Source organism: Schistocerca cancellata, chromosome 2 (genome assembly GCF_023864275.1).
Source record: "Schistocerca cancellata isolate TAMUIC-IGC-003103 chromosome 2, iqSchCanc2.1, whole genome shotgun sequence".
NCBI lineage: Eukaryota > Metazoa > Arthropoda > Insecta > Orthoptera > Acrididae > Schistocerca > Schistocerca cancellata.
The window spans coordinates 349,712,991-349,785,079 of record NC_064627.1 but is presented as its reverse complement, the minus strand read 5'-3'; the positions used below and the strand labels follow the sequence as shown (position 1 = coordinate 349,785,079).

General features: G+C 42.9%; 1 protein-coding gene across 1 annotated transcript; it reads right to left on the bottom strand.

Moving 5' to 3' along the window:
• Positions 1-39,190: 39,190 nt before the first annotated feature.
• On the bottom strand, positions 39,191-55,644 carry LOC126145583 (fibrous sheath CABYR-binding protein-like). The gene is made up of 6 exons (XM_049915567.1): positions 55,547-55,644; positions 54,257-54,377; positions 52,990-53,072; positions 52,784-52,913; positions 45,287-45,552; positions 39,191-40,195 (listed from the first exon to the last, which is right to left on the bottom strand). The coding sequence occupies exons 1-6, from the start codon at positions 55,634-55,636 to the stop codon at positions 39,407-39,409; spliced, it is 1,479 nt and encodes a 492-aa protein (XP_049771524.1). The 5' UTR covers positions 55,637-55,644; the 3' UTR covers positions 39,191-39,406.
• Positions 55,645-72,089: the final 16,445 nt, after the last annotated feature.

Genomic DNA, 72,089 nt, shown 5'->3' with positions numbered 1-72,089 from the left:
TTTCAGCGCTGCTTTTGTAATACGTTTGTGTAGCACACTGTTTTCAACAATTTCACGCGCTGTACCTGCTGCTTGTCTAGTAATTAAGTTTATCTGTTTCTCTAGTTTCTTGACTTCTCCCTGGGTGTTGTTACATAATGTTTTGTTCTCGTCCTGAGTGTCATTACGCAATGTTTGTACGTCCACTTGTACCTTGTCAGTGTCTGTTCTCAATTGATTGTGACCTGTTAATAAGTTTCCTATCACTTCTCGAGATTCTTTTGCCTCGTCTTCAATGTGACTTAGGTGTAACTGAATTTTTTTGTTTTGTTCTTTAATCTCACGCATTTGTCTCGTGGTTTCTGCAATTTGTTTCGTCGTTTCTGGATTCTGAATTTTAATTTGGTTCTCAATTTATTTATTTTGTCTTTTCATGGTTTCCGTCATTAGTTGTAATAATTCTGCCAGATTGGTGGGTCCTATTGCGTTTTCTTCCGACGTCCTACGCTCTGTGTTTTCGCCCAAGTGTTGGTTTGTAACCGATTGCATTGAACTGTGCGGTGACACGTTTCTCCCCGAATTCCTTGTACTCTGTGGTGAGGGAGCTCTGATTACTTGTACTATGGGTTCTACGTATTCAAGACGCAAGTTAGAATCCTGATCGGCTGTCTCTTTACTTTCCTGCTCCCCTGTCTTATGCTGACCTAGGTTTTCTGTGCCTTGACGTACATTATCCTCGTTATGGTGCGTTATCTGTACTATTTTTCGCGATACTGCATCGTCTGTTGTACTGTCCTCTATTCTCTGTCCATCTTCAAGTTGGGTCTCTACCTCAATTCGGTCAAGGTCTCGATCTGCCATTGCTAATCTTTCTAAATCCCTTATTTTCTGTTTTAAAAGCAATTCACGCGCCCTACTTCGCGTCAACATGCGCTCATACGATCTCACGCGTTTCATAAACTTTTTGCACACACGACTTGACAATCAATTCACTTACTTGTTGGGTCAGAACCAACTTGTCAACGATGTATCCGCCACCTGTGCGCTTGCATTGGAGAGAAAACTTAATTCTAACAAAATTAAAATTCATAACTTAATCATGCTATTGTCTCTGTCAGAATGTCTCACTTTCTATTGAATACTTTCTTAATATCTATCGCTGCATGCTACTGTTTGCAACTATTTATGCCTTACAAAAAAATTTTTTTTTATTACGAAAATTTTTAACAGGATATTTTTCTGACCTAGTTAGGCATGTGGTCGACCTTCGATCATGGTATTTTACCATCCTGGCAGGGTCGCCATTCTCTAACATTCTGCGTGGTGTCTGTTGTTCTATGTGGTGTCTCCCTACCACTTTCGCGCAACAACGCTCTGAGCATGTTTTTTTAGGTAATTGACTAGTTTGAACCTGGGACCTGTTGCTGGTAAAGGGACGCCAGACCACACATGACATGTAGAGTTTAGAAGAGTTCAGTGAGACTAGCGATGATATAACCAAATAAATAATGAATTCAGCGTCAGATCCACTGCACTCCATGTAAAAGAATCTTAATACTAACTAAATTTAGTGGAAGGGGTTCAAAGCTTTCCTAACTTTAGTAGCTGGTAAAATAACGTCAAAAAAGCAGTTAAGTTTACCATTGGAAATTTTATTCTACTCGCAAAACATTGTTTATAAATTGCACTATTGATAAAAGGAAATATTTTAGTACAGGATGATAAAAACCAACTGCATTCAACAATAATGTGAACGAATATTCCCTGAGTGGGTTTCCAAGTTCTACAATGCATCGAAGGATGACCTATGCCATATCACATCTATAACTTAGGTTTAAATTAAGTTTCACAAAAGAGAAAACCATCAAAATGGTCTACAGTGACCCTCAATTATCTTTAATTACAGAGGGACAACCGGAACAGGTACTGGAGAACCAATAGACCAACAAATTATCAACAAAGTAACCACTATCAGTAAGCTGAACAAGAAAAGAGAATACAGATAGAAGAGGTGGAGGTAAGACCACCAAACCCTGATAAACGTTCGAATTGACAGCTAAGTGCCCATGCCAAAGAGAATGACGCACCGAACCAGGACATTTGCAGCACCTTGAACAGAGAAGTAAATACCTTATCACGAGAAGAGAAGAAGGAAGACACAAATCCGCAGGGACCAGATGACAACGAAGACAGGAAAATAAGAATATTGTGTTGGGATGAAATTAATTGGGAGAATACTGACGAGGAAGATGAATTACCAGAGACATGCACAACGAATATCGGAGGAAAGGACGAAGTAATGAGTATTGCAGAGCTATTTGAGATGGAAACTTGGGAAAGCAAATTCAATGAGGATAATGCGCAGTCGACAGAAGTTGAAAAAAAGTTTCTAGTGGGCACACAACCCAACGTATATAATGAAGGAAGTTATGAAGCGATAATTAGAGCACTTAGATGCGATTACGTGGAACCAGCGACGAAGAAGGAGAAGATAGACGACGATGACGACAAAGTAGAGGATGTTAACGAAAGTGTAAATGAAGGAAGAAATAGAGAAGAGGAAATAAAAGAGAGAGAAGTAGCAGTCGAACCTTCTCCTACAGAAAGTTCGAAATCACAAGGGAAATTCCTGAAAAGACTCATGTATGATTCGGTGGAGGATTCGGTGATACAATAAGAAGAACAGAACCAACCCTTTCAAATTCAACCAATTGTGAAGGCCATGGTAAAGCATATCCCAGTCAATATTGTAATTGATAGCGGAAGTGAACTGACTGCGATCTTAGAAAATTTATTCATGCCGTGTAATGCCAATGAGGAATTGCCAATTCTGAAAACACGTAAGATTAAAGTAAGAGGTCCTATTAGAAACAATTCTGTGGAAGTTACGAGACAAACAAGGTTAACCCTTTCGTGTCAAGGTCAAAAGATAGAAGCCAACTTCGTGATTATACCTAAACTAACTGTAGATTTGATTATAGGTGCAGATTTCTTAATCAGAGACGAGCGATAATAGATATGGGCAAAGGTAGCGTAACATTCGGGAATGTCACACTTCTCTTTGAGCAAAACCTAAAATTAGAAGAAATACCAGTTATAAACAAACAATTAAGAATGACGCGAGATAAAGTGGATGAAGAATTAGAATGGTATGCACAAAAAGGGGAATCGCCTCAACTCATGTTAGAAGTCCATAAAGAAATCGACGAAAAATTGCAAGAAGTTCAAGGTATTTCGGAACACACCGTTGGGTGGCTTGCGGAGTATAAATGTAAAAAAAAAAAAAAAGAATTAGAGGGTATTTTACGAGATAAAGCAGAGGTATTTTTACCTAAGACTGGCAGTATTAAACACTTTCAGTACAAGTTTGAAAATTAATTTTATTACTGGTAAATAATCAGCACAATATTTCAAGATTATGTTGCAGATAAGATCGTCAGGAGAAAGAAGAATGAAGAGAGAGGAAGGTGGGAAAAAGAAAGTAGTTTCAATAACAACAAAAACATAAATAACACTAATAGTACCATAGATTTAAGTGAAGGGATAAAGCGTAGATAGTCTAACAGCATGAAATACTAATATACTATACACCACGACACTTCACAAAAAATAAAAAACGAATTTGAGGATTCTTGTAGAAGTTAAGACTAAAAAGATCTTAGAATTGTAACATGGAAAGGGCGTCGAAATTTGTAAAGCTTTTTAGGAAGGTGTAAAACAATGTAGGTACTCGACATACGTTAGATGACTATAAGTAAAACTTTTTGTAAGAACCATTGTAAAAACTCCAGCAAGGACGAGATGCAACGACCTAAAAGTTGCAATGAGAGAAGTATCAAGAAAGAAAAGGATGTAATTAGCAAGACACGATTCCTACAATGCAGAAGCGTCGGGAGTTAGGGAAGAGTTACTTCCGAAACGGCGAAGGTGGAGCTGCGCCGACAGCTGCCCCCCTGAAGCTGCCTAACCAACGACAAGGTAATGAACGCACGCGATGCCGCATAGCAGCGCATAAAGTTTCACTCAGAACTGCAGAAGTCTCATCTGTTACACCCCCGTTTTGCGTAATACTAGTGTCGATCGTCAATTAAAGCTCATGGTATTCACATTTGCTACGTAAGTTAAAATCTGAAACGCGATGGTTTTTCTGTTATATAATTATTGAGAAGCCTCATCAGCCACTGTAATTTACGTTAAGTTAGATAAGTAATTAAAGATAATTGAGGGTCACTGTAGACCATTTTGATAGTTTTCTTTTTTGTGAAACTTTATTTAAACCTAGATTATAGATGTGATATGGCATAGGTCATCCTTTGATCCATTGTAGAACTTGGAAACCCATTCAGGGAATATTCGTTCACATTTTTGTTGAACGCAGTTGGTTTTTATCAAATGGTTCAAATGGCTCTGAGCACTATGGGACTCAACTGCTGTGGTCATAAGTTCCCTAGAACTTAGAACTACTTAAACCGAACTAACCTAAGGACAGCACACAACACCCAGAGGCAGAGAAAATCCCTGACCCCGCCGGGAATCGAACCCGGGAACCCGGGTGGTTTTTATCATCCTGTATTAAAATATTTCCTTTTATCAATAGTGCAATTTATAAACAATGTTTTGTGAGTAGAATAAAATTTCTAATGGTAGACTTAACTGCTTTTTCGACGTTATTTTACCAGCTAACTAAAATTAGGAAAGACATCTACCCCTTCCACTAAATTTAGTTGACCTATGCCATATCACATCTATAATCTAGGTTTAAATTAAGTTTCACAACAGAGAAAACTATCAAAATGGTCTACAGTGACCCTCAATTATCTTTAATTACCTATCTAACTTGTCGTAAATTACAGTGGCTAATGTGGCTTCTCAATAATTATATAACAGAAAAATCATCGTGTTTCTGATTTCAACTTACGTAGCAAATGTGAATACCATGAGCTTCAATTGACGATCGATGCTAGTATTACGTAAAGAGGGGATGTAACCGATGAGACTTCTGCAGTTCTGAGTGAAGCCTTATGCGCTCAAAAATGCAGCATCGCTTGCGTTCATTACCTTGTCGGTGTTTGTCAGGGGGCGGCGGACAGCACAGCTCTGCTCACCTCGCCGTCTCGGAAGCAACTCCCTCCTAACTTCTCGTTACTACAATTTATCGAAGTTGGTTTTAAAAAAAATATCTGCTGTGTTTTCATCTGACCAATCAGGGTCTCAATGTTAACCTTACGCTCCGCCTACAAAAATTCTGTCCATACAATGAGAAACATTATACTTTTCGTGGTGGGGCAATGTTTTTAAAGTTTGCAACGTAACAGAGACGCGAAAAAGTCTCACGCTAAAACTTGCAGCTGGTGTGGCCCTTTTAGTATTATCGTAAGATCTATACTGTTTACTGTTCTTCTGGAGGGCTCTATCTTTTAACATGGGCGGGGGGGGGGGGTGGTCCTGTGGGTTAGCTGGCGACGTGGGTGACCGTCCCTTATCGTGGGGCCTTCTAGCTTAACACGGTTCTGCTCTCGGCTTCTGTTCTCGTTTCTCCCACGGAACTGCATCTGTCTCACGGTGGGAAGGTATGACATGCATTTAGGCATTCTTGCGTTAGTCTATGGTATTCCATTTGCTCACTCGTTACTCGTATTACTTTCGTTAATTTAATGTCACGATTTATTCAGAGCTATGTGACATACTACTGGTTTGCTTATCATGTCAGGGTTTTTTTCATGGAAGGTGTTGGATTTGCCTGACACCTTACAAAGTATATTGGACATTCCTCATCTTGTATGTCAATTCTTATAGAAAAACTTCCATAAAACACAAAACTGAATACTGACACTGGTTACAGTAATATCATCAGATCTGGTATCGTCACACTTCCTTGCACTGAGGTCTGCCCTTAGCTCAGTCATCAAGATAAGAAATTTAAAACTAATCTTCTTCCACTTAGTTTCTACTTTTGCAGCTGAACAATCACTTCAAGGAAAGCACTGAGTGGAACATGTGGAAAACAACCAACATCACCACTTTTCTCAGTAAAGTTGATTTATTATTCTACTCCCACCTGTAATCATAAGTACACATTGTTGAGCCTTTTTGATTATCTGGCTGCTTTGAAACGCTGTCCTTCACTGATGCTGTACTTGGGAGATTTTCAGTACTACAGAGCGAGCTCCAAATACATATGTTTTCTTTGAAATTTCATCTGCTTCCTCCGTACTTATGATTAATCTCCCTTTACCAATATTCCAGTCAGATTCCAAAACTTGTTTATTCTGCTAATCTCCATTCACATTAATTTGCTGTGAGGAACCATGACTCTGATTTTCCTCCCAACTCTTCGCTTATCAGTACTGTGTGATCTTCAGATTCAGTCACAAGCTCTTCTTGAACAACTGTGTCCTCATTTTCTAACCTGTTGTTCTGTTCTTCACTAAGATGATCCTTTCTTGGCTGTTGCATTTCATCTATCCATTCACTTATCTGAGTGTTCATCCATTCACATTGTTCCTTTAGTTCATTAGTATCAGCCCTCATTTGTTATTTTAATTCACTAGCATTAGACGCATTTGTCTATTGATTCATTAATATGAACCTTCATTTGCTGTGTCAGTTGATCAGTGCTAGCCCTATGCTCTTTAATATTTGCCTCTAGTTTTCCTTTAAATTCATATAGAACTTACAATTACAGGTAACTTACATAGTGGCCTGTGTTAGTTTGACCAATTTCCATTTTCACACAAAAGAATTACAACAAGAGAACAAGAAACTTCTCTAACACTACCTTCTTACATCACACAAAATATAATGATTACTGTATAAATGTCAGACAATGAAGAAATAATGTACCTCTGAATCACAAGGTTGTCTGTATGCCATGACAAAAGAAAGAATACTAAATGACAGTACCAAATATAGTTCTTCAGAACATAACATTAAACTCAATAATCTTTGATGAGTTCAAGCAAATTTCTAGTGTCAAAGTTAAATCATAAATTTAGACATAAACAGAAGAGGAAACCATCAATTCATCATCATTAATCGTCAGCTCCATAAGCGTCTATGCATGTGAAACAGCACCTAATAATTTCACACCTACGACACAAGAATTTTATCCATATCATCGTCGGACTACAGAAAAATTTCAAAGTCCAATGCAATCCCAAAAATGTGAATAAATCAGGCAGATTGCATGACGTTGGTCTTCTGGAAAATGGATGAAGTTGATTATACACTTCACTGTAGTAAAGTGTCAGTCACGACCCACCAAAGACGAAAAGGATGAGGGAGCATTCTTAATACATTGCCCAGAAAACCAAGTCCTTACCAATGTCATTCATAGTTGTATCTCTGATATTTAAAATCCGATTACAACATCACTGTCAAATTGTAGTCTGTTTCAGTATAATACATGATCACCAAAAATGAACACCATCAAATTGTTTGAGACTGCCTGGTACTAGACAGGCAACAAACCAGAAGAACAATCAGGTGAATCAAAACAGTGGTAATAAAAATGGAACACATGCAAATAATTTGTGTCTTCAGTTTAGATTCCGTTCAACATTTCCATTACAAAACCAGAAAGTAGACCATAATCACCAGTAAAACTTTAATTAAAAAGCACTTCTCCCTGATAACAATAACACACAACCATTCAAGCTACTCTCCAGTGGAATGAATCGACTCACAGAATCACAGTAACTCAACTTGAGTATCCACATAGCGCTGTCACTATGCAAACATTAATAAGTTCATCATGTCATTCAATATCAATACTATTTCACCTGCACAAAACACCTTCATATTTCACTTTGAAAACCCACTTAAAATGAATGTTAACATCTACACAAAATCTACATAAAAATTTATAATGGAGCTAGTTGGGTTATGTCCAAGGTTCTTTTCTACTGTTTTGTTTCATATCTGCGTGAATCCTAAGGTCGCACCATTTTTCTTTCCTCGTATCTGATATAGCTAGCATCATATCTTCACCAGACTATTTGTTTCTTTAGAAAACGGATCCTCTTCGAAAGGTGTTCACATTTATTCAGAAGTGTCTTTGCGTCTTTGTCCAGTCCTGATATACAGGTTGTTCTACATCCCTGAGGTAAGTGCCTACGTGAGACTGTTTTGACCAGCTTTATAAAGGACTCATATTTGTTTGGAGAAGGATCAAGATGAAGGATTTTGGCGTCAAGTTCCTCAGCAAGTTTATCCCACTGTGCTCATTTAAAGTAAAACCTTCTCCTGAAAGTGGTATACCTGGGTTTGATGACTGCTTCTACAGTGCTGATAATAGCTCTGTGTTGTGTCCTTGGAATTGGATCTCCCATTTCTTTATTCACTTGTTGGGCGACATTTTCACTTGCAAAGATAGTATCTGCCTTATACCCACAGCCCCATCTTCCGCCCTGGAAGGAGTACAGTAGCTTTGAATCATGTATCAGCTTCAGCCCTGTGCATTCTACCTAATTTTCAAGGTTTCCTCCACTTTGGTCTATTTCTCTGTGACCTCATGGTATACTGTAGAACTTAAAATCTCCCATGACCAACTTCACTGGTTGCTAACAGAAATTATCTGGTTCTTTAAGACTAAATACATTATTTGATGATTTGTATGTGGAAGTTACTGTACGAGACTGTGTTGGTAGAGTCAGTATTTCTGTGTCATTGTCTTCAGTCCTAGTTTAGCAAATATTGTACTGCCACATTGCGCAGTACGTCTCTCAATGATTAAGGTCATTCCACTTATCTTTGTCCCTCTGTCTTTCGGGCCTTTATGAGTTTCCAGGATGAGTAGGCGGTCACAGTTCTTTGTCTAACACATACTGTATAGTAGTATTTCCTTCTCTACTGACATTCCTTCAATACTTGTGAAAATTATTGTAAAAGCTGCCTCTGTAGAAAAGTGTTTTTGATTTATAATCAGGTATAACGGTCCGGTGGTGGCAGGATCTGCCACTGGGATTAATCGCAGCGTTGCCTAGGATACACCCAGTCGCTGATAGTGACATGGCACATCGTGCCTGTTTCCCTGTGTTGTGATATCAGGGAGGCCCCTTCCATGTTTGCTTAATGGAAAAATTAATAAAAAAAATCTGGAACCCCAAAGATCGAAAGAATTATTGAGTAGATTAATTACATTGGCACACCTTTCTCTTTGGAAGAATTAAAAACCGCAATATGTTCAATGAAAAACAATAAAGCTGCTGGATTAGATGACGTGAGAACGTAACAAATATAAATGTTTGGACCAGCAACCAAGATGTGGATTCTGGATATGATGGGCACCTGCGTTTCAAGATTGCAGATACCAACGATCTGGAGAAAAATCAAAGCTGCCCTATTGAATCCTGGGAAACAGCCAACAGATGCCCAAAACTTCCGACCGATATCACTCCTATGCCACCTTTATAAAGTCTTAGAGAGAATGGCCCTCAACTGAATCTCACACTATGTCGATAAAACACTGTTTAGGGGACAATTGCGTTTCCGTCCATTTTTTTTTTTTTTTTTTTTTTTTTTTTGTTTTAGGGCGCACAACTTCAATGGTCATTAGCGCCCTGACTACTCTAAGAATGCACCGCGAGGCACAAATTGACAACAACAACTAAAAGGGAAAACACGATAAAAGACAGACTGACAGGCATAGGATTAAAAAACAGCATCATCAAATGTCCTGAGAGAGGTTTGTCAAATTGATAAAACGAAGAACACGAGCAACTGCTCGTGGGTCATCCGCTAAAATGGCATCGAAAGTACTTGGCAGGTTAAGATCTAGACGCAGTGTGTTAAAATATGGACAGGACATTAAAATGTGTCGAACCGTCAGCAAGTGCCCACATGGGCAGAACGGCGCTGGCGCAGCCGTCAGCAGATGGCGATGGCTGAACCGGCAGTGTCCAATTCTTAACCGGGCCAAAACTACCTCCTCCCGCCGAGAAGGGCGTGAGGAGGACGTCCAAGCCACGGGAAGAGGTTTTAAGGCCCGAAGCTTGTTGTCTGTAAGTGCAGCCCAATCGGCATGCCACAGCGACACAATGCGCCGACAAATGACCCTGCTAAAATCGGACGAAGAGACACAACAAGAAGCTGTCCGAGGCTCGAGGACCGCAGCCTTGGCCGCGGCATCTGCAGCTTCGTTCCCAGGGATACCGACATGGCCAGGAACCCACATAAAGCTAACCGGAGAACCGACGTCCACCAGCTGCTGAAGAGAGCGTTCGATCCGGTGTACGAAAGGGTGAACCGGGTACGGATCACTGAGACTCTGGATGGCGCTCAGGGAGTCGGGGCAGATGACATAAGCAGAATGTCGGTGGCGGCAGATGTAAAGAACAGCCTGGTAGAGGGCAAAGAGCTCAGCTGTGAAGACCGAACAATGGCCATGGAGCCGGTATTTGAAACTTTGTGCCCCGACAATAAAGGAACACCCGACCCCGTCATTGGTCTTAGAGCCATCTGTATAAATGAAAGTCATGTTGATGAACTTCGAACGAAGTTCCAAAAAACGGGAGTGGTAGACCGAACCGGGGGTAACCTCTTTTGGGAGCGAGCTGAGGTCAAGGTGAACGCGGACCTGAGCCTGGAGCCAAGGTGGCGTGTGGCTCTCGCCCACTCGAAAGGTTGCAGGGAGTGAAAAATTAAGGTGTTGAAGGAGGCGACGAAAGCGAACTTCAGAGGGTAGCAGGGCAGAGACATACAACCCGTATTGACGGTCGAGACAGTCGTCAAAAAAGGAACGATAAGACGGATGGTCGGGCATTGACAGTAGCCGACAGGCATACCGACAAAGCAGTATATCGCGCCGGTAGGTGAGTGGCAATTCGCCAGCATCAGCATGAAGACTCTCTACGGGACTAGTATAAAATGCTCCGATCGCAAGTCGTAAACCCCGATGTTGTATGGAGTTGAGGCGGCGTAAGATGGATGGCCGTGCAGAGGAGTATACGAAGCTCCCATAATCCAGCTTGGAGCGGACGATCGACCGATATAGACGAAGCAGGACAGTTCGATCCGCTCCCCACGACATACCACTGAGAACACGGAGGACATTTAAAGAACGGGTACAACGGGCGGCCAAATATGACACATGTGGAGACCAGCTAAGTTTCCTGTCAAATGTAAGGCCTAAAAATTTGGTTGTCTCCACGATTGGGAGAGCAACGGGACCGAGTCGTGAGGACGGTGGGAGAAACTCTTTGTAGCGCCAGAAGTTAATACAGACCGTCTTCTCGGCAGAAAAACGGAAGCCATTGGCGACACTCCAGGAGTAAAGACGGGCAAGAGAACGCTGAAGACAGCGCTCCAGGACACGTGTACACTGCGCGCTGCAATAGATGGTAAAATCGTCCACGAAAAGGGAGCCTGATACATCAGCTGGGAGGCAATCCATTATTGGATTGATCGCGATGGCGAAGAGAGCGACGCTCAAAACTGAGCCCTGTGGCACCCCATTCTCCTGGCGAAAGGTGTCTGACAGGACAGAACCCACACGTACCCTGAACTGTCGATCCATTAAAAAGGAACGAATAAAAAGAGGGAGGCGACCGCGAAGGCCCCATGTATGCATGGTGCGGAGAATGCCCGCCCTCCAACAGGTGTCGTAAGCCTTCTCCAAATCAAAGAACACAGCCGCGGTCGGGCGCTTCCGCAAGAAGTTATTCATAATGAAGGTCGACAAGGTAACCAGATGGTCAACAGCAGAGCGGCGCCTACGAAATCCACATTGTACATTGGTAAGTAGGCGTCGAGACTCGAGCAGCCAAACCAATCGAGAGTGAACCATTCGCTCCATCACTTTACAGACACAGCTGGTAAGCGAGATAGGTCGATAACTGGAAGGCAAGTGCTTGTCCTTCCCCGGCTTAGGAATCGGGACAACAATAGACTCGCGCCAGCATGCGGGAACATGTCCCTCAATCCAGATGCGATTGTATGTACGAAGAAGAAAACCTTTACCCGCAGGAGAAAGGTTCTTCAGCATCTGAATATGAATAGAATCAGGCCCTGGAGCGGCCAAGTGCGTTTTCGAGTTCCCGCATGGTGAATGGGGCATTATAACTTTCACAATTCGAGGAGCGGAAGTCAGGTGGCCTAGCCTCCTCTGCCCGTTTGCGGGGGAAGAAGGCAGGGTGGTAATGAGCGGAGCTCTAAACCTCTGCGAAAAAGCGGCCGAAGGCATTGGAGACAGCCTCAGGGGCCACAAGGACGTCATTCGCGACCTTCAAGCCAGAAACTGGGGAGTGGACCTTAGTGCCAGAAAGCCGGCGCAGGCTACCCCAGACAACAGAAGAAGGAGTAAAACTGTTGAAGGTGCTTGTGAAAGCAGCCCAGCTGGCTTTCTTGCTTTCTTTAATAATACGACGACACTGAGCACGTAATCGTTTATAATTAATACAATTCGCCACTGTAGGGTGGCGTTTAAAGGTGCGTAAAGCACGTCGACGAGCACGTAAAGCGTCTCTACATGCTGCGGTCCACCAGGGGACCGGTACGCGACGTGGAGAAAAAGTAGGGTGAGGGATGTAATATTCAGCAGCAGCGAGAATGATTTCCGTGAGGTGTGCGACCTGACGATCGCAGCTTGTGAAGGTGTGATCCTGAAAGGTCGCCCTGGAAGAGAAGAGCCCCCAGTCTGCCTTGGAGATGGTCCAACTAGAGGAGCACGGAGAGGGAGTATGCTGCAGGAGATGGATAACACACGGGAAGTGGTCGCTCGAATATGTATCAGCAAGTGCATACCACTCAAACCGGCGTGCAAGTTGGGGAGTACATATAGAGAGGTCTAAATGGGAATAGGTGTGAGATGTGTCCGAAAGAAAAGTAGGGGCGCCAGTATTGAGGCAGACAAGATTGAGCTGGTTGAAAAGGTCTGCTAACAAGGAGCCCCTTGGGCAGGATGCTGGAGAGCCCCAAAGGGGATGGTGGGCATTGAAGTCTCCAGTTAACAAAAATGGTGCAGGTAGCTGAGCAATAAGTTGCATCATGTCTGCCCTGGTAACGGCAGATGACGATGGAGTGTAAACGGTACAAAGGAAAACGTAAAAGTGGGGAGAGTAATGCGGATGGCAACTGCCTGCAGGCCGGTGTGCAACGTGATGGGATCGTAGTAAATATCATCCCGGACCAGCAACATAACCCCTCCATGAGCTGGGACACCTACCACAGGGGGTAGGTCAAAACGCACAGAGGTGTAGTGTGCCAAGGCAATTTGATCGCATGGGCGTAGCTTCGTTTCCTGGAGGGCTACGACGAGCGGACGGTGCAAGCGGAGCAGCAACTTCAAGTCCTCTCGGTTGGAGCGAATGCTGCGAATATTCCAGTGAATAAGTGCCATCGTAAGAAAAGGAAGATGAAAAAAGGGGTCACCTCGAAGGCCGCTGAGGGCATGGCTTCGAGCGAGCACCGCCGCCGCTATCAGTAGGCGGACAGTCATCGTCCATTGGGTCCATAGGTTCATCGGCCATCTCGGGAGGATGGCCGGGAGGGGGAGCTTCCTCCGCCGGTGAACGGCCAGATGTTCGGCTACCAGCGGTGCGGCCAGGCGAAACGGATGACGGCCTGGGGCGGCAACCGCTGGGTGGCGCAGGAGAAGAAATGCGCCGTGGCGGAGAAGGAGAACTGTGCTTCCTATGAGCCTTTTTGGAAGGACGTTTGGTGGAAGTACCGGTCGAAGGCTGAGAGGTCGAGGAACGTAGGAAGTCTGCACGGGATGGTTCCTTCTTGAAGGCCCGTGCATCTGACTTCGGGGTCTTCGTCTTAGCAGAAGCTGATGAAGGGGCTGGTGTCTATGGGGTGATGGGAGGAAGAGGAGACGTGGACCGCGCGATCTTAGCACTGGCCGAACGGACGACCGTGCTGCTGAAGGTCAGATCGCATGTCTGGGTTGCTACCTCCCTGGTAGTCCGAGGAGAGGCGAGGACAGTACTGTATTTCCCCGCTGGGAGCAGCGCGGGCTTCCTACTAGCCAATAGCTTGCGAGCAGCCGAGGTGGACACTTTCTCTTTGACCCGAATTTCTTGGATACAGCGTTCTTCCTTATAGACAGGACAGTCGCGGGAGGATGCGGCATGGTCACCCTGACAGTTCACACAACGAGGAGACGGAGGTGGACAGTCACCCTCATGGGCATCCCTGCCACAAGTGACACATTTAGCCGCATTGGAACAAGACTGTCGAGTGTGATTGAAACGCTGACACTGGTAGCAGCGCGTAGGTGTCGGGACATAGGGGCGAACAGAAATAACCTCGTAGCCCGCCTTGATGCGCGATGGCAGCTTAACACTATCGAAGGTCAAGAAAAGTGTCCGGGTCAGTACAAGGTCATTGTTGACCTTTTTGGTTTCCGTCCATGGAGGTTATTTTGTAGCCTGACCTTGAATCTGACACAACACATAGGAGAAGGATATGAATGCAAGCAGATCACCGATGTTGCCTTTGTTGATCTTACTGCCACATACGACACCACCAATCACAACAAATTACTAACAAATATCTGTTCCATCACAGAAGACTTCTATTTAACACATTTTATGAGATGTCTGCTTTAATACAAACGTTTCTTCGTTACCCTACAAAACAAAGGGAGCCGATGGAGGACACAGAGAAATGGTATCATCAATGAAGTGTTTTGGCCCCAGCGTTATAAAATATTTTTAATAATCACCTGTCAGTCGATCCCACCACTCGTTGTTTCATTCACGCATCTGATACAGCAGTTTTTGAGGAAATGGAAGAAGAATTAACAACAGGTCTTAAGACAATGACTATTATGATAGTAACTACCTAAATACAAACCCTTCAAAGTCACAAGTGTGTGCATTTCACTTACGGAACATAAAGGACAGGAGGATACTGAGCACAACGAGGAGATGTCAAAACCTAACACTTTGCGATATTCCAAATCACCTGCGAATAATGTTGGATCATTCCCTCGCCTCCAAAGACCACTGCACGGGTACAAAAATGAAATTTTGTGCCAAGAACAATATTATTCGAAAACTGATACACAACTTGGGGGTACATCCGGATGTCCTCCGCACATCTGCCCTTTCTTTGTGCTTCCCCGCTGCAGAGTAAGCAGCACATTTTTGGCAGAATTCCAGCCATACCAAACGGGTAAATATTGCCCTAAATGAAACAGGACAAATGTTGACAGATTGCCTAGGGCAACCCCAGTTAACAAAATCTACTATCTCTTGGGCATATTACCTCCAGATATCCGAAGGAGAACTGCAGCTGAAATGGAAAGCAAGAAGGAGGAGACAGACCCAAGTCCCCTGTTTGGACATGAACATCAGTCACTAAGACTGAAATTGAGAAAAAGTTTCCTGTAGACAACAAAACCAATTCTGACACAACCTGCAATAAGTAGAATACATATCTGGCATAGCTCATCATCAGAGGAATATTGGAATGACCCCTAGGAAGGACTTGCTACACGTCACGACCTTCCATACGAGACATGGAAGGTCCTCAGTAGACTGAGAACTGGAGTATCTCGGTGTAAAGGAAACGTGAAGAAAGGGGAACGTATCCCAGAAGACGAGCTATGTGAGTGTTGTGAACCTCGAAACACTCCCTATTAAAACCACCGTTATTGACTAGTGGATTATAGCCTAACAATTTAGCCGGCCGAGGTGGCCGAGCGGTTCTAGGTGCTACAGTCGGGAACCGCGCGACCGCTAGGGTCGCAGGTTCGAATACTGCCTCGGGCGTGGATGCGTGTGATGTCCTTAGGTTAGTTAGGTTTAAGTAGTCCTAAGTTCTAAGGGACTGAAGACCTCAGCAGTTAAGTCGCATAGTGCTCAGAGCCATTTGAAACATTTGCACCTAACAATTTAAAATAGTTCGACCGTGTGCAACAGATAAGGCTGATCGGTTAATATTTGCACGGGAATTGTTTCGTATCAAATCCAACAAAGCTAATTAGGATATCAGGTAGCAATAATCGTTACATACTTTGTTGTTACTATTCTATATCTTTTGTCTAAACAGCATGAATGGGGCAGTTACTCCCATCGTCTGACAAAGTAATATCGGTTATCTCATCACAGGTCGCATATTCTTCATGTAGTACTGAATACATAACACTCACTGCAGTCCAACTTGTGGGTGTCCGGCGCGATTGTAGCGATGCACAAATGAACGTTTAAACACATCAGACAAATCGCTCAATTAACACCATTTACGTATTTGCTTTGGGTGACACACACAGCTGTTAAACAATTGTAAACGCGCTCGACGGCCTGCCGAAATCCACCCTGCTCGCTTAGCAGTTGGACAATCTGGTTGTCGCCAACGATAAGGCAGTTCGTACAGCGGAATTCTGGACTCCACATGGAAAATATTATAATACACAACAATATATCATATGGACATGTATAAATACATTAAAAAAATAATGAGGCTTATACCATCGAGGACAATGCCACCTTGTACTATCGCTATGGCAAACGTACATGAAAACTCCTGTTTAGAACAAGTCCAATGAAGAAACTTCATTTCATTCAAGTATAATCACTAAACATTACCTGATTACAGAAAAAATACAATATGTGTTCATCATTACACCGGCACAGAAAATAATATTTATCAGATCTATATACTGAAAATGAGAGTCCGACACCACAGGCATAATTCAATGAGCATATATTGCAACTCTTATACCCCACAGTACCCAACTGGAGAGAGATTTTGGTTAAACAGCTGAAGCACAATCCTCACATCCTCTTCAAATATACAATGACTCCACTAACTCTCAGTGCCAGAATAGAAGTTAGATGTTAATGATGTGCTGCAGCACATGTACCTATTATTCAATAAAGCACACATCTACACAGGTTAGAACAATTTATCAAATAAGAAAAGCTAACATAAATTTGTTGATATCGATAATCAGTGGTACGCAAGCAAAAACGTTTTCTTCCTATTCAACAAAAAAAAGCACACTGCGTTTGGAGCGGAGAATGTTTCCTGATGGCAATTTAATTCAAAAACGGTTCAAACGGCTCTAAGCACTATGGGACTTAACTTCTGAGGTCATCAGTCCCCTAGAACTTAGAACTACACTACTGGCCATTAAAACAGCTACACCACGAAGATGATGTGCTACAGATGCGAAATTTAACCGAAAAGAAGAAGACGCTGTGATAATCAAATGATTAGCTTTTCAGAGCATTCACACAATGTTCGCGTCGGTGGCAACACCTACAACGTCCTGACATGAGGAAAGTTTCCAACCGATTTCTCATACACAAACAGCAGTTGACAGGCGTTGCCTGGTGAAACGTTGTTGTGATGCCTCGTGTAAGGAGGAGAAATGCGTACCATCACGTTTCCGACTTTGATTGCGGTTTATCGTATCGCGACATAGATGCTCGCGTCGGTCGAGATCCAATGACTGTTAGCAGAATATGGAATCGGTGGGTTTGGTAGGGTAATACGGATCGCCGTGCTGGATCCCAAAGGACTCGTATCACTAGCAGTCGAGGTGACAGGCATCTTATCCGCAGGGCTGTAACGGATCGTGCAGCCACGTCTCGATCCCTCAGGCAACAGCTGGGGACGTTTACAAGGCAACAACCATCCGCACGAACAGTTCGACGACGTTTGCAACAGCATGGACCATCAGCTCGGAGACCATGGCTGCAGTTACCCTTGACGCTGCATCACAGACAGGAGCGCCTGTGATGGTGTACTCAATGACGAACCTGGGTGCACGAATGGCAAAACGTCATTTTTTCGGATGTTCCAGGTTCTGTTTACAACATCATGATGGTCTCATCCGTATTGGGCGACATCGCGGTGAACGCACATTGAAAGCGTGTATTCGTCATCGCCATACTGGCGTATCACCCGGCGAGATGCCGGCCGCGGTGGTCTAGCGGTTCTGGCGCTGCAGTCCGGAACCGCGGGACTGCTACGGTCGCAGGTTCGAATCCTGCCTCGGGCATGGGTGTGTGTGGTGTCCTTAGGTTAGTTAGGTTTAAGTAGTTCTAAGTTCTAGGGGACTTATGACCTCAGATGTTGAGTCCCATAGTGCTCAGAGCCATTTGAACCATTCACCCGGCGTGATGGTATGGGGTGCCATTGGTTACATGTCTCGGTCACCGCTTGTTCGCATTGATGGCACTTTGAACAGAGGACGTTACATTTCAGATTTGCTACGACCCGTGGCTCTAACCTTCATTCGATCCCTGCGAAACCCTACATTTCAGCAGGATAATGCACGACCGCATGTTGCAGGTCTTGTACAGGCCTTTCTGGATACCGAAAATGTTCGACTGCTGCCCTGGCCAGCACATTCTCCAGATCTCTCAACAATTGAAAACGTCTGGCCAATGGTGGCCGAGCAACTGGCTCGTCACAATATGCCAGTCACTACTCCTGATGAACTGTCGTATCGTGTTCAGGCTGCATGGGCAGCTGTACCTGTACACGCCATCCAAGCTCTGTTTGACTCAATGTCCAGGTGTATCAGATCCGTTATTACGGCCAGAGGTTCTCAGGATCTATGCACCCAAATTGCGTGAAAATGCAATCACATGTCAGTTCTAGTATAATGTGTTTGTCCAATGAATACCCGTTTATCATCTGCATTTCTTCTTGGTGTAGCAATTTTAATGGCTAGTAGTGAACTTAAGCCTAACTAACCTAAGGACATCACACAAATCCATGCCCAAAGCAGGATTCGAACTTATGAGCATAGCGGTCGCGTGGTTCCAGACTGTAGTGCCTAGAACCGCTCGGCCACCGCGACCGGCCAACTTAATTCACCACCCAGCTTTGGCTCTAGTTATTTCACTTTTACATTAACCAACCAGTAATGGCTGTACACGAAATTATGGAAACGTATGTAAAATATTAAGGTAACAAGCAATCTGAAGCAGTTCCTAATAAGTTATTTAATAAACTGACTAAATGTGCGCAACAATAAGTTGCATGTAGTAGAATGCACACAAATAATCAATGTTATACCATGAAGTCACTTGGAAAACAGAATACTCTCAGAAAGAAGTGAACATTTGCAACAAGATACAAATTGAGAAACATTTCTGACTGGTCGTTGCATAGAATCAATCTTTATTCCCTGCCAACTAGACTGTTCATTCAATGCAATGGGTCCTCTGATTCCTCCTGAATGTCACCGGGGACAGCCACGTCATCAAATTTTCGTATCATTAATATACATTCACCTTGAAATTTAGTTCCATTTCAACAAACTTCAAATTTTTTTGGGGCGTTAATAAACTCTTACGTCTCAAATTAAGACCCCTTTTGGATACTAGCAGGCTTCTTGCAGTCACTAATGTTCTCTGTGACTGTGATTTGTTTTTGTGTCTTTGGCCATCATGAATTTTTTCTTATTTCGAAGGTGACAGAATTCCTATACTTCCTCTGCTACGTGGTCCATAATTTTGACGTTTATCACTAATCTTATTCTGGCACTTTTAACTACTTTTTTACCTAAATTTTATCCGAAAGAATTGTCAAACAGCGGAAATTCTGCGTCCATGTTACTCAAAGTTCAACTTGCAAAAGCTGGAATTAACTAGCTGGTACGTTGTAAGCTCTGAACCTAACAATTGTACCACCTCCTCCCCCCCTCCCCCCCCCCCCCCCAACACACACACACACAGTTCACTTAATCTTCTGACGCGATCTATTTTACTTTCTGATTTTCTTACTGTCCTCAGTGCAATACCACATTCAACATTCCCGCTTCACAAACGTTCTATTGCTGAGTTAATATTACCAAAAGATTAATCTGAAAGTTTTGATTTTTGAAACCATACCAAACAAAGAATATGGCCAGATCTACTGTTGATCATTTCAAAGATGCCAGTCATATAAGTTATACTACAAAACTACTCTCGTCACATATTTTAACCTTGCTGAGAGGCTAATTAATCAAAGGTGCGTTAATTTGTGCGGCATGGGACGATTTCCATGCTGCACACCATAACGTCTCTCCTGTGCCAATTTCAAGCACCCTTTTCTACCAAAAAGTCCCCGCTTGGTCTTCTTACTGTTCCCTTTTCATTCTTACTCATTCTTCCCTAATGAGATTACTTTGAGGGTTTGATGCATGCATGTGGTGGATACTGCCCATTGTCACACGCTTTTACTGCCTGTATAGGTGCCACCCTCTTCATCTCAGGTAAGCAGTGACACGCTGCATCCTCAAATATTCGTTGCTTGTTTTAACATTTCAGTTCCACCACCCACCATAGTGGCCATCAATGCTCAGCCATTACAATAATTTCAGATAATGCTTGAGTTGCGTCAGTTTCAAATGACTTGGGTCTCCATTAATGACCGAATGAATATTGAATAATGTAATGAAAAAACTAAGGACTATAATATGAAACACTGGACAAAATAGAACATAGTTTTAGCTACAAAATTATGTATTCATAATTTGTGTGTTTGTTTTAAGTAATGGTCTTTCTAACACACATGCATAACTGGCTGTAGTTAAGAGATCTTGTAATCTAGGCTGTGTTTAGTTAACGATGCAAGACCATTCGTGATATAGATGATTGCCAACGCTATCACCTGAGACTACGATTGTAATTCTCACACATTGCGTTTACCAATTATGAATTTTGGAAGAATTATCTAATGATGTTCTTATATTTGCACTGCCGTAGATAAATGTAGGAGACCCAATACAGACGCATCACTGTCATCTCTGGGAGGATGTTCCTGTGATTCATTATTGATTTCTTAATTATTGGCTGCAGCTATTTATCCTGTAACTTGTACAGTCCGCCATCTTTACCGCGCCCAAAGTTGGCAATACTTACAGCATCTTTACACCAACCGCAGCACCCCTCTGTACGCTAGCTGGCTGCTGACAACCCTGTCCTCTCAAACCTCTTCTCTGCTGTTTCTTGGTTCGTCTGCCACTATCCACACAAATGAGAAATCTGGCTTGGTTCTGATACCAGTTATATTAGAGCGGAGACTGGTGTGTAGTACAGTATTTGTAGTAAATTGAAGAGCCAAAGAAACCGGTACACCCACCTAATATCGTTTAGGGGCCCCTCGAACAAGCAGAAGTGCCGCAACACGAAATGGCGTGAACTCGATAAATGTCTGAAACAGAGTTGGAATAAACTGACATCATGAACCCTGCAGGGCTGTCCATAAATCCATGGGAATACGGGGGGGATGGAGAACTCTTTATGAACAGCACATTGCAAGACATCCCAGATATGCTCAATAATATTTCTGTCCGGGGGGCGTTTAAACTCAGAAGAATGCTCCTGGAGCCACTCTGTAGCAATTTTGGAAATGTGGGGTGTCGCATTGTTTTGCTAGGATTGTCGAAGTGCATCGGTATGTACAATGGACATGAACGGATCCAGGTGATCAGACAGGATGCATACGTACGTCACCTGTCAGAGTAGTATGTACAAGTTTCAGGGATAGCACATCACTTCAATTGCACACGCCCCACAACATTGCAGAGGCTCCAACTGACTCCAACAGTCCCCTGCTGACATGTGGGGTCCATTGATTCATGAGGTTGTCTCCATGTCCGTACACGCCCATCGGTACAATTTGAAACGAGACTCGTCCGACCAAGGAACATGTTTCAAGTCATCATCAGTCCAATGTGGGTGTTGGAAGGACCCAGGCGAGGCGTAAGGCTTTAGGTCATGCAGTCATCAAGGGCAGACGAGTGGGCCTTCGGCACCGAAAGCCCATATCGATCATGTTTCGTTGAATGGTTCGCACGCTGATACTCGGAGATGGCCCAACACTGAAATTTGCTGCAATTTTACAGATGGGCTGCACTTCTGTCACTGAACGGTTATCTTCAGTCGTCGTTGGTCCCATTCTTGCAGCATCTTCTCCCAACCGCAGCGATGTCGGAGATTAGATAAGTTGCCGGATTCTTGATATTCACGGTACACTTTTGAAATTGTCATACGGGAAAATCTCTACTTCATCGTTATCTCTGAGATGCTGTATTTCATTGCTCGTGCGTCGTCTGTAACGCCACATTCAAACTCACTTAAAACTCCATAGCCTGCCATTATAGCAGCAGTAACCGAGCTAGCAACTGCAGCAAGCCCTTGTTGCCGACCTCAGCACCATGTTCAGCTGTTTCCATACATTCATATTTGAATATTCATGCCCGTAACAGTTTCTTTGGCCCTTCAGTGTATGTTTATAAGTTGCACCATTTGTGATTCTGCAGTGCGGCGTAGCGTAGCAGACCAGTAGCCAGTACCTTCTAGGTTCCAGTGAACATACATCTGTGCGTCAGGTTTCCAAATGGAGTATGTAGCCTTTTCTTTTTTAGGGAAATTCTTTTACATAGGTATGTTATGTAGATTTTTCCGGTAAACATGATGCTTAGTTATACTAACCCACTTGAAACATTAAAATGTTATGCTATATTCATGCCAGTTTATGTGCAACATTTGATCTGTTCTTGTAACTAGATATCGATCTGAAAGGGGGGAAAAAAAGGGTAAGTAGTTCAGTGTTAGGCATCACCTTCCATCCAACTAAATATCTTCGAGAAGAAAATACTTAAATGATCATTAACGAAAACAACCTGCGATCTTGTATGATTTAAATCGCCTCGTTGACCATATAGCGAAATAGTTTTCTTTGTGTTGCTGTAGTAGCTTTGAAACGAAGTACAGGGAAAGATATACGCAGGCTAAGTCAGTGGAAGGACAAACAACTTTATTTAATGAAAAACTGATGCGTTTGTATCTGAAAAACCACCTCATCTCGCTGTTGTCCAATCTAATTTCTTTTATACGTGATATAGTTTCCATATTGCTTTTAAGAAGATGTTTCTGAGGTCAACCAAAATGCGGATATTTAAAGCCTTGCATCGGTACGCATAACTGCAGTGAGGGTTCATCTTGCGCGCAAAACAGCGTCAGATACCGCAAGAGTCGCATCTAGTCAGTAAGTGGCTTAATCCGAGAGCAACATTCCTAGAGAGCAGTTAGCACACTCACAGAACTTTGAACAGCACAATCCAACAAATGAGGGATTACACTTTTTTTGGGCTGCTTTAAGTTCTTCGAATGTATATTCTTTAAGATACTTCAGTGTGAAATTCCTATCTCTGTCCCATATTATGGAGTAATTTTGAAATGTCTGAATTTAATGCCTCGATGAAGATTTGAGCCTGTTACCTCTAGGCTGCATGTGATGCCCGACCCAGTTTATCCTAACAGATAAAAATTCGTCTTTAATTGACCGAGAGTGGCGATTGGACCGTTAAATATTTGTGAGCGGACACTCGCGTATAGTAAGTAATCAGCATTCACTTTAGTGATCTCAACCTAGAATACAGAGCTTTTATCTTACCACACAAATAGAGTTACTTTGTCGGCTCCTTTAATCAAAATGCTATTAGAAACACTGAAGAGAAGGAGAAAATATCAATGGGCAAGACTTTGAGGTGATGTTATACTACACATGACTAACATGGACACCATACATGTTCTGAGTTAATTAACGGAAAAAGAATACTTTCATCTGCACAAAATACCTCTATTGCGAACATGATACACTTACAAATATATGTATAGTGAAGTAACCAGTGGTGTGTGGAAGAAGAAGAAGAAGAAAAAAAAGAGAGAGAATTTGCTAAACATTGAAATGCTTACCTACTATGATAGTGCTTTTATTAGCAGTGTACCTAGGAATTATTACCTTCGTATTACTTTACAATATTTGATCATTCTGTATAGAAATGTGCTTTGTAATTATTGTTAAAACATTACACACTATCGTAACAAGCCTGTAATGATTTGGTTACACTTTCATTGAACAAGTAGCACTGTATGCTCCACTTTATCGAACCAGAAGTTAATTTCTACACACGCACGTAAATATATTATGTGCAGAGTGAAGTGCCACCATTGTATTCTCTGTTATAGAAAAGAAAAATTGCAGAGTGCCTTTGTCTTTCCGGCAATACTGCTTCCAATTTGTAGTAATATTTCTGGCAGAATACCTAGTAAGAATTGTTTGTCAACACTATGTTTTACTCAATCATGCCAGTAACAGAAATTTAGAACATGTTATGATCACCTCAAATGTCTTCGCAAGAAGAGAAAGGTCATGATTTTTTTTTTACAGTATATCATCCCAGTATGAAACAACAAACTGAAATGCACCAATAAAGAAATAATACGCTTCTCTCCACAGGTGGTTGGTATTGCCTATAGCCCCTTATATGAAGTTTAACATTAGAATCAATTTACAGCTTCTAGATTAGATTAATACTAGTTCCATGGATCATGAATACGATATTTCGTAATGATGTGGAACGAGCCAAATTTTCCAGCAGATGACTTAAGTTATTTTAACAACATAATTAAGTTAATATAACAACTTTATTTTTATTTTTGTAATTTGTTTTTTCTTAATTTATATCTAAAAATTCCTCTCTGGAGTAGGAGTTGTCATTCAGGAATTCTTTTAATTTCTTCTTAAATACTTGGTTATCTGTCAGACTTTTGATATTATTTGGTAACTGACCAAAGACTTTAGTGGCATTATAATTCACCCCTTTCTGTGCCAAAGTTAGATTTAATCTTGAATAGTGAAGATCATCCTTTCTCCTAGTATTTTAGTTACGCACACAGCTATTACTTTTGAATTGGGTTTTGTTGTTAATAACAAATTTCGAAAGATAGTATATACTGAGAAGCTACTGTGAATATCCCTAGATCCTTAAATGTCTGCAGGACTCCAGCTATTCTGATTACACGCTTTTGTGCAATAAATACTTTATTCCTCAGTGATGAATTACCCCGAAATATGATGCCATATGCAAGCATTGAGTGCAAATAGGCGTAGTAAGCTAATTTACTAAGATGTTTATCACCAAAATTTGCAATGACCCTTATTGCATAAGTAGTTGAACTCAAACGTTTGAAGTGTCCCTCTGTTTATTGATTGTATAGCCACTGAATTGCTATTTATTTAATGGGATAAAAAGTATTAGAAGGTGGCAATTTTAGTTAAGCATTGATTTTACTCTTTCGATTGTTGCGAGTCAGCGATAGTGCAATGCTGCTCGCTTTGGAGAATCCACATTTTATAAGAATTATTTGGTCCAGGAAACACTTGCTATCACAGTTGCGATTTAGACGGTATTCGCGTAATTGTATTGATTTAAAGTTATCGTTTCCGAAAGACGCAGGTTCGATTAAAGCTTTGTGCACTTTTGCGAGTAAAATGGAAATATTCATGACACGTCGCATAACGAAAAGAAACATGCGAATCACAACCATGATCAAACGAAGAAAATATGTGATAAATGTTCTTCGCTGTTATTCAGGACAGACTCAGATTAGACATTGCAATTTTTAGTTACAGGAAATCAAAGCGTTACACCTTCGAGATGTTTGTTTTGAATAAATTGTATTTACCTTTTCTCTCTTTACAGTTTTTATACCTTCACATTGTTTAAGGAACTTTTCCTTCTCTACCAACCAGTACGAGAACAGAATTCAGACTCCACAAAATGTCTTACATCGAATTATTATATGCTTAACCCTTAATCATATATAGTTTCGTAGTACAAACAATGCTAACTATTCCGTGCACTAGAAAGTGCACAAAAGTGAAAATAAAATTGTAATTACATTTTTAATACCATGAATACTTCTTTAAATCATGAAAATAAGGTGTGACATCGTAATATTAATTTCATCTTTTTAGCACTACACGTTCCAGCCGATCAATGTGTTTCTTCCAATTTACTCTTTCATCAATGGACACACCTAAAAATTTTGAATATTCTACCTTAGCTATATGCTTCTGATTAAGGTCTATATTAATGTCGTCATACCATTTACTGTATGTACTGTGTCTTATCAAAATTCCATGAGAGTCCATTTACAAGGAATCATTTGGTAATTTTCTGAAAGACATTGACAATTTCATCCGTTAATTCTTGTTTGTCAGGTGTGATTACTGTACTTTTATCAACAAAGAGAACTAACTTTGCCTCTTCATGAATATAGAATAGCAAATTATATATATATATATATATATATATATATATATATATATATATATATATATATATATATATGACAAAGGACCCAAGACCGACCCTTGTGGAGCCCCATATTAGATAGTTCCCAGTTTGAGGAATGTGCTGATCCTTGCATATTGTGAGAACTGTTTATTTTAACTTTTCTGCACTCTTCCAGTTAGGTACAAATTAAACCATTTGTGCACTGTCCCACTAATGCCACAATACTTAAGCTTGTCTACCAGAATTTCATGATTTACACAATCAAAAGCCTTTGAGAGATCACAAAAAATCCCAATGGGTGGTGTTCAGTTATTCAGATCATTCAAAATTTGATTGGTGAAAGCATATATGGCCTTTTCTGTTGAAAAAACTTTCTGGAAACCAAACATTTTGTTAGTGCTTCATTTTTACAGATATGTGAAACTACTCTTGGATACATTACTTTCTCAAAATTTTTAGATAAAGCTGTTAGAAGGGAGATTGGACAGTAATCGTTGACATCAGATCTATCCCCTTGTTTATTCAAAGATACAGCAATAGCATATTTCAGTCTATCAGGGAAAATGCCCTATTCCAGATAGCTATTGCACAGGTGGCTGAGAATCTATCTGTTGAGAACAAGCTTTTAGTATTTTGCTGGAAATGCCATCAATTCCATGTGAGTTTTTGCTTTTAAGCAAGTTTATTATTTTTCTAATTTCAGAAGGAGAAGTGGGTGAAATTTCAATTTTATCAAATTGCATAGGTATGGCCTCTCCCGTTAACTACCTTGCATCTTCTAATGAACACCTGGATCCTACCATATCCACAACATTTAGAAAATGATTATTAAAAATATTTTCAACTTCTGACTTTTTGTTCTTAAAGTCTTCATTCAATTTGATGGTAATACTGTCTTCCTGTGCTCTTTGTTGACTTGCTTCTCTTTTAATAATATAAAACAATTTGGAAATATTATCAGAGTTGCTGATTTCAGACGTGATACACATACTTCTGTATTCTTTTTAACAACTTTTCTTACTATAGCACAGTAGTTTTTATAATTGATAGTTTCTGGGTCACTACTCTTTCTTGCTGTCAGATACATTTCCCTTTTCTGTTTAAAGATATTTTTATACCCTTAGTAAGCCATCGTTTCTTAGGAGTATATTTAACTATTTTCTTGGGGGAAGCAGTTTTCAAATGCATTTACAAAAGTGTCATGAAATAGATTTTATTTTAAATTCGTATCAGGTTCACAGTACACCTCATCCCAGTCTAACTGCAGTAGGCTTTCCCTGAAATTTGCAATTGTTATATCTTTGAACGTACTATTTTGGACGATTGTTTAGTTCTGCTGAATGGAGCTGTTTCATATATTGTAACTAGCTGAGCACCATGATCAGGAAGATCATTCTGAACAGGCTTAGCATTTATCTGGTTAAACTTATCTTGGTCTATAAAGAAGTTATCCATCAGTGAGCAGCTATCCTTTACCACCCGAGTAGGAAAATCAATAACGGGTGTCAAATTGAAAGAATTGAGTAACACTTCATGGTCATTTTTCCTATTACCCTCTTTCAGAGAATCTACATTGAAGTCCCCACAAATAATTTGCTTCCCCCTGTCAGACATAGCACAACAAGGAGTTTAAATTTTTCAGAAATATATGAAAATTTCCCGATGGGGACCTATACCTACAATTATAGATGAGCCTTTATTTAATTTAAGCTCACAGGCACATACTGCTATATGTTTCTCTACACAAAACTTTTGTTTCTATACTTTTTGCACAATGATAACTTTTGACATATGGCAACTCCTTTCTCCATATTTTGTTTAATTACATGTGCAGAGAGCTTATATCCACTTACATTTACCTTATCCATATCAGTAACAATGTTATGCTCAGACAGGCATAGTATATCTATTTCATCCTCAGATTCTTAATCTTCTAAACAAACGAGAAGCTCATCTATTTTATTCTTTAAATTCCCAACATTTTGATGAAATATACTTACATTATTTTTAATTATACTTTTATGAGAACCTTTCCTTATTCTAACATTTGCAGTACTCTTCTGTCTGAGTTTCTCATTGTGCTTAGGCTTAGTTCATATACCAGTGGTCACATGGTGTTCAGAGAGGCAGATTATGTCAACTGGGTTGGTTGACTAATTCATCAATGCAATTACGTAGGACTGAGATACAACTTGGTGGAGATAACATTTCTGGTGATTGGTGAAAATTTATAATTGACAGCTGTGATTGGTGATCCAATGTGCTAGAATTTTTCTGTTTAATTTCTTTCCTAAACTGAAGTTTTGATCCAATCCTGACCTCTCGTAGAACTTGACATCTTTCAGTCTTACCTATCCTAAAAAAGGTGCTGCTCCATCACCTGTAACCACTGGTATTTTACCATTCATGGCAGTGCCTCCCCCCCTTAAATTTCCTGCTATTACCCCAACCAGTTTACCCTTCCCTTTCTGTTGAGATGTAGGCCATGCCTGGTATAGTCCCACCTACTGAGAGAATTAACAGGAACCACACCAATATGAGCCCCTGCACCCGACCCAAGCAGCTGTTCCAACTCCAAATTAACTCTCCCAACAGATGAGTTTCTAATGAGGCCGGTCATGGCGTCTCAGGACAGATACAAATTCAACATTGGTGTGTCTCGATGCCGACGCAATCTTTACCAGGTCACACACCATACTGTACCCAGGATCTGTCGACACTGTTCCCTGGCCCTCCCACAATAACCACGGTGTCTTCCCTGGTAAATCAATTACAGAGTGAACCTAAATCCTCTGTCACCTGATCCAGACTAGCACTTGGTTTGAAAAAAATTTGTAACCTGGTATTCTGGTTCCAATTTCTCCTGCAGAAGTTGGCCTACACCTCTGGCATGAGAACTGCCTAACAACAAAACTTTCTTTTTCGATGACTTTTCTATATTCTTTTTCAATTTCCTATTGAAAGTTTGTTGTGTCCTGTGTACACCTACCTCTGCTTGAGGCTCATCAGTTTCTAACTGAAGCAACAGGTCAAACTTATTTTTGACATTCACCACAAAACTGTCAGACTTTGTTCTAGGCCTGTTCCCACCTTTCTTTGCCCTTCTCCCTCCTTAACCTGTCCAGATCTTCTCTAGCCTGATCTAGCTCAGCCTGAAGGGCAGCAATTTTCCCCTCCTGTTCCACTATCTTCCTATCTCTGGGGCAAATCCTACATAACCACTGATGAGCCTGATCCACTTTCTCGACATTCACGCCACTGCAGTCCCCCCCAACGAAAAACTACTGCATCAACCACACCAAACACCGGAACTAACAATTCTACGGCAAGTCAGGCACTTCTCACTCATAGGAAAAATAATACTTTAGCGAGAATAAATCAAATTACGGAAAATCAAAAAGATGTTACAAGAATTAAGCCTATTCACAAAAGTATATAAGTAAGTTTCTGATTTAAAATTCCGCTGTTTTACTGAGATCTGTATTAAAACAATGAAGGTATACGCGATTTACGGTAGTTTACTTATTTGTTACCGAGAAACTAGTCAAATTACCGTGAAACAAGAAACAAACACGTTTACAAAATTTAAGCCTAAACGCGACTTCGCGAAGTTACGATCTTCTCGTGTTTTCTGAAAAAATACGCAAAGAAAAGTGAAACCTTTAACGGCAAGACTAAACGATACACCAATGCGCGTATTTAATTTGTTGTCGGTGTTAAACTAAATTATATTCCTGTCTAAATCGCTTAACTTTCTGGAAATAGTTATGGCTTACGAGTTTCAGTACTTTCCATCATACTTTGTCAGCATAGTTGATCTTGCTGCAACGTAATGCATTCCATAAGCCAGCATAGAACAACTTTTTAACTGGCCCACAAAATATATAGCCATTTTCGTCCTTGGATAAGAGCTGCTGAAGCACACTAGAATTAATAGTAGCAACTGTATCTCGACCATACAAAGCTTATACGATTTTGCTGCCACAACGTTATGCAGCTGTTCACCGTTTCACACCTAAACCTGGACTATTCCTCTTGGAGAATGAGGGAGAAGGCGGTAACTTTACCGCCAAAACACCTCCTCGGGGAAATCACTACTGATTGTGTCAAAACTAAAGTCATGACCCTGTACATTTGTGTGTAAGTAAATCCACGACAACTATAAAGGCAATTTTATGAAGTACATAACAATACACAAGTCTATTAACAATGCTAGGTGATCACTTTGTTACTTTTATTGTGGTTTTAGGGCGCAAAACTGCTATGATCATTAGCGTCCGGTCCGGTACTTAAACAGTAAAAAACCAAAAATCCAAAACAGCAGCAATGGGAACGAAAGTCAAAATTGGAGAAACTAAAAACAGAAGGAAGGCTTAAAAATCCTCTACAGAAGGGGTTGGTTTTCCCCAAGAAAAGCTTCAGATGACTGACATTTCACTGGCACTAATAAACGCGAGAACGCGATCGGCTGAGCGCGTGTTATCTGCTAAAATCGACAATATATCGGGCGACAGCTGTAGACAGGAGCGTAACGCATTAAAATAGGGGCACTCAAAAGGTGTCTTACCGTCCACATCAGTGGGGACAGAGTGGGGGAGGATCGCCGCTTAAAAGATGTCGATGGCTAAAAACACAGTGCCCTATCCGGAGTCTAGTTAAAATTACCTCCTCCCGACGACGCGTTCGGGAGGAAGAGGTCCAAGCACAAGGAAGAGCTTTCACGTCCCGCAATTTATTATGGGGAAGTGTCGACCAATGTGCGTGCCATAAAAGAACAACACGACGACATAAAACGCTCCGTAGATCGGCGACGGGAATCGAGTGAATAGCTGGCCGGAGAAGAGAGACTGTAGCCTTGGCCGCAATATCGGCCGCCTCATTTCCACAGATACCAACGTGTCCCGGGAGCCAGAGGAACGCCACCGAGACGCCCCACAGGTGGAGCAAGTGCAGACAGTCCTGAATCCGGTGGACCAGAGGGTGCACAGGGTAAAGAGCTTGGAGACTGAGGCGAGAGCTAAGAGAATCTGAGCAGATAACTTACTGTATCCGCTGATGGCGGCGGATGTAGTGGACAGCCTGGAGAACAGCGTAAAGCCCCGCAGTATAAACCGAACACTGGTCGGGAAGCCGAAAGTGATTTGGGGTGTCGCCAACAATATAGGCACTCCCTACACCTAATGATGTTTTTGAGCCATCAGTGTAAATGTATGTGGCTTCCTTCATTTGTGCACATATAGCAGCAAATGCCCGACGATAAACAAGTGAAGGGGTACCATCCTTGGGAAATCGACAAAGGTCACGGAGCAGGCAGATCCGGGGACGGAGCCAAGGCGGTGCTGTACCCCAAGTTGTCAAGAAGGTTCTAGGAAAGCGGAAGGAAAGATCGGAGCAGTTGACGGAAGCGGACTCCCGGTGGTAGTAGGGAGGAGGGGCGGCCTGCGTACCATACATCAAAGGAGGCGTCGAAAAATATGTCATGGGCTGGATTAGCAGGCATGGAAGACAGATGGCTAGCATAACGACTCAGAAGGACTGCTCGCCGATTGGACAGCGGAGGTTCAGCAGTCTCAGCATAAAGGCTTTCCACAGGGCTGGTGTAAAAAGCTCCAGACACTAAACGTAATCCACGGTGGTGGATAGAGTCGAGACGCCGAAGAATAGACGGCCGAGCAGAGGAGTAGACTATGCTTCCACAGTCCAATTTCGAGCGCACTAAGGCGCGACAGAGGCGGAGAAGGACCACTGTCTGCCCCCCAGTAGGTACCATTCAGGACACAGAGGGTGTTGAGGGATCGCAGACAGCGAGCCGAAAGATACGAAACGTGGGAGGACCAGCACAGTTTTCTGTCAAACGTAAGACCCAAGATTTTAAAGACGTCTGAAAACGGAAGGTTGACAGGTCCTAGATGTAAGGAGGGTGGAAGAAACTCCTTACGTCGCCAAAAATTAACACAAACGGTCTTACCGGGAGAAAAACGGAAGCCGGATTCGATGCTCCAAGAGTGGAGGCGATCGAGACATCCCTGAAGACGACGTTCAAGAAGTCTAGTCCGTTGAGAGCTGTAGTAGATCGCAAAATCGTCCACAATGAGGGAGCCCGAGATATCAGGAAGGAGACAATCCATAATTGGATTTATGGCAATGGCAAACAGTACAACACTCAGCACGGAGCCCTGGGGTAACCCATTTTCTTGGGAGAAAGTACGGGAGAGAGTAGTGTTCACCCGCACACTAAATATGCGCTCTGCCATAAAATCGTGAAGAAAAAGGGGCAGCCGACCTCTAAAGCCCCAAGAAAATAGTGTGCGGAGGATGCCTGTCTTCCAACAGGTATCGTATGCTCTCCAGATCAAAAAATATTGCTACTGTTTGGAGTTTCTGGAGAAAATTGTTCATGATATAAGCGGAGAGCAACAAGCAACAAAATGGTCAACTGCAGAACGATGCTTTCGGAATCCGCATTGGGCAGGTGTTAAAAGACTGCGGGATTCCAGCCACCAAGCTAGACGGTAATTCACCATACGCTCCAAAACCTTACAGACACTACTCGTGAGAGAAATGGGGCGATAGCTAGAGGGGAGGTGTTTGTCCTTTCCAGGTTTCGGAACTGGAACGACAATAGCTTCCCGCCATCGTCTGGGAAAAGCACTGTCGGTCCAAATTCGATTATAAAGGCGAAGGAGGTAACGCAGACTATGGGTTGATAGATGCAGCAACATTTGGACGTGGATACCATCCGGTCCTGGGGCGGAGGAGCGAGAAGAAAGGAGTGAATGTTGGAGTTCCCGCATGGAGAAAACGGTATTGTAGCTTTCGCGATTTTGAGAGGAGAAAGCAAGATGTTGCACTTCCGCTGCACGTTTCTTCGGGAGAAACGCTGGCGGGTAATTTGAAGAGCTCGAAATCTCAGCAAAGTGCTGAGAAATTGCGACGGGGTCCACTAATGTATCATGCGCGACAGTGAGCCCAGAGACCTGGGAGAAACTAGGCGCGCCTGATAACCGTCGAAGCCGACTCCAAACTTCCGAGGAGGGAGTGAAGGTGTTATATGAGCTAATAAAGAATGTGCAGCTTGCCTTCTTGCTATCGCGGATGACGACGGCATCGCGCACGGAACTGCTTAAAGCGGATACAGCTGGCCAAAGTAGGATGGTGGCGGAAAACGCGAAGAGCACGTCGCCGCTCACGTATTGCGTCACGGCATACCTCGTTCCACCAAGAAACTGTGGGGCGCCGGGGCAATTCGGAGGTGCGTGGTATTGAACGTTCCGCAGCTGTAAGAACAACGTCGGTAATATGTGTGACATCGTCGACGCTGGGAAATCGACGGTAATCGAATGTCGCTAGAGACGAAAAAAGTGTCCAATCGGCTTGGGCAAACTTCCAGCGTCGCGGGCGCATATATGGCAGTTGAGGCTGCAGTCTGAGGACACATGGAAAGTGGTCACTCGAGTGTGTATCATCAAGGGCGAACCATTCGAAGCGCCGAGCTAGTGGAACAGTACCGACCGCAAGGTCCAAATGAGATAAATTTGTCGTGGAGGCAGACAAAAATGTGGGGACCCCAGTGTTGAGGCAAACTAGATCCGCTTGGTGGAAGACGTCTAGCAATATGGAGCCACGTGGACAGGGGTGTGGAGATCCCCAAAGCGGGTGGTGGACATTGAAGTCCCCAACCAGCAAATAGGGGGGTGGAAGCTGACCAAGAAGATGAAGGAGATGCAGGAGATCAGCTCGTGCCATTGGTGTGGACGATGGAATGTATACAGTACAAAGAGAGAACGTGTATCCGGAAAGGGAAAGACGGACGGCGACAGCTTGGAAGGAAGTGTTTAAGGGGATTGGGTGATAATGGAGAGTATCATGGAGAAGAATCGTGAGTCCTCCATGGGCTGGAGAGCCTTCAACAGAGGGGAGATCATATCGGACGGACTGAAAATGAGGGAGAACAAAGCGGTCATGGGGACGCAGCTTTGTTTCCTGAAGACAGAAGATGACTGGCGAGTAGGATCGTAAGAGGATCGAGAATTCATCCCTATTGGCTCGAATGCCGCGGATATTCCAGTGGATAATGGACATGGGGTGAACAGAAAATGGAGGAATGTGACCAAAGTTGCTGTCAACTCAAAGACTGCTCGGAGCTAGCGACCGACAGCATGGAATGGCATTCAGCTGAAGGCAGAAGATCCTGATCCATAGGCTGTTCAGGAGCAGCTCCCGCCACCAGCGATCGGCCGGTTGACCGGCCACCAGCAGTGCGCCTCGGCGACACAGAAGACGACCGAGGGCGATTTCCGCCGGGTGGTGCTGTAGATGGGACACGCCTTGGCGGAGAAGGAGATGAACTGGGTTTCTTTATAGCCTTCTTGGAAATATGATGTTTAGATGGAGGAACCGATGGTTGGGAAGTTGGGGTACATAAAAAAATCTTCACGAGTATGCTCTTTTTTCGAAGTCTTGGTGTCTGACTTTTGGGCTCGAGATTTAGCAGAACCCGACGAAGGGTGAACCATAGAGTGGGCAGGCGAAAGTGGTGAGGTTGAACGGGCGATCTTTGCGCTGGCCGATCTGAAGACCGTGGCACTAAAGGTGAGGTCGCAAGTCTGCGTGGCCGCCTCCTTTGTTGGCCGAGGAGAGGCAAGGACAGTGCTATATTTTCCTGTCTGAGGCATGGTGGGCTGGCGACTGGCAAATAATTTTCGAGCAGCAAAGGTCGACACCTTTTCCTTCACTCTTATTTCCTGGATGAGCTTTTCGTCCTTAAAAACGGGGCAATCTCGAGAGGAAGCAGCGTGGTTACCCATACAGTTTATGCAGCGAGGGGATGGAGGTGGACAAGCACGCTCATGGGCACCCTTGCCACACGTAACACATTTGGCCGGATTGGAACAGGACTGGCTGGTATGACTGAACCGCTGACACCGGTAGCAACACGTAGGGTTTGGGATGTAGGGGCGAACAGAAATTCTCATAGCCCGCTTTTATGTTTGATGGGAGTTGAACTCTGTCAAATGTCAAGAAGACAGTGCGGGTTGGAATGATGTTCATGTCAACCATTTTCATAACTCTATGAACAGCCGTTACGCCCTGGTCAGACAGGTAGTGCTGAATTTCTTCGTCAGACAATCCATCGAGGGAGCGCGTATAAACGACCCCATGCGAGGAATTTAAGGTACGGTGCGGTTCCACCCGGACAGGGAAGGTGTGGAGCAGAGAAGTACGCAGCAATTTTTGTGCCTGGAGGGCACTGACTTTCTAACAACAGGGTGCCATTCTGTAATCTGGAACAAGACTTTACAGGACCTGCAATTGTGTCGACACCTTTCTGAACAATGAAAGGGTTGACCGTGGAGAAGTCATGACCTTCGTCAGACCGAGAAACAACAAGGAACTGTGGCAACGATGGAAGAACTGTGTGGTTGAGACTCAGTGAACTTACGTTTGCGAGCAGACATAGTGGAAGGTGAGGAAACCATTGTGGAAGAATCCCCCATGATTACCAGCGTCTCCGATGGCGCGCTCCTCCCTTGTGGGGGCCCTCACTGAGGGCACTCCCGCCTTAGGTGATTGTTCACACCTCAGGTCACACCTCCCGACAAACGGACGGAGGGACCAATCGGCACTTTCGAAAGGTATCAGCTCGGGTAATCACCCCTCCCTGGGCCTGGCCGTTACCAGGGGGGTACGTACGTGTCCTACCTGTCTACCCGGGGCGGGGAATTACGCGTTACCCCGTCACCGGCTACGCATGGAAGTGCGTGGGTCGGCCTTCAGACACGCACAGGAAGGAAAAAAGAGAAAGGGAAAGGAAAGAAGAGGGGTCTCAAACGCCGCAGCGGAGAGAAGTGCAGAGAGAAGCAGGAAGGAAAAGAGAAAGACAGAGGAAGGACGAAGACTTGCAAGTATAGAAAGCAAGGAGTTTGTAACAGTTTAGAGCGTCCATCTCCGGACGTAGGCACAAACCATACTCCCAGAGGGGGAGAAAGGGAAGGAAAGAGCCAGAGGTGAGGGGGGGGGCGAAGATGGGGGAGGGGGAAGGATGAGGAAAGGGAAGGTATGCAGCCCGGAAAGGAAGGATGGCCACATTAGCTCGGGGTCCCGTGCTCGCTACGCACGTGTCCACAAAAGAGTTGTGAACCCCCTGGGGGGGGGGAGGGCCTCAACCCTGTGATACCTAAGCCCAATTCAATGAACACATGTAAACAGTCGCTTCTTTAGCGTTTTCAATCAGTCCTGAAGTGTGACAAAATTCCCAATAAGCGAGCACTAACAGCAGTCCACTGCCGTTAACAACTGCAGAACAGGGTTCAGATCGAGGATAACAGTGTCGTTCAGCATTGGACACCCCGTCTGACCCGTAACTGATGGCAGCCTATTTAGAAAAATTTACTTTCGAGGAAGTTGTTCCATGACTTCACCACACGTCAAACACGTTTTAGTGTACTTTAGACTAATATCCGTAGAAACATCCGTGAACTGTAATCTGAAGTTTCATGGCTGATGAGCAGAATATGTTTAAAAGTGACATTTTTCCAACAGTATGTCGGCAAGAACAGGTGCTGTCTATATAGCCACATGTAACTGCCTCTTGTCGGCGAAATGACTGGCAGCCACCCATTTTCAATTTAAGTATAGATGGTTACCAGCTGCCATCTGGAGGAGGAGGTTAGATTTAACTATTTTAGCAACATCGGGGAATCCCAATGCGCCCCCACCGGATACCCCATGAAGAAATGCAGATGGTGAAGGTTAGTAGAGCTTCTACCGCACCATAAGTTAGTCGTAGACGAGGTAGCCTACTTAGATAGGCTGTTTATGTTTTCCTATTGGCAACGTTACGTAGCGCTCTGTATGAAAATCACTGGCTGTGCTGTGTGCAGTCTGGCTAGTTTGCATTGTTGTCTGCCATTGTAGTGTTGGGCAGCTGGATGTGAACAGCACGTATCGTTGTGCGGTTGGAGGTGAGCCGCCAACAGTGGTGGATGTGGGGAGAGAGATGGCGGAGTTTTGAAATTTGTAATACTGGAGGTCATGAACTACTATATATATTGTGACTTACGGTAAATACATTGTTCTCTATTAAAATCTTTCATTTTCTAACTATCCCTATCAGTAGTTAGTGCCTTCCGTAGTTTGAATCTTTTATTTAGCTTGCAATAGTGGCGCTCGCTGTATTGCAGTAGTTCGAGTAATGAAGATTTTTGTGAGGTAAGTAATTTGTGAAAGGTACAGGTTAATGTTAGTCACGGCCATTCTTTTGTAGGGATTTTGAATGTCAGATTGCGTTGCGATAAAAATATTGTGTGTCAGTATAAGCACAGTCGTATAAATTTTTCGAAGGGGACGTTTCACCTATGTTTGGTGGAAACACGTTTATAAATGTACCTTCCAGTTTAAACCTTCACACTGAAGGACACGTGCAGGACATTAAGCAACTGATATGTACGTTTGAAGGTATTTAAGCTAACGAACCGAAAATTTATATGAATTTATAATTTGCTCCGAAATACAGTTTTATAAATACATAATCATTTTGATTCGTTTCGTACGAAGAGGAAAACAAACCTGGCGTAGAAATGATTAATCTAACGAATTAATTTAACCAGATAACAGGAGACTACCACAGTCGCTTTCGATCATAGTATTTGTAATACAGCTCTGCTACTGAAGCTAAATCGTCCTAGGGTAAATGCGAGACTGGGTAAGAACAGCGGCGTTCTTTTAGTACATGATCCTCATTCCTTTTTATGAATTATTTAAAACTTCACCCCATAACCAAGTAATCTGTAGGCTACAGCAATTTATAAAGCTGTGTAGAATATGGACCCTATCGTATGAGTGTACACTGACTTAAAATATTTTTGAATACTGAAGTATTTGAATGAGTGGAAGAAGCAAGCTAGCTATGTAACCTTCAGGTTTTTTAGTACTGTTCACATGATGGAATCAACTCCCAGATGCATCCGAAGACAAAATTAGATGTAGTTTGAACTATCTTTATCGCCATATCCCTAGCTGAAATGATTTATGAATGATTACTTCGAAGCATAACTAACTTTAGCTCATTCTACGCTTTACTTGCGTGTTGACAGTTACATGCTTACATCCTGTGAAAGCTACAGTTAATTACGGGATAAACACCCGTTTTATGAAACTTCGTGACACCTCTAACAAACCTACCACAACGAAGGTCAAAAATTATGACTAGTGTTGGTCACGCTGCCATATACTGCATTTTCGGGCAACAACAAAGTTATTTTATGTTGAAGGTGTCAGAGCATAGTTAAGTCATTTCTTGACTTAATGGATAAACTAGGCACTCATCTTTTCGTGTTTCCCACGCTGGTCTCGTGAACTCATGGCTCAATCGTCGAAAATTTAGGTAGTGACGATTCCAAGCTCGGATGCAAAGAGGCCTAGGCGTTATTCTGCGATATTCAAGTGTTACAGATGTGTTTCATAAACCATTCTTGAAGATTAAACTTTTTCGAGTTTGATAAAGGTGATGTAAAAACCCATCAGCACTCAGAATTTAAGTTACACTTCTTTTTATTACTTTTGTTGCAGTATCACTTAACTCGTTCCAAATCATCACTTCACAATATAAAACATCCTTTAAAATATTTTCCTCACTGTTGAAGTTCACATTTCATAAACTGACTACAATTTGCGTCTTTTTAACATGACGACCAAAGCTTGATTAATAACCGCTTACGCGCCCAAAAATCCGAGTTACAAGTACGTCAATGATCATAGTGACTGAAGAATACACGTAATATTGCTATATACATATCTATGTATCGAAGTACCTCTACATTAATGAGATCAAATCTCAATGTTTCACAGAAATACGTTAACTATTTTATAGAAACAGTAGAATATTGCTGGTATCGAGAGGTTGAGGTGAGGTGCCGTAATGGTTACGTAATTCAAGTACCATTACCCAACTAATGAGTTAGTGCCGCACCGATACCAATAGTCGACGTTGCAGGTTTCCTATCAGCACATACTCTGCTGCAGACTGAAAATTTCGTTCTGGACCTTTGTTTTATGTTGGGCACTAGGCACGTTCCTAGTCAGCAGTACCCAATGGCACCTTACAGAACCAGTCCTTTATTTCGATAACTTCTACACCAACACCCTGACGAAGCACTGCCACCGCTACTGCTTACTATAGTGCCACTACAATTTTGTGACGTATCCTTTCAGTATTTTCATGCAACGGCTTATGTAAAAAATGTTCACATGCAGAATAAAAAACTGTCATATCACTAAAACTTCATGCAGATAATTGTAACTGCTAAAACCATAAATGTTGCATTCTAGGGAAGTTGACGGCTGCATTAAACACCAACGACAGCGTCTGTCATGCTACTACCTATTTGTCTAATCCCGCGCCTCCGTCGCAACTTCAGTTCCCACAGCTGGCTGCTCTCCCGTTGTTTCAGTTTCAGCCTGAAGTGTTCCGCTTCCTGCCGCTCCGGCTGTAGCCTGGGCCGAGTCTGCTTCGGTCTGAGACGAATGTGATGCACCATCTCCCGGTAACGGCGACGAAGTTGCTGTGTCCGTTGCTGATGGCTGTTCTGCAGTTTTCGGATCGGCACTGGATGACCCGGCAGTAGCGGATGGCGTTTGCTGCGATGTTTTACTTTCACCAGGGGACACAGGACGTTCTCTGGGTGATTCTGCTTCTGCTGGTGGGTAACTTGCTGCTGTGGGTGGAGGTGTACGAGGTGAAGCCCGTGCTGGTGCATCTGTCTTCCGCTTCCTGGACTTAGCTTCTACAGTTGACGGGGATGTCTGCTGTGACGCAGGTGCTTGAGCTACTGATGGTGGCTCAGTGGATGCTGGCACTGCGGTTGAAGTGGATGGACCCTGCGGAACTACTTCGAGGATAGTCTCACTAAGTCTTGCAGCTGTAGGCTTACAGGGTGGTGAGCTCAAAGCTGTGGAGGGAGAGCTGTGCGAACGGTCTGAGGTGGACTCTTCTGCTATCGACCCGAGAGATTCGTCAGCGTCCGTACTCACGGCGATGTCTTGCAGGTCCGGCGGAGGGCTGTGCACAGTCACTTCGGCGGTACGCACGCTGGACTTCTTGCGCCTGGGCGTTATGACGTGCCGAGGCGGAGGGAGCTCGACGATGGCTGCCACCTCCTCCAGACTGTCGCTGTCACCCTGTGAACGTTAAATTTTAGTACTTCAGATATAAATGTAGTTAAAATCCATAGATGCGTGGAAAACTAACAGGGCATCCAAACTATCAGCCGCCACTTACAAGACCATCATGAGACCTGTTAAACATTGATTTTTTTAATGTATGTTATCGAGGGACCAAACCTCACAAGAGAACTTCCCATCGGACTAACGCCCTCCCCACCGCCCCTTGATTGCGTCATAAGACTGTCCAGTGGACAGTCGTCGAAAACTGAACACAGATCAAGAATGGAAGGTGGACTGGACTGAGGAGAGAAGGGGAAAAAAAAGAAAAAAGCAAAATAGGAATAGTGAACTAGACAAGCTCACGATGTTCTACATCGAGAAAATTTGAATAGCCACGGCGTCGTGGTTTGTGGTCATGGTGTTTGAATCCGAAAGGGGAGATCCATATTGACATCTCCATCGCGCCTTTCCTCAGAATTATCTCACCTTCCGGTCATTGACGTGTCGGATGAGTATACAAATTTTTGTCTATCGTGACTTCCAACAAGTAAGTTTAACAAAGGGACGTACGTACATCCTATTTGCACTACAGAAGTACCATATAGAACTTCAGTTTCATTTTTAAAGTTTTAGGTCTTTGATTCCTTTGTTGTAAGGTGGTTCAAACCCGTTTGTTTTCGTTTCTGTGAAATCTATGCAGTATCTCTTCTATCACCACTAATCGCACTTGCGTCAGTAATATATTGTCACCAAATAATCTAGTTACTGTCTAGTACGCCTACTGCCAGAGCTACAGAAGGAGAACAGACACGTAAATAACGAGACCGGAAGTTCGTAATTCTGTGAAGGAAATTGGGCATGGCGGTGGTTTGAAGAACGATCCGTCGCTTTACAGCTTAGTACCGTGACCACACAACCACGACGCGGTGATTCTTGCAATTCATTCGATGTCTCACATCGTGCTGGAACCATTCACTATTCTGCTTCTTTTTCGTAATTCAGTACACCTTCCTCTTATGCTTTGTGTCCAGTTTTAACGGGGTATCCGCTGGTCCATTTTATCAATAAATATGAGGGGGCGGATGCGACTCTAAGTTCACCTTGTCAGTAGCTGGCTAGCTGCTGCGACCGCACCTAGCTGCCGTAAAAACCTGTGTTATGCCTGTCCCCTATACGAAGAAGATTTAAGCTTCCACCAACCGTGTTTAGCTCAACGGTAACGATTCACTGCTGCCATGCTTAGAATACAGGTTCGAACACTGCCAGTGCCTTTTCGATTTAGTCATTGTGACTATTAAATGGTGTGACACGAAAAATCATTCCCACCAGAAACTACCCGTCTTCGAAAATGGTTTGTTACAGGCAGGTTAAAAGAGCAATGAAAATGCAGAATGCTCCCAACTACCCGAAGACTAATAGACAAATCGCTTTCAGTGAACATTTTGTGAACAATTTCCTTAATTCTGCCTCAGTTTAGTGCAGTTATTGTCATAGGAATGATCAAGAACGCACCGTTGCCATGGACGTTGCTCAAAGTTTCGAGTGCAAATTGAGGATTCTGATGCCAGTGATAAAAACATCTTGCAAGTCAGTAGTTTTCACTGGAAGTCCTTGACGCTCCACCAACTTTTGTTTTGGCTGCCTCTACGACAGAGAATGCGGAATCTTAATAGAATAAGCTGCATCTGGTGAGACTACCGTTAATGTTTAACAATACCTATTTGAAGTTATGAGTGATTTAAATGAGTGGAACGAAAACTGACTAAATTGTAATGTACTGATGTGCGATTTGGATTTGTACGGCTGCGTCACTAGTGTGACAGTCTTGAACCGCAACAGCTGCAGTAAGTTCACGGGGTTCAGACACAGCTAACAAAGTTTTACTCATTAGCAGGTACGCATAGAACTTCAACAGGGAGTCTATTAAACTAGAGGCCTTCGCATGAAAACCATTTATTAGGTAGTTACGACAGGTCTCTTTGCATCATATGAAGACTAATCGAATCACTTATTAACAGGCCTGATTGTCTCATTGTAAGAATCCTTTGAGGTACTGCTAAGCAGATTAGCTCGTTCCAGACGGGGATGCGAACCTGTGACTTTCGTAGTCACGTTAGTTATACAGGAACTTTATATCTGAAGGCATGAGGAGAGAGTTGCCAAACTAAAGCTGAGAGGTCTGGTCTTTAGTCCTGTTTAGATATGTCAATTCGTAGAATACTTTCACGCTGAACGTAAAGCACCTAGGATGGACCCCCGTCCGGAACCGTTTCCGTCTACCGTGGAGCTTCGTAGTGCTAACACTTATTTCACTTTTGTGACTACTGCGTGCCGAGAGGTGAAGGAGTTCAAACTTTGTCACAGGACACTTCAAGCGGCTATGTGAGGGGTTATTTTCTTTGATGGGCTTCGTAGTCCGCGAAAATTCCAGCCAGAAAAAACCTACCTGAGCAGAGAGACTTGCTGCCGGATTACGTGAAAGCAGAGACTAAGGCAAAGGTCCGTTAAAAACGGACCTATTTTAGACACTAACACCCAGGACAGCTTCTTAGGCATAGGTTGCAGTCCAGTGTCCGCAGTTTGGGTTCAGTTAAATATATAATTGCCGGGACTTCGTTCTCTTGTATTGTTTGAGATGCGACACGGAGTTCATGAAAATTCCTACTTGAACCGAGCAGCTGTAAAATAAGTTTTATGGTGTGGGAAGCACTTTTTTCAATTTTAAAAATTCAGTTGGTATTATGAAGAAAACCATGTCACGAAACAACTTATTACATTGAAGCAGTATCTTACAATAAGTGAAGTTCTGTTAAAATATAGCCTTAATAACAGGTCAACTGTAACGCGTCACCCGCAACCGTAACCGTAATCCACGGAACAGAACCCCACATAAGCGCCCGTCTAGAAGGACATGAGTTATGTCCAATTACCTTTCTAAAAAATAGAAGCATGCAAAGTTTAAATGAATAGTGACTTACTGTTGGCCGAGATCTCGCGTAGGAAATTGTAAAGCAGTGTGAACAGCTTCCGGCAAGCAGAAGAAAATGTGCACATTTTCGGGAAACTGTGGGATCTTTTATAGGAACTGTATCTTCCAGCAGTTTCCCGTAAGACTGTACGTAGTCGAAAATTCGTTAAGTGACAGGGGTGGCTGGGGGGGGGGGGGGGTGGCGGTAGTGTAGTGAAGCGTGAAAACTGACCGCGATGAATTGCATCAATTCATACGTGTACGTTCTTTATCTCCTGAACCATTGTAGTTTCGAAGGAAAGAATAGCAGTAAGATGAAGGACCTACCTATTTAACGGGGGGGGGGGGGGGGGGGAAGAAGAAATGTAGTATACGATTCGGTAATACCCAAACTTTTCTGATCCAGCATTTGAGAAAGAACTTAGCGACTTGCTGAACTTATAAAATCCAAATGACTTGCGCAAGTTTCTCGCCAGTAGACCCAACGAAACGTGGAAAGGTTAACTGCTTACGCTTTGTTCATGTAGCGAAACAGCAGCGTGAAACTCGACTTTATATGTAGTTATTTGCTTTCAACTATTAAGAACACCCACATATTGCGCTGAATGCAGCTACAAAATTCTCTCATTTTACTAATTTAGGAAATTTGACAGGACATTGACGTTTTCGAGAAGGAAACTGCTGTGACACATCTGTTAGAAATGTTTGCAGTAATACGTGTGATTAACCCTGACAATACGATCGCATTTGCCATATCTGCCGTTAAGAGCGGGGGGGGGGGGGGAGGTAGGTTATTTTACGTCCAGCCTAAAAAATTGAAGCAAAATTCGGTTGATGTAACAGTTTACTGTACACTGATTTAAGGAAGGTCTTTAACCTGAAAGTAACAAAAATCACTGAAGCGACTTATGTCTAAATGAACATAAGAAATTTACGGATATATTTCGCCTTTTCTGGTATTGCGAGCATTAAATGCGTGCGTGCACGTTGGCAGTGCCACCGGAGAAATACCCCAGTTCAACACTAACCCAATAACCACATTACCTTCTGGAAAGAAATACTCTGGTAAGGGGTAACAACTTACTGGGGTGGGAGTGAACGTGCGTGTGCATGGGGAGGAAAAAAAAAAAAAAAAAAAAAAAAAAAAAAAAAAAAAAAAAAAAAAAAAAAAGAAGAGAGAGAGAGAGAGAGAGAGAGAGAGAGAGAGATGAACAGAATTTGAGGAAATAAATACCCCAGGAACGTCAGCTACTCAGCTAATGTTCATTAAACGTGATGTGTGTGATCTTTGCAGAAAGAACCATGTACCATTTTCAGCAGCAATTGAGTAAATTAGAGTTCAGCAAAGCAGCGATTAAGAGAATGTCATTGAAAGAAACTAGCCATGTCGGCAACAACTGTTGCCCAAGGTGAGTTATTGCACGAGTAGACATTAAGAACCCGTGTCTGCATCTGAAGGACGCTGTTAACATACGTAATATAGCACGAACGTACTGGTACTTGAAGAACCTCTTAGAGGTTCTGAAGTGAGACTATTGTGGATCCAGAACACGCAAGGTGAACAACGTTACTGAATTATATTACTCCTGTTTTATTTTCGTCTATCCACCAGGTTTTGACAATTTACACTGCGAAGAGGACTAAACATACTGCACTATTTCTTGTAAGACAAGCCACACTGTCTTACTAAACCAGTTGTGCGAAAGATCCACCGATCACCAACTAGTCCATCTCTCCCAAGTTATTACGATTTAAGTTGCCAACAGCGTCCACCTAAATTGACTACTCCGTCGAAAAACGTAACTAGCATCTGCTGACGTGTGTGCAAAATTCCATCCGTACTGTAGTCGGATAACTGCCGACCCTTCTTGCAAGTTTTGAGGCAATGTACGGCACCGTGTACTTGCTGTGATAGCTGTCCTGATTTTACTCTCATCAGTTGAGTCATTCCCGAAAACCGAATGCACGGAGTACTAAACAGTCAGTAGGAAATACATAATTTCAGTCTAAGTTCTTTGAGTACGACTGCTCGATGGGATGAAGTTAACTGTGCTGCCGTATGTTTTATGACCAATTTACATTGAGACTCCACTATAGTAGCACTCAGCTAGTGGAAGCAATGCAGCTGGGGCTCTTACGTCAATATAGTCCACCGGGTGCGGCTCGGCAGCCCTGCTCGGCCGGGGTACGCCGCTTGGTCCTGCCACGGCGCTGGGACCAGGCACCGCTTCCAGAGACCTCCGGGCCTGTTGCGAAGATACTGCTGTGGGCTCGGACACTGTCACCACCTCGTCCTGCGACGGCGATGGAGAACGCCTGCGCCGACGGCGCGCCGCTCGGGAAGGCTCTTCCCGCCACGCGCTCTCAGCTATTCTTGTGTAGATCAGAGCCAGTACGCCCAACACTGCAAAAAGTACCTTTGTCAGTAAGTGAACGCGATTTATACAGGGTTGTAATACAGGAAATTATGAAGAATCCGCCTCGATTGGAAATGGAAACAAGAGGTTTCGGCGTGGGTAACCACGCCTTCTTCGGAACACACAAATTACAAACCACCTTAAGAGGCGGGATTCAACATTAACACAGAATGTCCAAAATGGCAAAAAAACTCGCCTAAAATGTAAAATAAACGGTTGTTGTGGTCTTCAGTCCTGAGACTGGTTTGATGCAGCTCTCCATGCTGATCAATCTTGTGCAAGCTTCTTTATCTCCCAATACCTACTGCAACCTACATCCTTCTGGATCTGCTTAGTGTATTCATCTGTCTCCCTCTACGATTTTTACCCTCCACGTTGCCCTCAAATACTAAATTGGTGATCCTTGATGCCTCAACGCATGTCCTACCAACCGATCCCTCCTAGTCAAGTTGTGCCACAAACTCCATATCCCCACTCCTATTCAATACCTCATTAGTTATGTGATCTACCCATCTAATCTTCAGCATTCTTCTGTAGCACCACATTTCGAAAGCTATTCTCTTGTCTGAACTATTTATCGTCAACGTTTCACTTCCATACATGGCTACACTCCATACAAATACTTTCAGAAATTACTTCCTGATACTTAAATCTATACTCCATGTTAAATTTCTCTTCAGAAATGCTTTCCTTGTCATTGCCAGTCTACATTTTACATCCTCTCTACTTCGACCACCGTCAGTTATTTTGCTCCCCAAACAGCAAAACTCCTTTACGACTAAGTGTCATTTCCGAATCTAATTCCCTCATCACCACCCGACTTAATCCGACTACATTCCATTATCCTCGTTTTGCTTTTGTTGACGTTCATCCTATACCCTCCTTTCAAGACACTGTCCATTCCGTTCAGCTGCTCTTGCAAGTCCTTTGCTGTCCCACAGAATTACAATGTCATCGGCGAACCTCGAAGTTTTTATTTCTTCTCCATGGATTTTAATTCCTACTCCAAATTTTTTTGTTTCCTTCACTGCTTGGTCAATATACAGATTGAATAACATCGGGGAGAGGCTACAACCCTGTCTCACTCCCTTCCAAACCACTGCTTCCTTCTCATACCCCTCGACTCTTATAACCGCCATCTGGTTTCTGTACTAATTGTAAATAGCCTTTCGCTCCCTGTATTTTACCCCTGTCACCTTCAGAATTTGAGAGAGCGTATTCCAGTCAACATTGTCAAAAGCTTTCTCTGTCTACAAATGCTAGAAACGTAGGTTTGCCTTTCCTTAATCTAGCGGTAAGTGTGTATCATGTCAATAGCTGTACTTAGCTCAAACGTCGGAAGCGTGCTTCCTCGCCCCAGCCAACGTTCGGTGGGCCGCGGGCCGTCAGGTAAACTGCGGTGGCTCCGGTAGCTAGGCTGTGAGAATGAAAGGAACGCGCATGCACAAATTGAGAAATCTGTCTTTCCATGCGATTGGCATAAAATGAGTTACGAAAGTGATCCGATGATCGGGTCAAAGGCGCAGGCAGTTAATGCGTGTGTACGTACGTTTTAGGTCGAGGACGATTTTGTGGAACTATAGATCGTGGATAGGCTGGAACTATTTATGTTGAATAGCAAATGCTACGAATGGTCAAAACGCATGCATGTAGGACAGACGAAATACCATCAGCTAGAAGAAAGGTAAATATGTGGGGGTGATGAGCGACATTTTTCAATTACATGGGGTCGGTAATAGTATTTGATGACTACGCTTGGATAAGCGTGTGAATTTACTATATTAAAATCTAATTGCTATTTACCAGAAAATGTTCGAATTAGTATGTCAGGCTTAATGTAATTGCGTGAAAGGACGTACAACGTCACTTTCATCGCCCTTAGTATCTAATGACCGACGGAGGTCGAAGTGATTGGTGGTATCAGGTGTTACCAAAATGGTATGCAAAGTTACGTGCATATGCGTGGAGAGACGTACGACGTCAACGTTTTTTAAAAAGGTTAAGGTTTTGGAATTAGTGAGACAAAACATGCTTTTATCGCCACATTCAAATTGGTGAATAAGTGTGAATGACTATTTGTACCATTTTAGAAATATTGTAGCTTGTAAGAAGTGAGAATACTGTGAAAATTCGTGTTCCCACGTTTGTAAGGGCAGCCGTCATAACTGAAATTTAGGCAACTTAGAGCGTGACCGAATTTACCATCCACGACACCAAGCGGCTGCATGAATGCATTTGCTATCTTCTATGTCGTATGGTAGAGTGTGAAGCACTGAGCAAGGGGATAAAACCTTCGAAAAAATTTGTTTTTAACTGGAGTTTGTCGTTAAGGATGCAGTCTGTCACACCATAGATGTGTAAAAATCTCCATTTCTTCTTGTATGTCTAATTTCATACCCTTAACTTCAGAAGGGAGCAGCCCGGTACTGGTAGGGGGATTAGGCGTGTGAGCCATCTGTACAAGATGTTCAGCGAAGGTGGAAACTCGCGTACCGTCACCATCTCTAGTGGTAATATATTCCCTGTATGTTGTATATAGAGCTCGACCTGTGACCGATATATTTGGAACAGTCATCGCAGGTAATTTTGTGAACCTCAGACAAAGTTTATCACCAGCTAATTGTGAAGAGTGGATTAGGTTCTTTTTCGAATTATTAGTGGAGAAGGCTATCCTAAATCCATAGGTTTCAAGTAAACGTAATTTGAAGCGTATTTTACCCATGAAAGGAACAGATACTTGCCATTGGTTGTCATCTACTGCATCACCTAATGTGGAAGCCGCATTATTTTTAATACAGGACGCTGGCGAAGTAGAATATTTTAGCCAACATTTTTCATGGATCATCGAAAGTTTATTGGTGCAGTATTATTGTAATGTACTTTTCACAGGCATTTTGCGACTGGTGGACTATCCAGTCGCGTCATGGTTTGACAGCGTGGTTTCTTTTTCAACCACTATTTGCCTTTCTATGAATAACAGTTTTAGTGAATTTTGTGCCTGTCTAGTTTTATTATTTCAGCTTCGCTTACCGACATTACAGACATTGTCTCAATTCTTTTACTAATGTCCATGATTCTGGAAGGCACGACTTCAAATGTAATGCTTTCCAAATTCTGCAACAAATTGCGGCGAACCTTCTAAGTTGAAGTATTACTTTTCTGCTATCTTATGAATAGTTTCGAGTCCGAGCTGATCTATCATCCATTGAGCAAGTCAACAAAAACTACGCCAGTTACGAGCCTATACATTCTAACACAATGTTTAAAAATTCGGCAGAGTTAAGTATTATTCGGCTCAGCTGAAGTGTAGCCCTCCCCTAATTTACAGCACGTGTTTAATGTATAGGTACGTGGTTGGCGTAATTGATATGTAATAAATTGGTGGCCGATTTGATAGCTTAGGCTTGGAATTAGTCGTGAGGCAATGAAAGTGGTTTTGCAACTTTGACGTTTTACTCCATTTTATCGACTTATCTAGTACATGATTTCTTTGCTTCTGAAGATACATCTCTACTAGGTAACTTCAATTATTTGAAGACTGCAAGGGCTTTCGAGTCCTTTGACTAATTTCACTACATGCTTTGAATACAAGATAATGAACGAGAGACTAAATACGTAACTCTTGACATTAGCGCTGGTCGACTAGTGAAGGGGAGATAACACCATGGACATACGAGGTCTGTTCAGTAAATAAAAATTCTGAACAACATACCTTTACTTATCTTCAGCGTTTTGATAGTCCTTAACCTCCCATAAATGCGATGCACTTGTCAGCGTTTCTACCAGTCTTCGAATACATGCCTGAAACCATTTGGTAGGTCCTTCAAAATAACCTCCGCAGCCTTCACCATTGCTTCTGATTAATAATGCCCCCACGAAGGCATATCTTTATGTTATGGAATAGCTAAAGTCACGGGGGGCTAAATCCGGACTATAGGGAGGGTGAGGGCTTCAGTTCACATCGATTTTCGTGAAATATTCAGCAACAAGATTGGCAATAGGCGGCCGCGCGTTATCGTGGTGCAGTATCCAGCGTGCTTCACGGAAATTTCTTTCGTGCCAGATATGGACTCTGGATGTATTTTCCAGTCACTGAATACGTGTGCAAGTACAACATTCTGGTAACTCATTCCAGGAATATCAAAGAATGGTATGACCGTAACTTTCCGAGCAGAATCAACCACTGGTTTTTGGTGGTGGTGGTGGTGGTGGTGAGGGGGATTTCGACACTGACCTTTGCTGTTTGCTCCCGGACATTCAAGTTTCGTCAGCAGTGATTACATTTGGAAGCAACTCCGGATGTTCCTGGAACATCAACTTTAACGGCATGCAGAACTGCACGCAAATGTCCTTTTGTTCGAGAATCAACGAACTTGGAACCCATCGCGCACGAACACGTTTCATGTGCATTTTTTCTGTCACCTACGTTTGGGTGGTACCGAATGGAATGTTCACTATTTCAGAAAGCGATTTTAACCTAAGTTGTCGATCCTCTCAGTGACAGCAGCAGTCTTCTTCCGTAAGAGCAGCAACTGGAGTACCGGGTCCACCTTTCAAATTTATTGTCTCTCCAATTTTAACATTTTAAACCACCTTCGAGCTGTGCTGTAGGGAATAACAGACACTATAGGCCTCCTGTAACGTTGTTTAAGCCTCAGCCGAAGATTTGTCGAGAGGAAAGCACTATTTCAAAGCCGGATATTGTTCGTCGCGTGTTACCTACATTGCAACGGTATGCGATGCTGAACATGTCACTTTGCCTGCCTCTCGCAAGCGGGAACAAGGAGTCAACATTGAAGCTAATACGGCGTGTTAGATCAAGCTAACAGATCACAAGAATTTTAGTGCGAGAAATTGTAATTTTTATAGTCATTCTGTATTGACCAGCCCTCGTACATACACTGAAGCGACAAGTGAAAATTTGTACAAAGGCCCAGATATTTTAACCCAGATTTCTTGCGCTAACCACTGCACCACCCTGGCACAGATGCTCTGTACATCTGTGCGTGTTACCCTATCATGCCTTCATCCTCAATACGACCTTAGATTTTAGAGTGAATACGAAGTAGCCTGAAGTGCCTAAGGTAATTGGGACTGCTGGGTAAAAGGAGTGCTAGGGGTAGCCTAAGCAGTTTTAGGTAGTTATTTTGTCAGGGTGACTTAGTCGTTACCGCATCTGTTAGTGTGCTGAAGACCTGAGCTCTATTTCCGGCCTCAGAATTTTCATTCACTACGGTTTTTCATATATGCCATATTTTAGTCTTTACTGAAGTGTTTGGCGGCCTATCGTTTCCATCCATGGAACATTAATAAGCTGTTCATACTTCTTCCATACACCAAGGCCGTAAGTTATAAGAAGTTCGAGAAATTACCTGAGCTTCTGAAGTCCTTATGAGTGGTTGAAGGCTGCTATACTAAGTTGAAACGAGGCAGCAACTTACAGAAACTTAAATGTAGACTTACGTTATGGACATTAGTGAAGACTCAACAGTACTTTCGAAGTTACTTGAACAGCCCTTCCAACAAAACTGGTTGCTGCCACTTTTTTGTTGGGACAATTTATTCCCCCTACGGAGCTAGTCGCCTATATAGTGATTCTAGTCTCATGTAGTTCCTCGGTGATGGAAGCTGAACTGCTTACGATGCGAGATATTCTGATTGCTCACATCGAGACGAATGTTTTACTTGCGCAATGAGACCAGTTTATGCATGTGGGAAGCAATCTGTTAGTTTTATTGGACGATATTACATTATGAATTTTACAATTATCAAGTTTAATGATTTACAGGCAACTCTGTTCCGAAGGAAAGCAAGATCGATACAGCCGGTTCTATCAAGAAATACCATTAACTCGACCCCCTATCTTTTCAGATAAAGGAGCACACCCAAGTTGTCAGCCCCAGCAACCGTTCCCAGGTTAAAATTTGAACCATAATTCTGAGAGCGCAACTTCTATATTTCTCGCATGGCTATGTCTTAGGCTAAAGTATAGTGGAGTGAGAGCCCTCCCACACGCGCTAGTATGAGGGCGAGGAGGGACAGTGACAAATGCTCCTATGGTATTCTTTAAAATTCGAGAAATGTTTAGTTCTATGCGAAAAATATTAAGTTATGTGTGTTAACGTCATGGACGAATGCGAAACTTAATTTTTAATAGCATTATCGCATTGCTATTCTTTCTTTTCGATTAACAATTTACTGTTTGGTTTGGTTTAATATTAATTCATCTCCTGGAGGTTTCATTCACATTACTAGCTTCAGCTTTAAAATCCGTAGGAAAGAACGCGCAATAATTCTCAGTAAATAGCACTATTCTATCTCTAATGACAATTTGTTTCTTTCATTTACACTGCATTTGTGGATCGCAAGGAAGACGTGCTTAACGCATAGAGACTTGTGGCACTAGTTCACGTCCGCAGTTCGTGGTCGTGCGGCAGCGTTCTCGCTTTCCACGCCCGGGTTCCCTGGTTCGATTCCCGGCGGGGTCAGATTTTCTCTGCCTCGTGATGACTGGGTGTTGTGTGATGTCCTTAGGTTAGTTAGGTTTAAGTAGTTCCAAGTTCTAGGGGACCGATTACTATAGATGTCAAGTCCCATAGTGCTCAGAGCCACTTTTTTGAACTAGTCACACGATAGAAACCGCGCTCTGTGACAAAGCCTGATACCGTAACCAGAATATTTCTAAGAGCCCCTGTTCAGCTGTGTAGTACTTTGCGTTCTCGCATCGGGCGGAGTGAATGACTAACATCCGGGGCGTCACTTCAAAAGGTATTGAGTACTGCCAGCACTCTAGCCCAAATCTTCACGTGGGATCGAGTGCTGGGACTGACATCTCCCGAGATTTTTCCGTAGAACGTTAAGTCAGCTTTGTGTCACTCGTAATTAGAAATTACAGTAAATTAATACACAATACCTTATATCTAATTAGAGATTCAAGTTCAAGCAATCCATTGTCAGATTGCAAAAAAATCTTATCGAGCCAGAAAATGCCAGCAAGCTATCAACAACATTGTCATCCAACTACGCTCTTCATTTGTTAATAGAAACCCTGAGGAAGTCAACCTGAAGTTAAAAATTTTAGAGGTTTTCTCTAACCAAAGAGGCCGAACACTAGAGCCATCTTGCTCTAGGATCGAATTAGTACATTTTTAAATAAAGGTTGCACAGAATGCGGTCTAAAAACCGACTACACTGCTGGTTGTCTACATAGCCACATACCTGTGTCTACGGATAGGAGGACCGAGTCCGCCACAGAAAACATGTTCGCCGTTATAATTGCGGCTATCATCTGGTAGATCAGGACTCCGACCTCTACCATCTTCCACGTCAATGACAGGTCCTTCACGCGCTGAAAGACACAGTTATCAGTTACTGTTGCAGTTACGTCTACGATAGTCTATTTTCTGTAACAAAAATTAACTTACATTCCAACCGGCATAAATGAGTAAAGTGGCCGACGCGGCGTACATGATCGAGAAAATCAGTATGATGATAGCGACGTTAAAGTCTGCAACAATAAGAAAGAATTTGTTAGAGTGATGACAGATTCCTTTAAGCTTTTAAATTAAAATATCCGTATAACCAGTAATTGCCGAACGCTAAACGCTAGTTAACAGAGGAGGTGGTAATGACCAATATTTCTTTTGAACCAGCTTGATCGACAGTTGCTACGTTTTGAGTGAGGCGGCAGCAGTAAATAGTGATACGATTTTGAGGAATGACGAATGGGATTTCGTTAACGTGGTTATCAGCATTATCTTTGAACCAAGTACCAGTGGTAGCATGTTTAACATTAGCTCTGAGGTGGCCAAAAACCCTGAGAGATTTTTCATTGCATGTTTTATCTGAGGAAAACAGAATTTTCGAGGGTAATGAGCACTACGGTCAACGTATTGTCCAGTATTCTGGGTATCAAATTTAATACCACAGATGCACAATGATTAAGATTTATGAGGAAACCTCGTGTCACGTCTAAAGCAGCCTCCATGGTACCATCTAAAGCGTACATTTCTTTTATCTTCCAGAGAATAAGAATAAACTACACAATTTCGTTAATTTTATTAGCATGCACCATCAGATTGTGGCCGAACAGGATGAAGGCAGGTTTAGTTTGATAGTAGCTTCCAGTAGACATCGTGTAATTGGAGATTTCCTAAGAAGGTTTGCGAATTATAGTCAATTTCATTTCGTCTTTTTCCGCACGTGACCCTTGGAGTGAGATGTCAAATTTAATCAACCTAGACTACGATTAAGTAAGGATATTTACCCGTTTGGCGGTGATGGAAGAAGCGTTAACCGCCACTATTCAATGCACAGTAACTTCTAATTTAATATTTAAGTGAATGCAGGGGGAAAGAAAGTTGATCACCGGTAGATTCAGCCTATGCGAATTACTGGTTGTACCATCACTAGCTTAACAGCAAGCAATTAACACATTCAACATGTTGAATGTTTAGGATCTTTTCAGCTGCACTTTCCTTGCCATTTTCCAGTATTGCGACTATGGAAACTTCATCCAGTCGGGAAGAAGAAATGATCAGGGTGGAAACTAATAGCATATCTGCAACTACTATTAGAAGAGTATGTATTTACATTGATACCAGCATATTTGAAGGAAGTAATCACATAAGCTTAACCTCTTCTACTTCCCCATGGAACACCTACACATTTCACTTTCACGTCATACCTTACCTTCTTTAGTTTTGAGCGGCAACCAAATTTGAGGTCCCATAAACCTGAGAGCAGACCAATTATGACTATGTGAGCCACCAAGCTTCTCGCACATTTCTATAATCACCGTAAGGGCAGAACACTGCAAGAAAAAGAAAAAAGAAAAAAAAAACATTAGCCAGCAGACGATTCCTCACACTGTAGGTAACTTCAATATACAGCTCTTGGTACGTAGTAACACGATTAGCAATTATCTAGTTACATTGCTATCTACGACAAACATTGGCGGAACCGACAGTATTAAATGGATCGACACCCGAGTAAACAGCTTCGGTGCCTTTCTTACTTCCGCAATTGCTGATGTAGCAAGCTGCTTCAACCAAAAACAACGCTTTTATTGCGACGCAAATGAAGAACACAAGCGAAAACTTACTTTAAGCCGCTGTACCTGCCATAGGTTCCTTCACTCAATACTAAATAAAACGCGAATTTGGATTCTGATTTACCACGAGGACAGGCATTACGTTACCGAACAGCTGTTAACATACCTGTTCTACTGACCATGAAATCCACACGCACTGGCAATATTCTGTAAGTTAAGTTGAGCTAGCTAAAATCATACGTAAGGAACCCGACTTGCGTCGAACTGACTTCCCATTCCCCTCACATCAGACTATGCACAGCAAATGAACCAAAATTTATTTAATAGCAAGTTTGAGCCACTTTATATGACTTTACACACGTAATGTACATATGCGTTGTAGTGTTTGTATTAACATCGAATAAGGGAAAGCTGTTACTACATATGGAAAGAAAAAAATAAATAGTCTGCCCTTTGATTATTAAGTCATAAACTTGCTATTCTGTTACGGAGGTTATTAAATGTTAGTAGACAAATGCGGAAGGGAAAGGTCGCGTTTATCTTTTGTCAGTTTACCCCCCCCCCTCCCCCGCCCCTTCCGTCTTATTAGAATATCAGATCTCTTGAATACAGAACCCGATAATATTTTTTCTTCACGTACGAAATTTTCACACCACGTGTGCAATGAATGTTCAACATGGGTAGGAACGTTATAGTTTCTCCTACGTATGCTTCGCGATTTCTGTACAACGACGAAAATTTTGAACACGTTTTCAAAAGTTTTTACTATTAAGTTCACTAATAATCAGAGATCAAAGAATTACACTCTTGAATCTTCTTTGCCTCTCAACATAGTTTACGGTTTTAGATTTGAAATAAATGAACTGCAAAAAACGACTTAACAGGCACATCGCTGCACGAATCAACATTTCTACAAAAGGCATACTCACAACTCCAACACCGCCGATAGCAGCGAAAATCTTCCTATCCTTATCGGGAGACACATTGTTGCGGTGATACGAAGCGGCGATGTTACCCATCTTCAATGCAGCCGTCAACTAGCAGTGTTCAGTCGACGCACCAGATTATATATTCCTTTCGTCACGTGGTTGAGCCGGAATACACCACTGGAGCCAAATTGCTGCATTTCTCCTCTCGTCATCGATAACTTCTGTTCCCCAGTAATATAATTTTCTTATAGACATTATCTTGTAAGCAGGATGCGAGAGGGTCAAATTTTTATGTTGATGGTCTTGCGATACAAGTAATAAACCCGCTTTAAATTAGAAATTTATCGACATGTGTTAAGGGCCCTACACACGCACCAACCTACCGACCGTCATATTCGACGTATGTAGGCGTTTTTTCCGACCGACCGACAAACTTTCCTATCGATATTGAGGAGGCGGGGCGGCAAGACCGCAGCTCCATCACTACACCCAACAAACAAATTGTACCGTGTGTATCGGGGTCGTGCCAACCGCCCGACGGAAGTTCGTCTTCTATCACCGTGATCGGGATTAAATGCTCTTCTAATACACATAACAGGGCGCAAGACTGTCTAAACTTTAAAGGCAGAGGTACATACCGTGCGAGGAGTGTAGCAATATATATTTGTTTTTTTTATGTTTTTTAAGGAATCAGTAATGCTTTCGTGTGGTACAAAGAGAAAAATAAAATTCCTTGAACATTTTATATTTCTGTTTAGCTTTTAAGGACGATATTTAAAGGAAATGAAGTAAAAAAAATATCGAACTTCAATGGACGTCAATTCATAAAATAAATGTTTTCATTGAGAGCTGACATGGGTAGTTAGAAAAGTCTTTGTTCTAATTATATTTTCCAAAATGATTGACTAAACATTACCGTGACGTGTATGTGGTTTTTTTCTTGTCAGCAAATTCAAAGACTAGAGATGATTGTGGTACAAACCGTGCGAGGAGTGTTTCATTTATTTTGGTTTACCATAATGTATATTGCCAGACAATTGTAAATCACATTGCAAGTTGCAAGAATCATTTTAGGAAATAACTGTAGGCCTGCAACAGCACTGGATCTGAAGTCCTCTTAACGTCTGACAATGGCTGGAAATCATGTCCTCGCTGCTTACAGCCTCTCTTATGACTCTATTCTCTTTTGTTAAGAATGATTTGATGATCTCCAGCATCTCCAAAATGCATGATTCATCCATTCTTAGATAATTACGGTAGATGATCGGATCTCACATGATTAAGTAAGAGAACCGTGGTGAATTTCTTTCCTTACATTAACCACTTCTTTGCACGCAGCTTTATCTCGAATCTTTTTGGCCTTTTTACACCTAAAACAGCCAAGGCAAAACCTGTTTTTTTGTCGCTGTGTAAAACCAAGTAGTATCTCGTAGAGCAGAGACAAGATGAAGTTAAGACAAGAAAATCTCAACAACATGGCGGCGCTGTGAAGCGCTGCGTGCTGTCGGTCGTGACGTGTGTGGTTGATTGGTCGGTCGGCCGATAAATTGGTGCGAGTGTAGGAACCCTCAGCTGTAGTCGAACAACTTCTATCAGGGCTTAGTTACAGCCTGTCAGTATTTCGTGTTGATGTAGTTAACGAAGTATCGGCATAAATAACTAGCACCGACGTTTTTTTTTTTTTTTTTTTTTTTTGTATAAGATGTCACTCGGTCCTCCAATAGTTGCAAATAAAATGTTTCCTTCGAGAGCTGACATGGGTAGTTAGAAAAGTCTTTGTTCTAATCACCTTTTCCACAATGATTAACTAAACATTACTATGCTGTGTATGTGGTTTTTTCTTGTCAGCAAGGTTGTTAATTGCTTCTGTAGGCCAAAATAAACGCTGACACGAGGGAGGGTTGTATGGTTAGACTTGAGCATGAGGCATAGTGGAATACAAAGAGTTACGTAGACAAAGGAAATATGGTCTAAAAACCCCGCAGTCATATTTGATATCGCATGATTCGCCTTAGTGTAGACGCCTAACCACTACGGAATGCAGCTCGATATGAATTACAAATAACAATTTATTAAATAGCTTTATTGTCAGTTGTTGATTGTCATAGTGTAAATCGATTATGACCCTACGTCGTAAATGGTCTTTAAAAACCGAACATTTGGCTTGTTAATGGGGAGCCTCAAGAGAAGTAGCAGCAAGTTAGGACTGCACAAAAGACGTTGCACTCGCTTTGGTATGGTTTGGGTTCGAATCCCTATGTGACAATCCCTTTATAGATTTACCTAATCTCCTTCGTTCCACAAAAAGAATAGAGAAATGAAGGTACAGGTACGTGAATTTATGTAAAATGCCTCCAAAGTATTAAAGGTATATTATTATCCCCTCATGTACTCTCTCAGACACTTCCGCTTCTTCAGTATCTATATCCACTCTCCTCAAGTGATGAGCGAATGTTGTCGGGCGGTGGGGCCGGGAGTACTTAGTACAACTGCTACATTTTCCTGTTCTACTCTGAGATGGAGCTATCTTCTGCTTATATATCTTACTTGAGATATGCGTTGTAAAGAGCAGAATAGTTATCCGATCTGTCACACGTGCTCATTCCCTAAGCTTTTGCGCCAGCATTATAGGTTTTCCTTAAGTACGTGGTACTGACAGGATATCGTTAAGTGTAACATATTCTTTATTTTCACCAATCTGACATCATTTTTGTGAGCGGTGCTTAAATAGCAGTGCTATATCATTTAGGTATTGTTGTGGTCTTCAGTCCAGAGACTGGTTTGATGCAGCTTTCCACGCTGCTCTATCCTGTGCAAGCTTTTTCATCTCCCAGTACCTACTGCAACCTACATCCTTCTGAATTTCTTTAGTGTACTCATCTCTTGGCCTCCCTCTACGATTTTTACCCTCCACACTACCCTCCAATACTAAATTGGTGATCCCTTGATGCCTCAGAATATGCCCTACCAACCGATCCCTTCTTCTAGTCAAGTTGTGCCACAAATTTCTCTTCTCTCCCATTCTGTTCAATACCTCCTCATTAGTTATGTGATCTACCAATCTAATCTTCAGCATTCTTCTGTAGCATCACATTTCTAAAGCTTCTATTCTCTTTTTGTCTAAACTATTTGTCGTCCACGTTTCACTTCCATACATGGCTACACTCCATACAAATACTTTCAGAAACGACTTCCTGACACTTAAATCTATACTCGATGTTAACAAATTTCTCTTCTTCAGAAACGTTCTCCTTGCCATTGCCAGTCTACATTTTATATCCTCTCTACTTCGACCATCATCAGTTATTTTGCTCCCCAAATAGCAAAACTCGTTGACTACTTTAAGCGTCCCATTTCCTAATCTAATTGCCATAGCGTTTAGGTATTAGACAGCGTTATTTAGAGCATATTAATATTCTGACAAAATGTCGTCACATTTCAGTTTGCTAATGAACAGGAATACAAGGAATATTTACTCCGGTTAAAAGCTGAGGCGAATCGGTATATTGTTAAATGAATACAAGCTTCAGTGATAGAGGCACTGTATAGAATGTGGATTAGGTCTGTTTTCTGAGACTTTGGCAGGTGCATTTATTTGTTATTGTGAGGACCTGTTCATAGTAAATGAAGAGCGCATGTAGGAAGGATGGTAGCTTATGGTTCATTGTACAGTTGATGATAAGCACTTCTGAAACGAAGTACATGTTAGGTTTTGATGATGATGAGAAAGGAAACTGGCCACATTGTTTCTAAAAGACCATCCGCGGCTTCGCTTTCACCTTCACTGATCTCAGGCAGCCGTAGGACCCTAACTGAGCTCCTTATGAACCCTAGTCCAGTCCCAAGTATTGGGTCACTCCGCTGCTGCTCAGGAACTTTTTACGTCCAGACAGCTAAGATCATTAGTCTGCTATGCAAAACCTCATAACAGAAGCAATGCACCCAGTCTGTCTGCGTATGCACTGAGGTGAAAAATCATGGGATGACGATATGCACGTATACAGATAGCGGGAGTATCGCGTACACAAGGTATAAAAGGCCTTGAGGGAGATGTCATTTGTACTAAGGTAATTCACCCGAAAATACACTCCTGGAAATTGAAATAAGAACACCGTGAATTCATTGTCCCAGGAAGGGGAAACTTTATTGACACATTCCTGGGGTCAGATACATCACATGATCACACTGACAGAACCACAGGCACATAGACACAGGCAACAGAGCATGCACAATGTCGGCACTAGTACAGTGTATATCCACCTTTCGCAGCAATGCAGGCTGCTATTCTCCCATGGAGACGATCGTAGAGATGCTGGATGTAGTCCTGTGGAACGGCTTGCCATGCCATTTCCACCTGGCACCTCAGTTGGACCAGCGTTCGTGCTGGACGTGCAGACCGCGTGAGACGACGCTTCATCCAGTCCCAAACATGCTCAATGGGGGACAGATCCGGAGATCTTGCTGGCCAGGGTAGTTGACTTACACCTTCTAGAGCACGTTGGGTGGCACGGGATACATGCGGACGTGCATTGTCCTGTTGGAACAGCAAGTTCCCTTGCCGGTCTAGGAATGGTAGAACGATGGGTTCGATGACGGTTTGGATGTACCGTGCACTATTCAGTGTCCCCTCGACGATCACCAGTGGTGTACGGCCAGTGTAGGAGATCGCTCCCCACACCATGATGCCGGGTGTTGGCCCTGTGTGCCTCGGTCGTATGCAGTCCTGATTGTGGCGCTCACCTGCACGGCGCCAAACACACATACGACCATCATTGGCACCAAGGTAGAAGCGACTCTCATCGCTGAGGACGACACGTCTCCATTCGTCCCTCCATTCACGCCTGTCGCGACACCACTGGAGGCGGGCTGCACGATGTTGGGGCGTGAGCGGAAGACGGCCTAACGGTGTGCGGGACCGTAGCCCAGCTTCATGGAGACGGTTGCGAATGGTCCTCGCCGATACCCCAGGAGCAACAGTGTCCCTAATTTGCTGGGAAGTGGCGGTGCGGTCCCCTACGGCACTGCGTAGGATCCTACGGTCTTGGCGTGCATCCGTGCGTCGCTGCGGTCCGGTCCCAGGTCGACGGGCACGTGCACCTTCCGCCGACCACTGGCGACAACATCGATGTACTGTGAAGACCTCACGCCCCACGTGTTGAGCAATTCGGCGCTACGTCCACCTGGCCTCCCGCATGCCCACTATACGCCCTCGCTCAAAGTCCGTCAACTGCACATACGGTTCACGTCCACGCTGTCGCGGCATGCTACCAGTGTTAAAGACTGCGATGGAGCTCCGTATGCCACGGCAAACTGGCTGACACTGACGGCGGCGGTGCACAAATGCTGCGCAGCTAGCGCCATTCGACGGCCAACACCGAGGTTCCTGGTGTGTCCGCTGTGCCGTGCGTGTGATCATTGCTTGTACAGCCCTCTCGCAGTGTCCGGAGCAAGTATGATGGGTCTGACACACCGGTGTCAATGTGTTCTTTTTTCTATTTCCAGGAGTGTATTTCCCAAGTGATTATGACCGTACAACGTGAATTGAACATGAATCGGTAGTTGCAGTTTGAGGCGTGAGTCACTCTATTTCGGAAATCACTGAATTGAACGTGGAACGGTAGTTGGAGTTAGAGGTGTGAGACACTTCATTTCGGAAATCGTTAGGGAATTCAATATTCCGAGATCCGCAGTGTCAAGAGTGTACCGAGAATATCAGATTTCAGGTATTACCTCTAACCATGGGCAACACAACGGCGTTCACTTAACGACCTAGAGCGCCAGCCTTTGTGTAGAATTGTCAGTGCTAACAGACAAACAAGACTGAGTTAAATAACCACAAAAATCAATGTGAGATGTGCGACGAACGTATCCTTTAAGATAGTGAGGTGATATTTGGCGTTAATGGGCTATGGCAGCAGACGATCGACGTGAGTGCGTTTGCTAAGAGCACGACATCGCCTGCAACGCTTCTCCTGGGTTCGTGACTTCATCGGTTGGATCCTAGACGACTGGAAAACTGTGGCCTGATGAGTTCCGATTTTAGTTGGTAAGAGCTGATGGTAAGGACACAGTGTGGCACAGACCTTACGAAACAGGACCAAGGTTGTCAAAAAGGCATTGTGGAAGCTGGTTGTGGCTCCATAATGGTGTTTGCTGTGTTTAAATAGAATGGATTCCTTCCCCTGGTCCAAATAAACCGATCATTGACTGCAAACGGTTATGTTCTACAATCTGGAGCCCATTTTCAGTCATTCGTGTACTTCATGTTCCCAGACAACGATGAAATTTTAATGGATGGCAAAGCGGTCACCAGGCTACAACTGTTCGCGAATGGTTGGAAGAAAAATTTGGACAGTTCGAATGAATGATTTGGTCACCCAGTTCGCCAAACACGAATCGCATCGAACACTTATGGGACATAATCGAGAGGTCAGTTCGTTCACAAAATCCTGCATCCGCAAAACTTACGCAATTTTAGACGGCTATAAAGGCAGCATAGATGAGTATTTCTGCAGGGGACTTCAGACGACGTTTTTACTCGATGCCACGTAAAGTTTCTACACTAAACCGGACAAAAGGGGGTCCGACACGATATTAAGCGGAATCCCATGACATTTGTCACACTGTAATGGTGGACCTTCTTCCAAGTGGTCCAAAACTTTCATTTCGTTGATAACCTCGGCCGCTTCTCTGTGATTTGAAAGATCCAAGTTGCGTAAGTTACTACCAGTTAAGACCCAAGTGACCTTCCGGTGTGTAATGGAGGGTAGCTCTGGCACATCATTTTTCCTCCTTCCATTCCTCAAAGGAGCGCTGGAAGAACGCCTGTCGCTAATCTACACTATGACCTCTGACTTCTCTAGTTTTCAGGCTGCGGTCCTTTCGCGAGACCCGTGTGGGACTGAGTAATGTATTGCTTGACTCTTCTTGGAATGAACGCTCTCGGTTTTCAAAAAGTGCATTCATCGTCATCTACAGCTCCTCTCTTCTATTGTCTACCACTAGAGTTTGTTGATCATCTCTGTAACGAGCTTGCGATTACTAACAGCTCCCGCGATGAAATACTCCACTCCTCGTTCGATCTTGTCTATGTCTTCTATTTATCCAATCTGGTAATGAGTCGCAGACTGATCAGTATTCAAGAATCTGTAATACAGGTGTCTTATAAGCCACTTCTTTCGTCCATGAATTTTACTTGCTTCAAAAGGTTCAAATTCTCATGAATCAAAGACTGGTATATACGTTTCCTACAATTAATCTTTTGTGGTCATCACACTTTTTACCGTTCTAAAAGGTCCTCTCTATATATATGTAATGAATCTCAGTTTTGTAGTGATTTATCGCCATTAATATACTCGCACACTAATCTATCCCATTTGTTTCCTCGCGAGTCACTGATGTGAAGAGTGTAACACAAGTCATCTGCAAAATAAGCTTTTCAAACAATTTGTATTGAAGGAATGGAGTAAACGTTTGAGGAAAACGTTATACACATGCAAACGTTATAGGTATCACAGTAGTGTATTCAAATGCGGAACGAGCGGTCGAAGTGAAAATTTCAAGTACGTAGTCTTGAATAAGCACTGTCTACGCGCGTATGTTTATAAACTTTTTACGTTTCTTTGTCGTTGTGATGGCGCTACGGTGAAAAAAGATGAACAGGAGCGGGATTAAGAGGGGGGGAGGAGGGAGGCAGTGACTGATATGTTCACATTGGACTTTTCTATCTGTGGATTCCGTTGGCGTATGGAATTCCAGTAGAATTTGCAGGTGAGCTGGTTGATTGGTTCATCCCTTTATAGCTGCCTGTCTCATTATACAACAGGCAGCAAGGAAATTTAAGTCAATAGCAAACATTTATATGCCGTTGATGCATAAATTGAGACTGATGTTTGTCATTCTGAAGTCATGCTATGACTGTATGTTATTGCTATGAATGGGTAAACTGTTTCGGTAAAATAAAAACTAAATAATCATTTCCTTATCTCTGTTAACTTTAGGATGCTTCAGCATTTTAACAATTTTAACCTTAAGGGTTTAGGCTGAATTGTAGAATTATATGTGGAATTCAAACGCCAAATTAAGATCTTGATGCCGTGTACTCTGGCTGTTAGTGCAAAGTCATTCATTTGTGACATCAAATTTGTCACGGAGAGCATACTTCTACTAGTGTGCATAACATCCAGTTTTTGGCTATAGGACCTACAGTAATGCTACATGGACTTAGAAAACTGAGACTGCATAAATTTGTGAGGAGCTGTGATACTACAATGTGTAGCAACGAGGGCGTGATGGAAACTACACTACTGGACACTAAAATTGCTACACCACGAAGATAACGTACTACTGACACGAAATTTAACCGACAGGAAGAAGATGCTGTGATAAGCAAATGATTAGCTTTTCAGAGCATTCACACAAGGTTGGCGCCGTTGGCGACACCTACAACGTGCTCACATGAGGAAAGTTTCCAACCGATTTCTCATACACAAACAGCAGTTGACCGGCGTAGCCTGGTGAAACGTTGTGATGCCTCTTGTAAGGAGGAGAAATGCGAACCATCACCTTTCCGACTTTGATAAAGGTCGGATTGGAGACTATCGCGATTTTGGTTTATCGCATCGCGACATTGCTGCTCGCGTTGGTCGAGATTCATAGGCTGTTAGCAGAATATGGAATTGATGGATTCAGGAGGGTAATACGGAACACTGTGCTGGATCCCAACGGCCTCGTATCACTAGCAGTCGAGATGACAGGCATCTTATCCACATGGCTGTAACAGATGGTGCAGCCACGTCTCGATCTCTGAGTCAACAGATGGGGTCGTTTGCAAGACAACAACCATCTGCACGAACAGTTCGACGACGTTTGCAGCAGCATGGACTATCAGCTCGGAGACCATGGCTGCGGTTACCCTTGACGCTGCATCACAGACAGGAGCGCCTGCGATGGTGTACTCAACGACGAACCTGGGTGCACGAATGACAAAACGTCATTTTTTCGGATGTTCCAGGTTCTATTTACAGCATCATAATGGACGCGTCCGTGTTTGGCGACATCGCGGTGAACGCACATTGGAAGCGTGTATTCGTCATCGCCATACTGGCATATCACCCGGCGTGACGGTATGGGGTGCCATTGGTTACGTCTCGTTCACCTCTTGTCCGCACTGACGGCACTTTTAACAGTTGATGTTCCATTTCAGATGTGTTACGACCTGTGGCTCTACACTTCATTCGATCCCTGCTTAACCTTACATTTCAGCAGGATAATGCACGATCGCATGTTGCAGGTCCTGTACGGGCCTTTCTGGATACAGAAAATGTTCGAATGCTGCCCTGGATAGCACATTCTCCAGATCTCTCACCAACTGAAAATGTTTGGTCAGTGGTGGCCGAGCAACTGGCTCGTCACAATACGCCAGTCACTACTCTTGATGAACTGTGGTATCGTGTTGAAGTTGCATGGGCAGCTGTACCTGTACACGCCATTCAAGTTCTGTCTGACTCAATGCCCAGGCGTATCAAGGCCGTTATTACGGCCAGAGGTGGTTGTTCTGGGTACTGATTTTTCAGAACCTCTGCACCCAAATTGCGTGAAATGTAATGAGAAGTCAGTTCTAGTATAATATATTTGTTCAATGAATACCCGTTTATCATCTGCATTTCTTCTTGGTGTAGCAATTTTAATGGCCAGTAGTGTAGTTTCATCGAAATTCGTATATGAAAACACTTAAACCTTTTTAAATAAAACAAATGTTATTAACATTCTATTTCTTTATTCTTTTTATTTACATACGTGCAGCCCTCTGCCGTTAGCGAGCTCCAAATTGTTGAGTGAAACATGGGGAAGTTAACGTATGTATGTCGGTGACTGAGAAACAGCGTTATGCCCTTGAGTTTCGAAGACTGTGTCAACACATGGAGCACTCTCTCCTTCAGCATCACATGCACGAGAGCTGCGACATCTACAATAATCTGACGCCTTGGTTGACTGCCATCGATCGTCCTCCATATAGTGTCGACTTGGCCATACCCGATTTTCATCTAACTTAAAGAACTCCTACGCAGACTGCACCTTCATAGTGATTAAGAAATGCAGAGGTGAGGTTGTGGCTCCCTCAACAAAGTCAAACATTCTAGAGCACGATATTAATAAAATTGTCCTTCGCTGGGAGAAATGTGTTGACTGCAAGAGTGACTATCGTGAGAAATAAATACGTAGATATGAAGAACAAAAATGTAGAATTTTAATAATGTTTATTTCATTTGAAAATGTTAAAAAGTTTCCACATAAAAAATTCTGAGGCATTAGTGTTCACCACGCCCACGTAGTTAGTTAGAAATCACAGCTGCACATTTTCGAAAAGCACGAATATCTTTCGGACGAGAGGAGCACCAACTGTAACCGCCTAAGGCACGCAATAATATGTGTTTCTACCGGCCTTCAGCGTTCTACCAATTCATTTAATGTTGACAAACGCGGCGACTTGCTGAGTGTCTTACAAAACAAGAGGCTGATCTCATCCTGTCTTTCGGCAACGATAAGGGCCAGCTTTTTCCATAACATCAGTCCGATACACCTTTATCAGACGCCAAACTTTTTAAAGCACCTACGTTTCCACGTGGAATAACATTAAGACACAAGCTAACAATGCTCGTGTTGCACTTATATTGGAGATGAATGGCTCGAGAAAATTGAGAGAAGACCACAACTCACTAAATGTACAGATATCGATCGTTTTTATTCGCAATGCTTGTACGTGCAGTTGTAACCTGTGATGCCACACAATTGAAGACTGGCGGTGAAAAGCAAAACGTAGGCAGATTAGGTAGACTGAAGAAAATCAATCTTTTAAGGCTAAATATTGGTAATTATTGACTGTGCAAAATCCACTTTTACGATGTCACCTTTCAGTGTGATGTAAGGGCAGCTTAAAGATGATAAATAGACACTGATGATTTTTTTCCATGATTTTCGAGAGTCAATTTCTAGTTGCATTACCTTCAAAACAAGTCTTTACGTGTATTTGATCACTTTCACACGCAGGGATACGCTTGCAGTGTGAAAACTGCTGTTGGAAGACAACACTGACTGATAGCTTTATGTTTCAGAGTAGACCCTCTAGGAATTCTGCAAAACACGACCTCAGGTAGACGCAAAACGTAGTGTCACTTTGCCAAATGTATTACTTGGGAGCAGAGGTTTTAAATAGCAGTAAAGGTGATCACTGTTCAAACGGTCTGTCCAGTCATGTTTTCATCTTCATTTTAGGTCAGAAATCTAGATGAGTCTGGAAGCAGACTTGTCAAAATCTCTGCATCTCAAATGTGAACATCTTCCATTACCAGTCTCTACAGAGAAAGCTTATTGTAAAAGCGAATTTGCAGAAAAATGTGTGGAAGTCAAATTTCATATTAGGTGCATTGTGATGGCACCTACTGCCAGGTACTCCATATCAGCGACCTCAGTAGTCATTGGACATCGTGAGAGAGCAGAATGGGGCGCTCCGCTGAACTCACGGACTTCAAACGGCGTCATGTGATTGGGTGTCACTTGTGTCATACCTCTCTACGCGAGGTTTTCACACTCCTAAACATCCATAGGGCCACTGCGTCCGATTTGATAGTGAAGTGGAAACTTGAAGGGACACGTACAGCACAAACGCGCACAGGCCGACCTCATCTGTTTACTGACAGACACTGCCGACAGCTGAAGAGAGTCGAAATATGTAATAAGCAGATGTCTATCCAGGCCATCATCACACAGGAATTCTAACTGCATCAGGATCCACTGCAAGTACTATGACAGTTAGGTGAGAGGTGCGAAAACTTGGATTTTATGGTTGAACGGCTGCTCATAAGCCACACATCACGCCGGTAAATGCCAAACGATGCCTCGCTTGGTGTAAGGAGCGTTAACACTGAGCGATTGAACAATGGAAAAACGTTGTGTGGTGTGGAGTGACGAAACACGGTACACAATGTGGCGATACGATGCCGGGGTGTTGGTATGGCGAATGACCGGTGAGCGTCATCTGCCAGCGTGTGTAGTGTCAACAGTAATATCCGGAGGCGGTGGTTCTACGGTGTGGTCGTGTTCTTCATGAAGGGTGCTTGCACCCATTGTTGTTTTCCGTGGCACTATCACAGCACTGGCTACACTGATATTTAAGCACCTTCTTGCTTCCCACTGTTGAAGAGCAATTAGGGGATGGCGACTGCATCTTTCTACACGATCGAGCACCTGTTCATAATGCACGGCCTGTGGCGGAGTGGTTACACGACGAAAACATCCCTGTAATGGCCTGGCCTGCACAGAGTCCTGACCTGAATCCTGTTTTGGAACGCCGACTTCGTGACCGGCCTCACCAACCGACATCGATACCTCTCCTCAGTGCTACTCTCCGTGAAGAATGGGTTGTCATTCCCCAATAAACCTTCCAGCACTTGATTGAACTTGATTGAACTTATGCCTGTGAGGGTGGAAGCTGTCATCAAGGCTAAGGGTGATCCAACACCATATTGAATTCCAGCATTACCGATGGAGAGGGCCGCGAACTTATAAGTCATTTTCAGCCAGGTGTTCGGATACTTTTGATCACATAGTGTATGTTTTACAGGGACGGAAAAAACAAACATTCAAATGCGGAATATGTCCAGTGGTTCCAGGCGGTATGAATTGCAATGGCCACACTTTTCAGGAGGGGTAGTTTGCTCTAAAGGAGTATGAATTTTAGACGCAGAACAGGACTCAAGCAAAAGGAAGTTATTTTGAACAGCTATAGGCCGAAAACAGTGCTCATCCCACATTTGTAGTTCTCTTACGCCCACTTTCCCATTCATGCTAGCTGTGGCGTAAATATTCCCTACTGCCCTTTCAAGATCACATACACGAGAAAGAATCGTAGGGGCAGAGCGACTACAACTTCCACGTCACTATAAATAACCTTACAGCCAATTTACCATCCGCATTAACAGCCGGCATAATTTTATACGAGCGCGTTATGGCATTGCTATTACTTGATCCTGATACAGCTCTCTCGGTTCTTTTAATTTCCAGGTTTCCTTTCACATGCTTTTCCTTGCTTGCTACGGCATTTCCTCTTCAGGTTTCGATTTAACGGGGTTGAAAACAAATTCCTTACTGGACGAAGGAATAAGTTTGTTTATCTCGCCTACAAATTTTCGGGCCGATTCCACAGTTTTCTGTGCATCGCCAAGTTGAAATTTCGTTATCTTACGTCATCTATTTCTGTAGTACTCTTTGAAGTTATGCTACCATTCACAACTTCCTTTGAAATCACTGCGGTTTATAATGCGATCAGGTTTGATGTGCATAATGTAGTAGGTCACTATTATGTACGTGCCGTAGATTGTAGGCTTTGTCGTCCCTTGAACATACGTAGATTTTCTGATGCATTAAACAGCCATATTGCTGAAGACTTATTCGAAATGTATACTTATATGGATATGGTGTCTGTTCTTTCGGACATGCCCGAAAGAAAACACACCATATCCATGTAAGTATATAGTTCTGGCAATACCGGCCATGACCTTCTTCTTCTGTGCGAATGCACACATATTCCCTGAACTCTTACGGGACTTGGTAAGAATGTCTTCCACGAGTAATGACAGTGTTGGGGTGGGACACTACGAATGTAGTGTGTGGACATACAAGGTGAGAATATGGGTCTCGTCGGAGGGGTGTGAGAGATAGTCCCTGCAGTCGCACTGTCGTACGTGGCCTCGGTGGCTCGCATGGATAGAGCGTCTTCCATACAAGAGGGAGAGTCCGGGTTCGAGTTTCGATCGGGGCACACATTTTCACCTGTCCCCGTTGATATAACGGGTGATCAAAAAGTCAGTACAAATTTGAAAACTGTATAAATCACGGAATAATGTAGATACAGAGGTGCAAATTGACACATATGCTTGGAATGACGTGGGGTTTTATTAGAACCAAAAAAATTCAAAAGTTCAAAAAATGTCCGACAGATGGCGCTTCATCTGATCAGAATAGCAATAATTAGCATAACAAAGTAAGACAAAGCAAAGATGACGTTCTTTACAGGAAATGCTCAATATGTCCACCATCATTTCTCAACAATAGCTGTAGTCGAGGAATAATGTTGTGAACAGCACTGTAAAACATGTCCGGAGTTATGTTGAGGCATTGGTGTCGGATGATGTCTTTCAGCATCCCTCGAGATGTCGGTCGGTCACTATACACTTGCGACGTCAAGTAATCCCAAAGCCAATAATCGCTCGGACTGAGGTCTGGGGACCTGGGAGGCAAAGCATGACGAAAGTGGCGGCGAAAGTGACGGCGAAAGTGGCGGCTGAGCACACGATCATAACCAAACGACGTGCGCAAGAGATCTTTCACGCGTATATTTTGTGAACTTTGCTTTTTTTTGTTCTAACAAAACCCCATGTCATTCCAAGCATGTGTGCCAATTTTTACCTCTCTATCTACATTATTCCGTGTTTTATTGGTTTTCAAATTTATACTGACTTTTTGATCACCCGGTATATCAACGCCCGTAAGCAGCTGAAGGTAATAATATAATTCTAATTTCGTTATTCGAAATGTGTTCATAGTCTTCTTCTCTTTTTTTATTATCCTGCACATGAGCTTCGATGTACTTAATTATGTTTAGTACCCACTCCTTGGACAACGATTGTCCTATACTATGTTTCACTGGAGACGGAATTTGTGGCTTCCTGTCCGACAAGGATGATGAACTATATGGCTGTTCGACATCTGTTTCAATATCACTTTCACTTTTTATGCATGTTTCATTATCATAGTACTCCTCATGTACATTCCACTGATTCATCTTGCAGAAACCCTAACATTGCACCTGCCACTTCCTTCGCATTCTGTGGATTTCCTTGGGTTCCTTTATGAAGAAATATCAACTTTGGTTACTGTCGTAAATATAATTCTATGTTCGCTTTGCTTATCGTTTCCAATTCTCTGCTTTGTATCAACACCACTAGCACAGTAGCACTATTGTGAGAGACTCATCGACTAAGCAGTTAAAGTCCGCTCTGTAGCCGCATGCTGTTCTCACCATTGGATACCTCCAGTAACGCCCCCCGTTGCCATTAGCAAGCAATACTGTGATTGCATGGTAGACAATATGTGAGGCATCGAATGCCGTAAGCATCATTGGCCTTTTTCGACTTCGTACTAGATGAGTTCCTTCTCAGTCTATAACACCGAAAATGCAAATCAAATACCTTCTCTAACATACAAAATTTTCGCAGTTTAGTATTCGTTGACAACTTGCACTTCTGAAGCTGTAAGCTGTATTACAGAAACTATATTTAATACGTAATCGAAGTACTAGTGTATTTAATTTTGGCTATATATAATTGATTGTAACTATAAATGTCAGGACACACATGTCCGGACCGTGTCCGTGTCAAGACACGTCTGAGTATCGGCCGTCACCCGGACAATGAAATACATCATTAACCCTAAGTTGCATATACAGGGCCTCCGAGGCCCTTGTATGTCTTCATTTTTTTAAAAAATTCTGTAATTTTTTGTTTGATTTCAAACTGCTTTCCAGTACTCTTTCACTAACACTGTGACATTTCTCCTATCAAGTCTGAACGAGATACCTTTTTAAGTTTTTTGTATAATTCAATACGTTTACCCATACACCGTGAGTGCATAAGCAGGGCTTCAGAAGCCCTCACACATTTATAAATGTTCTTTAGCCTATATTGTCTTCAACATTTGTTTGGGAGCAGTTATTAATTCAACAATAACTGTAGTGGTAATTACAGCAACAGGAGTGCCAACAGCAGCAGTAGCTGTAGTAGTAATAGTGTATCTAAAAAATAATACACACTAATTTCACATATTGGCGATGTCGGAGTATTATTGATCTTTTTGCTATCAAATGTTTTAATATTGAATAGTATTGTTATGCTGTGCTGCTCTTGTCAGCCTCATTGTTACTGTAGTTTGTTTGTTGCTGCAAGGCCCATATTGTTACGAGTATTACTCGTTTAGTGATGCACAAGCTGCTGTTTGGGAGACACACTTTTTACTATGGCTTCGACACGCAAAGCAAGAGAGTCAGTACGTGCAAATGCAGCTAATTTTCAAAGTGTTGTGGCTCAGTGGTTTGAAGATGATGATTCTTGCGAGGAAGGAAATATTCTTGAAGATGCAAGTAGTGAAGAATCAGCCAATGAACCTGCAGATGTGAATATTGAGGCAAATAGCAGTATTTCCGATAATATTACTTCATCAGAGTCTGAAAACGAAGAACCACCACAAAAAGGTATAGAAGACCACACATACATTAGTCGGAATGGAATGATTTGGAAATTAGATCTTCCTGCAACTTTTCGTACACCTGTCCATAACATCGTAAAGAAGGCACCTGGTCCTGCCCGTGGTTTGAAAACCTGTAAACCAAAGGATGCCTGGGACTATTTCATCTCCAAGGAAATACTAGAGTAAATCATCAACTGCACAAATATTGAAGCCAGAAGAGTGGCTGCTTTACGTGGTAAAA

Excerpts from the sequence above, each read along its gene's own strand:
- LOC126145583 (XM_049915567.1), bottom strand. The coding sequence starts at position 55,636 with ATGGGTAACATCGCCGCTTCGTATCACCGCAACAATGTGTCTCCCGAT. Across the intron at positions 53,073-54,256 it reads GCCGCTCAAAACTAAAGAAG|ACTTTAACGTCGCTATCATC; the intron begins GTAAGGTATGAC and ends TTATTGTTGCAG. Across the intron at positions 52,914-52,989 it reads TCATTTATGCCGGTTGGAAT|CGCGTGAAGGACCTGTCATT; the intron begins GTAAGTTAATTT and ends TGTGTCTTTCAG.